General features: G+C 41.2%; 1 protein-coding gene across 1 annotated transcript; it reads left to right on the forward strand.

Moving 5' to 3' along the window:
• Window positions 1-44,719: 44,719 nt before the first annotated feature.
• On the forward strand, window positions 44,720-49,406 carry NKX2-8 (NK2 homeobox 8; the record flags this gene model as incomplete). The annotated part of the gene is made up of 2 exons (XM_081317286.1): window positions 44,720-45,059; window positions 48,889-49,406. Exons 1-2 carry the CDS (start codon window positions 44,897-44,899, stop codon window positions 49,404-49,406), a joined length of 681 nt encoding a protein of 226 aa, XP_081173412.1. The 5' UTR covers window positions 44,720-44,896.
• Window positions 49,407-72,089: the final 22,683 nt, after the last annotated feature.

The following is a 72,089-nucleotide window of genomic DNA, read 5'->3' on the forward strand; positions in this document are numbered from 1 at the left end:
GATCTCCTGCTACGTCTCCAGCTACGCGCGATCTTCTACAGTCTCCTGCTGACCAGATCCCCAGTCCTGTGCAGGTTCTGAGGTTTTGCTTGATAAAAAAATAATAATACAGGAAACCAGAAGTTGCCTTTAAGCTTTACGTTTTTATTCAGCTGAACAAAGACGGGCTCCTTTAAAAGAAAGAAGCCCCGAATGACAAGAAATCCTTGTATTTATTCTTTCTGATTACATAAGAAATCCACCCAGCAAAGCTGACCCACATAAGATAAAAGATTTCACCCAGTAAGTCTGCCACACTGTAGATAAGAAGGGAGAAAGCAGAAGTAGCTAAAAATGTTCCCTTTTGGGTGTTTCCCTAAAGACGTGGTATGTTCCCGGGTGGGTTAGAACATTGGGTTTTCCTTGCTGTCCTTTCATGACCCTGCATCCATGACTCTGCAAGAGCCCAAAGACAGAAGGGCCATCTGCACATATTCACAATTGATACTTCCTATAAAGGTAAAGGTAAAGGTTCCCCCCCCCCCCCGCACATGCGTGCTAGTCGTTTCCGCCTCTAGCGGCTGGTGCTCATCTCCGTTTCAAAGTCTCCGTGGTCATGTGGCCGGCCTGACTAGGTGCCAAAGGCACACAGAAGGCTGTTACCTTCCCACTGTAGTGGTCCCTATTTTTCTACTTGCATTTTTACATGCTTTCCAACTGCTAGGTTGGCAGAAGCTGGGATGAGTAACAGGCGCTCACTCTGTTACGTGTCCCTGATACTTCCTATGCTGCCTCCTAATTCCGGGTCAACACCAGCCCCCCCCCCACACACACACCTGGGACCTGGAGCAAAAAGGTGCGACTAAAAGACAGGGGGGGAGGGGGGCTGACATACATTTACACCCAGGAGCATCTCGCGGTTGGGGGGGGTAATTTAGTGGAAAGGCTAGAATCCGGCCATTTGATTGCTCCAGTCTTTGCCCATCCGTTCACCCGACTCGGGGTGCAGGGGCCAAACATTAAGCGCGACCCTTGGGGCTTGAAAGGGGCGAGCCCAAAGCGGGGGCGAGGGGGGGGGCTTCGAGGGCTCTGAGGGCACGAGACGGAATCGAAGAGGGCAAGTCTCGTGAATTTAATTCCGGCTAAATGTATCCAGAATACCCACGCCTGAGAGGAAAATTTAAACCTCCCAAACCGTTTTTATTTTTCCTTTAAAAAAGATACCTGCGATTCTACTGTCTGGACCAAAGAAAACGCCTGAGGCTTTTCGTCTTCTTTTCTTTAAGAAAGACCCTGCTTGGTGTCTTCCCCCGCCATTTTTCGGAAAGAGGGGCAGAGGGTGAGTCGTCTCCCTTCTGACGAGGAGCGCCTGCTTCCTTAGACGCTTGTTTGTTTTATTTTTTATTTTTTCAGACGAGTTTATCGGGCAATCGAGAATATAAGCCACATCTTCCCTAGTGATGTAGGAATCTCTTCTAGGGTCAGAGAGATTGTTGTCAAAGGCTATAAGAGATCGCTAGCAGAGAAATGACCCAAACGATGGTGTGTGTGTGTGTGTGTGGAGAGAGAGAGAGAGAGAGAGAGAGAGAGAGAGAGAGAGAGAGAGAGAGAGAGAGAGAGAGAGAGAGAGAGAGAGAGAGAGAGAGAGAGAGTTTTGCCCTACGCACAGAGACAAACTTTGCTAAAAGTAGAAAAACCAGAGTAAGAGCATTTTAATCGAGTATTTTGTCAATGCTGCCATTCCAAGAGAAACCATTATCCATGAGTTCTTTTTTAAAAAAAACAAAAACAACACACCAGCATTTCCAAACTGGCCTTTCTATGCCAACACATCCAAGGAATCCAAACCAACAAAACAAAATTTGTAATCTACTTGAAAGCCAGGGCATATTTTTTTTCACTGCAAAACTATGGATCAGATCAACTGTAGCACTCGTTATGTCTGATACTTTCCTTTGTTCCTTCTTGAAAACACAGTCATGATGTAAATAAAATTTAGTCAGGATGTGCTGTCTTGAATGCTGGTTCTTAATGAGAGTTTATGTTACATAATTCAGTTCTATTGTATAGGTGTTCTTGGTGTTTTCTTTTCCTTTAAAAGAGTGTGCTTGTTATAAGGTAACAGAATTTATATTAATAATAACATTACAGAATTTACATAAGGATGTCTATACAGCGTTCTCCTAGTTATCCACCTTTTTTTTACATCTAAAACTTTATTTATTTAACAAATGTCTACATCGCCCATCTCACCTAAGTGATTCTGGGCAGTTTACAAACAACATCATAAAATAGCATAAAAGCAGGACTGAAAAATACAGTTCAAAGCTGAGTGGGGGAAAAAAAACAAGGTTAAATTTACAAGTTAAAAAGCGATAAAACCAAAGCCAAAAAGTTACAAGGCTAAAAGATTAACAAGGCAGAGGGAGACCAACCATCCCCAGGCTTGCATAAGACTCTCTCTCTCACACACACACACACACACTCCCCTCACTCCCTCCATGTTAATTGGCAGAGTCCAGGAGGACTTGCCTCACCTGGGGGGGAGGGGATGAGAGAGAGGTATGTACGAATCTGAGAAATTATTTCTGACCTAAAATTCCCTAAGGAGAGACTTGAATGATCAGGCCTGCCCTGATGTTATCTATCATTTCTGCTCTCTATAGAGCCTTTGGCTTGGTGGTTTGCCTGGATCCTTCCTGGAACACGGCAAGTGTTTGAAAAACTCTAGGCCTCCAAAATGATCTTCCTTTCATCAGCCATTTTAATCTCCCTCTCGGTCCATGCTACTCTTTAGCCACAGTGGGTGCCACTGAGGATTCAGTTGCCTGATTGTGTGTGGAATAGAACTAGCTGTAATTCAGACTCCCTGTCCCAGAGTCTGGAATTTGAGGCAGAAGTACAGCAGAAAGAGCAGGAAGGATCAGCGGCAGGTGGGGTGAGCTGACACCTTCCCAGATATCCAAGGCGAGGCTTTTCTGGGAACCTGGGGCAAGAAAGGTGGGGAGAAATGAAAATAAGTTAATTTGAAACCCCCTTCTGCCCCCCCCCCAAAATGCACCAGGCTCAGTCCTTGCTCAGACCTGTGCAAGGAGGATAACAGCATGTATTCCCAAAGCCAGGAAGCAACCATGGCATCTGGAAATACATGTTAGAATTTCTGAATCAGGAAAAAATTCTGATCAAGCTTGGCCACACACTCTTAAATTGGTCCACTTTGTGTTTGAGTGTCATGGTTTCCAGCAATGAACCTTGAGGAATGTAGCTTTGCTTCAGAATTTTAACCTTGGCGCAAAATTACACCTCCAGTTTTCTTTGGTTTGGGCACTAGGACAATAAAACAGTGTGAATCTGGTTGGAAATCTACAGAGTGCACACCTTCGTGGTAAAGACTTGGCTTCAGCCTTTAGTCTGCTTCTTCTTTTCAAGAGACCTTCACCAGTTAAAGGTTCCTCCTTCAAACCGAACTTGATGAAACTTGCTGGTGTTTGCTTTCAAGGTGCTTCCTGTTTAGGAATTCTATTGCCGGATAAATCATCCCAGAGGCCGGATGCCTTCCGTCAGAATGCGATTCCACCCTAAACCCAGAGGAAAGTCTGTTTATTCCTTGCCTATTGGAATGTACATTTCCTCTCTCTCTCCCATCCTCCAAAACAAATGTGCTTTTACACCTCTCTGGCTTCAGCTACTACAGCCCACACCTGGGGTTACTTTCCATAGCCCTTCTTTAAGCAGTCATCGCAGACACCAGTCTCCTTCACCAGCTTTCCAAACATGTCTGACTTCTCCACCCTTTATCCCCACCCAGCCCTTCACCAGCCATGCTGGAGATGAACTGCGAGTTGCAGTCTAAGGAACCAGAAGGAATAGGCTGAGGAAAGTCTCTACATACAACAGAAGAAGTCTATTGAACACATAGGGAGACTTACTAAGGGAGGAGAGGAACAGAAGACTCAAGTTGCAAGGGGGATGAAGCTTAATCACAACAAAGACAACTCTTGAGAACCTAATTAAAAGTGTTCAGCATCACACACACAAAAATGGAGGAATGCAGAAGTGGTACAGGGGCTTAAGTATCTATTGAAGCTACCTGTTCCTCATTCCCTAGAAGATGGCATTTTCATAACTAATTTATCTTTCCATTTTCATTGAAAGCTCCTCTCAGCTGGAAGGACTGTGTATTTCTCCCTCAAAATACTACATAAATCAGAGTGGCACCGCTTATTCTGGGTGCAATTTGGCTTTTAAATGAATGCCTTTATGCTTATTTTTTTTATTTTAATTCCATTTATATCCCGCCCTTCTCCGAAGACTCAGGGCGGCTTACAAGCTTAGCAGTAGCGTTCATTCTATGTATATACTATTGAGACTTCCCTGGTATCCATGGTATCTCTTAGGTTCTAGAACTGAGAAGGCGATGACTTTCATCCAATCCACAGGAGCGATTTATAGTGCCCCCCACCCCCCCAGGCATCCTTGTAAAGCAATCTGCAGTTTTATCATTACACAATGAAGCTGTTGAGTGTTCTCTCCCCACCAAGAGTTAAAGCTGGAGAAATAGAGTGGAAAGAAGGGACCAACACCTAAGAAATTATTACTGCTTGGATTGGATTGACACTTTGTTAGTTTGGTTGAGACAAGCTGAAATCAGTGAGATAGAGTAAAAGTACTATTTATTTTAGTGATTCTACAATGGCTCATCACATCTGCCTAACCATGACAAAATGAGCTTTTTACAAGCTTTTACAACTAGGTTCCTTTTTTCAATATTTCACTTTTTCATTTTGAATATTTGAATATGCTATATCATTTCTAAAACTGCAGATTGTTGTTAAAATCCAATATATGAATGTCAGCAGCAATAATCAGTATAAGTCACAAGGTGAGTTTAAGAATTGCAATATTTTTTTATCCAAGCAATTAAAGACTTCTTCTTACATTTGGATGTGGCCCAAAGCTTTTATTTACATTTATAATCCAAAAATTAAATTCACTGTTAAAATTATTTCTGAAATTCAAAATTATATTGGACATTGAGCTCTACTATAATTTTATTTAAATTTGCAGAAGGAACTAAGCCTACCTTCCAACAGAGAACACTGAGTATCTTTGCAGCAATTCTGTGCACAAACTAATTTAGTACACCTCATAGTAATTTTAAGGTTTAGCAATATTTAATAAAAATATTGCAGGTTGTAAAGGGAATCCAGCTCTTAAAATATTTTTCATTCTATTATGAATCATTTCCCCAAATTACTGAGCTTTGCAGCATCATTGCCATATATGGAAAAATGTTCCAACCTGGCCATTATATATCCAACAGTTTTTAGAAAATGAACTGTCTATTGTAGCAATCAATACTGGAGTAATATACCCAACAGTGAAACAGGTGTGAATTTAATGTTTTTCTTCCATCAAAATTCCCACTGGTGCATATTAGTTACTATACCTAGTAGGAGAAGGAGCTAATCTAGCATAGTTATTAAGGCACCAGGAGACTGTGCGCTCTAGTCCTGCCTTGGAATAAAACCAGCTGGTGATCTTGGGCCAGTCACTCTCTTTCGGCCCTAAGAAGAGGCAATGGCAAATCACTTCTGAATTGTGGCCAAGAAAACTGCAGGGACTAGCCCATGTGGTTGCCAGGAGTCAACAGTGACTTGAAAGTATACACACACACACACACACACACAAACAGGTAGACAGACAAGACAGACAGACAGACACAATGTAATAGATGATATTAGAGTAGGAACCAGATTTTCGATCCCCAATGTGGAATGGGACTTTATCGCTCTTCTGTACAAAACGCACCATATCTATACAAATGCAAGTGATAGTTCTTTGCTCTCACATTCTGCCATTTGCAACGGTGCTACCCGGACACATAGTTTTACCAAATCAGTGTGGACTCACTCATGCTGCTATTTCTATTTCTGTTCATCCTTACGAGAAAGCCTCTTAAGCAAAGGGATAGCAGCCCATCCATCTGGCTTCCTAGCTGGATGGTTCCAACTTTGCACTGGAAAGGCGTCCTCGTCTCCCTCTGCAAGGGCTCTGGAGCCCGGACAGTCAAAGCAAGACCTCATTAAGTGCCTTGTAAAGAAGTTGTGCATGGTGGAGAGAAAATTCAGTGCGAGTTTGGGCTGCCTTGGGAGAAAATCCCACTCTTGTCTACCCTCTAGAGAGCTGCAGATTTATATGTGCGATGAGCATTTGTTGTGAGAAAAATGGCTTGTCCAGTTTCTGGAGTTCGTCCTGTCTCTGCTACCTTAGGGAGTGTCTTGACCTTTTTTTTCCTGCAATGGGGAGGGGCTCTCCCTTTGATGTCCCAAATTCAGAGGTGATACAGCCAGCCCATTGGCTGATGGAGGCCCATGGGATGATTTCACAAGCCAATAATAGAAGAATCTGAGCTGGGACGGATGGCCTGAGGATGCTGAAAGCATCTTTCATCAGCTGCTAAAGACCCTCTGGAATGAATCCGTGAGGACGGAGAGTCCAAGCCCTTTCCTGAACTGAGTGGCCTCAGCTTTAGTTCTGTGCTGCCATGTTTTCGAGGCACCTGAAGAGTTATCATGAAAGATCGGTGTCTGGTTAACATTTTAGTAAAATGGTACAAAACAATTTGCATGGGAATATTTTGTTGCCGCTGTAGGGCAACTGGAACGAGTCAAATAACAGGGGCGCTTGTTAAATAACCGACAGCTTGAAAATTGCACCTTCTTGGATCCGCACCTTACGTTTTCTTCTCCCTGAACTGAACTTGCCTTCTTATATAAGCGCTGCTTTCCAATGAAATTGGGATAGGCAGCAAGTTGCCATCAAGCATTCAGCAATCTGGTTCAGAAATGTCACTTGACCTATGGGATTGTATATGTAAACAACCCCGGTTCCTTTACAGTATAGGGCAAAAGTAAAATTCTCTTTTGCGTTTTTTTTGTCCTGTTCCTGGAATAGAACTTTCCCATCAGTTTGTGTATTTGCAGAGCTCCCACCCCCACCCCAGTGATCCAGTCTTGATAAAGTGCTTATCTCTGAAGCCTAGAATGCCCCTTTCTTCTCCTTCCTTCTCTGTCTCTGAAATCAAAACAAACAAACACAAATCAATCACAGACTGAGCGTTTCATTCCCGTCCCCTCCCAGGAAACGGCCGAGTTACGCTTAGCTCTTTGTATGTAGTTCCTGTTACAGTAAACACGGCGAGGTTTTAAACTTGAAACTTGCGGGTCGATGCCCGCTTCGCTTAGATTAGAGCGTTTGATCTGGACGATCTGGTTTTAATTTGCGGAGCCTTCATCCCACCCCACCCACCCCTCCCCCCTTTTTTTAGGAAAGAAGAAGAAAAGGAGCCCACATTTGTCCTTTTCGAGCTGACTTTTTCAACTCTTCAAGGACGGACGTGTCATCTCGGTGGCCTGAGAGATCCGTCAGACGGGATGATTAAACTGTTTCAGAGCATTAACAGAGTCAGCCTTAAAAACATCCATCGAGGCTGTGCTCGACCGGCACTTTACAGGTGCTGCCACCCAAAAGGAATGGGGAGGGCGGGCAATCCTCCCTCCCTCTCTCTCTCTCTCTGTCTCTCTCTGTCTCCTTCCCTCCCTCCCTCCCTCCCTTTCCATGTCCCCGTCTCTCTCTCTCTCCCTCCCCCTCCCCCTCCTCTCTTTCTCACACACACCGCTAAAAGGACGACAGCGGCTCCATCCCATCAAGCTGGCTTCGCGGTGGCTTTGCGGGCTGTGCTTTTCAGCAATTGCGCGCTCTCCTCTGCTGATCTATCTTAGGCTGGATTCACACAGAACGCTTCATCCTAAACCCAGTTAAGGAAGCACGGTTGGTAAACCACATTAATGGTTTGTGGCGATGGCCCGCTAAAAGCACACGTTCAACCTCGGTCTGTTCAAACGTAAAATGAGCGAGATCAGTGCCCAGCCGTCTCTGCGACAACACATCACCAGCGCACGCAGGCTTTGTGTGCCACAGAGATGAAGAGCTACTGGGACAAATAGCTACTTGTGGAAGATACCCCAGTCTTATAAATGATAGGCTACGTGGGCACTAAGCCGTGGAGTCGCTCTAATCAGTTGGGATCTTCCGTCCTAGCAAAAAGGCGATTCCATAGGCAGGACGGGGAGGGGGGGCAGATAAATTGGGTGCAAATTCCAGCGCTTCTCCTCTTGCCTAGTGTCTGCCTCGCGCAATGCTGGCCTTCTATGACCCCTGCCGAATGTAGTTCGTTCTTTTGGGGGTTCCCAGAGCTCTTCCTGATTCATTTTGCATAATAAACACATAGGGGGAGAAAGCGAGATAACCACGGTTGGATTGGAATAGTCTAGCAGAAGATAGAACAATCCCAGATTCGCCCTTCCTCTCTTTAAGGTAGCATCCTCTCAAGGTGACAAACGGTAGCGGGGAGATGGAGTTTCTTTCCCCCCCACCGCCTTAACTCTCCCCCCCCTATCGCCGTTGGTAAGAAATTTGGAAGCGTAAACTCCCCATGTAGTTGGAAGATGAAACCCTTCCGGAAGGCGCCCAACGCGGCGCTCAGCGGCGCTTTTTATTTTTATTTATTTTATTTTATTTTTTTGCTCTGGCTTAAGGCGTTTGTGAGGGAGTGACAAGCTGGCGGAGATCGCGCATCCCTGTCCCGGGAGACTCGCTTTCCAGACTCGCTTCCCGCGCTTTTCTGAAGTTGCCTTCGAGATGTCAGACCCAAAGGGACAAGCGCCGCTGCCAGGACAGGACCGGTCAAGGTACTGGAGAAGGGAAGGGGGATTGGGAATCTTCCCTCTCCTTCCCTCTCTTCCTGTTAGTCACCTGCCTTACAGCCCTACTGGGAGCAGCGCCCTCGTCTGCAGGCGCGTCTCTGCTCTCGGCAACCTCCCAGCCACCCGAATCTGAACTGGGTTCCTCCGCACTGCGACTGCCTAAGGAGAGTCCTGCAAAGTAAGATGGCAGGAAGATTGCGAGCCGGTAGTTTCTGCGGCTGCTTCCGACCGTTTCTCTCCGCGAGTCTAAAGAATTGACTTCCGAAATGTCACCGAAGTCAGTTCCAGACAGAAAGAGTGAAGATGTTGAGGGAAAGGATTTTCCTCTTTTTTTTTTTCCAAAAAAAAGAGGCGTTTTTTTTAAAGAGTTGAGATGTCCCTTCGAGAAATCCTGGGTCCAGCGTGAATTGCTTTGTTGAGCCTAGAGAATGCAAGAGACATTATGATCCCTTTCTGTTTGTTTAGGAGTAAGCTCTCTTTGTCAATGGCCCTGAATGTGTACGGAATTATTCAGCAAGGCCAAAAGAAAGCAAGGTCAGGATAAACACCAAGTCAGCTTAATGTAATTTGTTTTGTAAAGTAAATTAAAGGAAGATATTTGGTGCAATTCTTCCTTCTCGCACATTTGAAGTTTAAAAAATCGATGTGAACTTTTTTTTTTGAAGGCTTTGGGGCCTCCACTCTTCCTCTCTGTGATACTGAGGTTACTCTTTATTTCACTTTATATGTTAATGGAAATAAAAAGGGATGAAAAAGCTCCTCTCTCAATTGAAAATGGGCATTTTAAAATGAAAATTTAACAAAATTAAGGGTGAATTAGTTGCCTATGTTAAAGAAACATTTCTTCAATCCTGGCTGAAGATTTTATACAGATTTAGGTCAACAAAAGGATTTTCAGGAGAGTTTTGCATAGAGGGTTTTATGCTTACATATCATGTTTACGGTACTAAATAATAATAATAATAATGAAACAAAAGCAGTGAACATGGAAAAGGCGATTAATGCCACACTGTGTAGTTTCTTTAATGAACTGACAATGTATAATTTTAAAAATGTGGTTTTCTTCACGCTCTTTTTCTTTCAGGTGTAGAAAAAGAAATAGAAAATATAACTTCCAGGGACTCAGGTGAAAAATAAATAAAAGAAAAATCAAAGTGGTGTTGAGGTGTTTTTTTTTAAGCAATGGATTTTTGACTAAGAAAGATAAAAAGATTCTTGAAGTGCTCATTTATATTCAAGTACATGTACTAAAATTACATTCTAGGCCCATCAGTCTTGGTTCACAATTTTACCCTGGATGTATAGTATTCTTTAAATAAAATTGACCAGTATATGGGGAAGAAACTTTTATTCATTTCATAATATGAATGCACAAAGCACAATAATATTGGCATCGTGCATGTTTTCATTACTTTTCTTCACTGGGGGGGGGTCAGAAATAATAGAAAATTGGCAGAGGTTTTCATCTATATTAGTGTTTCTCAACTTAGGCGAATTTCTGTGGACTTCAGCTCCCAGAATTCCCCAGCCAGCATCTTAGAGCAGCCCAGGTTGAGAAACATTGGCCCATATCATTAAAAAAAAACCCCTACATAATGTAATTTCTGACAGCTACATTGCATGAAGCACTAAGGTTTCCTATTCAGGAAATGGACAGGTATCTGTTTATGTGATTGCACTGTACTTAGTTGCAAATCAATTTAGAGACAACTTACACATCTGTAATTTTCTTAGTCTGTATCTGGCATCTCTTGAAGCAGACTGGGCTGCATTTGATCATGTGACCACATTGCAATTATAGGCATGAAAGGCTATAGGCTGGGTGACTTGGGCCAATTACTCTCTTTCAGCCCAACTCACCTCATAAAGTTGTCCTTATGGGGAAAAATAGAAGGAGGAAGGAATAGCACCTTCAATTCTTAACACAAACAATACAAGTGGGATAAAAACAAATGGACAAATAAAATGTTGTTTAGACAAGGCACGGCTTCAGCCTGCCGCTTCCGTAGCAGATAGATGATGTTGGAAAGAAATGGTTGGCAGTACTATCCATTTGTCTTCATGGGAGAAGCAAGTGAGTATTGCACATCAGACAAAGTAAGGACTAACTCCTGGAACAGACTCCAGTTGCAACTACTCCAAGTGGGCAACTGACAGAAATCAGCCTGTACTGTCTCTTGGCAGACCAGGTTAGACTGTTGGATGGGATCTTTACCATTCCTGATGTAAGTTGGACCTGGATACATAATAACAGAATTACAGGGTTGTTTTGGTTTTTTTACAGCACTCAACCATGTTGTATCTTCATCTCACTTTCAACAGTTCAAGGTTGTTCCTCTTCTTTGGGGTACTGCATACAGGCTACCTCTGGCTTTTATTCTGTTTTCTTCACTCTGCTGACAGACGTGAGAATTTAACTATTTGTCTTGGGAGGGTATTTGTTTGTCCTGGGAGTTTGCCCTGGAAATTTAGCTATTGAATGTGTGGTTCAAGTTCAGCTTTCACTAAAGTGGTCTGAGTCTAGTTGGGGTTTGGTTCCATAACATTTCAGTAGCTTTCAGCACACCTTCAACTTTATCAACTGGCATAGCTCCAGTTCACAGGAGGAAATGTAAATTTCAGGCACAATACTGTATATAATCATTTGTACAATAAGCTGAGATGAACCAATAGACTTGTAATGATTACAACTAAGGATCCTAAAATTCATAATAAGTACGGTGAAGCCAATCACTCTCTCTCAAGCCCAACTCACCCTACAGGGTTGTTGTTGTGGGGAAAATAGGTAAAGGTTCCCCCGCACATGCGTGCTAGTCGTTTCCAACTCTAGGGGTCATCTCCGTGGTCATGTGGCCGGCATGACTAGATGCCAAAGGCGCACGGGATGCTGTTACCTTCCCACTGCAGTGGTCCCTATTTTTCTACTTGCATTTTTACGTGCTTTCGAACTGCTAGGTTGGCAGAAGCTGGGACAAGTAACAGGTGCTCACTCTGTTACGAGGCACTCGGGATTCGACCCGCCAAACTGCTGACCTTCTGATCAACAAGCTCAGCGTCCTAACCCACTGAGCCACCACTTCCTAACCCACTGAGCCACCCACTGAGCCACCAATAAGCGATAGTAATACAATAGTAATAGCACTTACACTTATACACTGCCCCATAGTGCTTTACAGTACTCTCTGAGTGGTTTACAGAGTCAGCATATTGCACCCCCCCCAAATTTGGGTCCTCCTTTTACCAACCTCAGAAAAATGGAAGGCTGAGTCAACCCCGACCCCATCAGGATCGAAACTCCAGACTGTGGGCAGAGTTTTGCCTGCATTAACTAGTGCACAGTTCCCTGCAAGGGGAGGAAGAGCCCTTTCCCAAAGTCAGGAACAGACAAATGACCTTTGTCTCTCATCTCTGCCCTGATGGTTTCTAGATATTCAAGAGCATCTTAATATTAGATGCCAATTTAAGAAGACCCCACAAAAACTTCCACAATGGTGAGATAGTAACAAATTGTTCTCTTTTTCTATGAGTCTATTTTCTTATTAATAGGCCCCTAATGCATTCTGCCTCACTGCTACAGTGATAGAATTTATCTCCCATCCTTGTTTTGTGCTTATTTTTCCTGTCCTGAAATTTGTTTTCCTTTGACCAACTCCCTTTGAGGACATGCAAAAGCCCAGGCATTTTACATCTGACATTTAGTAAAGGCCATTGCACTAAATATTTATTTATTTTATTTATTTTATTTTAATTCCATTTATATCCCGCCCTTCTCCGAAGACTCAGGGCGGCTTACAAGCTTAGATATACATCAAAGAATAATTTTCTCTCTCTTTTTCTCTCTGTCTCTCTCTCTCTTTCTCTCTGTCTCTGTGTGTGTGTGTGTGTGTGTGTGTGTGTGTGTGACAGAGAGAGAGAGAGAGAGAGAGAGAAAGAACAGTTAAACATTAATGTTTTCTCATGTACTGTGTATTTAAATCAGAATCAGAATTTCTCCTGAGACTCTTTTACAACAGGCCATATAAAAGAACATGTAGAAATCTTTCACACAACTAGAATATTGAAATGCTGAAGTGGGTAAAAGTCCTATAAATTTGACCTGTCTAACCCCTGTTTTTCACCTGGCTCTTGAAGAAATTCCTTTCTAAATAGGAAAGCCCAAATAGATTAGCTCTCCCAGTAGACACTCAATTTTCTAATTCTGCTTAGGATGCAGACCATAAAATTATATGCAGAATAGAGGAGCTGTGTTGTTCAAGGCAACCCTTACTCTAAATATATCCACTTGATTTGTTTTACTGGTTGTGTGTTGTTATAATCAGTAATCCAATTTCAGCTTTGGTCAAGATTCAGTTATGCTCTCTAATGATCTTGCAAAAAGCACAGTTTCTAATAAAAACCACTTAAAACCTCACGCTAAAGAACACACACCTTGTCATTAGCTCCATTACATTTCTGACAAATGAATAAAGCTGTCAACAGCTTTAAAATGCATCAGCGCTCTTCCCTCTTTTAAAAATAAAAAAAAATGTTGGTTCTTTTTTTAACTTGGTAGACTATCCCTTCTGATCTGGATATTTTACTGGAAGCAGCGGTTGCGGAGATAGCGTCGGATCTAAATTTTCCCCGAAAATGGTAAGGATTTCTTTTTTTTTTTCTTTCCTTCGCTTCTTTTTTTAAAGATTAGCGAGGCTGCGGCGCCCTCTTTCGACCGAATGCGCACAGTGAATTTTCACCAAAGAGGCAAAACAACTCCATGAAATTGTCCCAAAGGTGTTGTTTCAAGAGGCAACTGAACTTTCTATTTCTTTGAAAACGTTTCGCTTCTCATCCAAGAAGCTTCTTCAGCTTGTTCCAGAGCTGAAGAAGCTTCTTGGGTGAGAAGTGAAACGTCTTCAAAGAAAAACAAGAAAGTCCAGTTGCCTCTTGAAAAATTACCTTTCACATGGATGACTGAGAATCTCCATAGACATCCACAATTCCGTCCCCCCCCCGTCCCCCCCTGCTGAAAAATGGGCTGTTTGTCTCTTAGACTTAGCAGCCCCGGAGCCCAGGCAATGAGAGCAGTGTCAAAAAGAAAAACTGCTCGTAGCACTTTAAATATGAAAGCTATTTTTTTGCAGACTTCTCTGAGGCCTGGAGTGAGCTAGAAGTATCTATATAGAAACACTGGAATGGTAGTTAGTAAATGTTGAGTAGACCCACCATATCAATGAACATGGCTGCAAATTCTAGACCAGGGGTAGGCAACCTCGGCTCTTTTATGACTCATGGACTTCAACTCCCAGAATTCCTGAGTCAGCATATGCTGACAGGAATTCTGGGAGTTGAAGTGCATGAGTCATAAAAGAGCCGAGGTTGCCTACTCCTGTTCTAGACCTTTGCTAGATGGCAACAAAAACAACAAAAACCCTTTAACCAGTTATCTGTTACACAGGAGTGTTTGTGGGATCTGGTCAGGAAAAGTCAACACGATGCCCATAACAATTCTATAGAAGTTCTGCCTGCTTTTAATGGGCAGCACACTGTTGTGACCACCAATGTGATTTTGACGACGCTCTGCAGAGCCCCCTGCTTGTCCAGATTCTTTGCACCAGATCTGGTTGCTCAACAGAAAGAGAATTGTGTGGGTGGATCTGGCACAGAGGGACCAAAGCTCAGAGGAGACCCATTTTGTTGGAAGTTAATCTTCTCTCCCTTCCCTGCCTCAGAATAGGAAGGAGGGAATAAAATACAGCCTAATTATAAAATTATTTTCTATAACATGTGGTTATATGATTGTAATTTTACATTGTAAGCAGCCAGGAGTGGATCAGAAGTGTGGTAGTGTTGAAGTAATAAAAATAAATCAGTGCACAAAAGTTGATCCCAAGCAGCAAAAAATAAAACCTATTTCCAGAGGCTTTTAGATGGTATTGAATTTGGGGATTCCTTATACTTTAGAAGATCAAAGGTCTCCAAACTTGGCAACTTAAAAACTTGTGGACTTCAACTCCCAGAATTCCCCAGCCAGCAATTCTGGGAGTTGAAGCCCACAAGTTGAAGCTTTAGATGTTGTACTATTTTCCCTGCTAACTCAGAAAATGCCAGTACAGATAGTCTCTTTCCCTGTTTAATTAGTTTATTTAATTAATTCAATGTCCTGTGCAAATCCCGGAGGGAGATTTTTCAGTAACTGTGTTCTTCATTAGAAAGGGAAACTTGGAATTAAAAAATATCTTCTGAGCCCTGGAGCATCCAATTGAAAAAGCCATGTTTGTGTTTTTATCTACCAAGTACTGTATCCTCCTCCTGTTCCTGCTTTTGGTTTATTTGCCTCCCTTGCAAGAATTTTCTGCTAGCAGACTGGCTGCATTGCACTATTGTTTTTCTCAGCTTCTTTTGGAAAACATTTTCTTGAACTTAACTGAGTCAACCAGGAATCTATTGATTCAAAGCTTTCAGTCTAGATCTGGGGTAGGCAACCTCGGCTCTTTTATGACTCATGGACTTCAACTCCCAGAAATCCTGAGCCAGCTGGCTCAGGAATTCTGGGAGTTGAAGTCCTGGAAGTTGAAGTCCATGAGTCATAAAAGAGCCGAGGTTGCCTACCCCTGGTCTAGATGCATCTCCTAGTATGGTGAGAAAAGGCAGAGTTCTTGAAGGAGAATGAAGCTGGTTTTAATTTAGCCACTGGGTAATGGGATTCCTATTTGCCAAATACATTTTTAAGTGATGGCAGTACTAAATGGCCTTTGACATATTCTGAGAAGTCTGGCTGAATCTATCCAAGTTATCCAACCTGAGCATCAAGCATTTGATGTAGTCACATGAGCAGTAGATTCTAGAAAGTGGGTTACTTTCTCCCATCACTGTGCATCGGTCCACATAAACATTCACAACAAAACAAAAACAGATTTCTAATCCCATGCAGGGGAACATCCCATGGACATTTTGCATCAGGTGTAGCAAAAGCAAAGGTTTTTGCAAGGATACGTTCCTGGCAATGGGAGAAGGACATTGGAGCTTATCCTTTTTAGTTTCAGCATGGACCATGAAATACAAGGCAGGCCCTGGTCCAACTTCTTGCAATGTGCATTTCCAAATAAAGATCAGGAAATTTGTTCTGGTGTCAGGAGGCCATGCTGAGAGGACAGATCATTAGCTCATGCTGGTTCATCAGCTGAAACTGCTATTCTCCAATGAGGATTTGACTATTATCTCCCAATATGGATCAGTTGGCTTATTGACCCATATAGACTTCCTGTTTTATAACAGAGCTTCAATTTGTTACTTTAGTTTGTCACTGCACCTACACAGAGTTTGGCGTTGGATGAGAAAAGGAGCAAGCAGGGGTAACATCTATACAGTATATTAACAAAACCCTAACCCAAAACTATGAACGGCCCTAAAGGTGCTTTTTTTCAAAAGGCAACTGAACTTTCTTGGTTGTTTTTCTTTGAAAACACTTCATTTCTCATCCAAGAAACTTCTTGGATAAGAAGTGAAACAATTTCAAAGAAAAATAAACCAACCCAAGAAAGTCCAATTGCCTTTTTGGAAAAAGGAGCTTTGGGACAAGGATGATTGAGAATCTCCATAGAAAAAACTATGAATTGTTTCAGTTTGTATTGTGTGAATGGCAGAGATTAGGAAAACTCTAATAAAGCAAAGGTGGAAAACGAAGCCCTAGGGCCCCACAAAACTCTCAAAAATCCTGACTGTAGTTTCCAGAGGTCTCTGAGAGTAATTTTAATGTGATGAAATAAGAAAATTATTAATTTTGTTTAGCTTAATATAATCTATGAGCTGCATAAATATAAGTAGCTTTCCATGGAATTAAATCACATTATGTTTTGTACTATTCCCACCATTTAGTTTAGTTTATTAGACTTATATACCTCCCTTCTCCCGTAGGACTCAGGGCGGTTCACAAGGTTTTTTAAAAGAAACAATACTACAATTACAAAAATTAAAACAATTAAAATGATTATATTAAACCTTGAATATAAAAAACCTAGTTAAAACCCGTTAAAAGAGCCTTGGTGGAGCAGTGGGCTAATGCCTCCTTAAGTAACACCAGCTACCTGCAATTAGTGCAGGTTCGCGTCCCACCAGGCTCAAGGTTGACTCAGCCTTCCATCCTTCTGAGGTAGGTAAAATGAAGACCCAGATTGTTGGGGGCAATAAGCTGACTTTGTAATAATGCCGCTTGGAGTGTGTGTGAAAGCCCTAATAAGCAGGCATATACATAGAATGAAGGCTACTGCTAAGCTTGTAAGCCGCCCTGAGTCTTCGGAGAAGGGCGGGATATAAATGGAATTAATAATAAATAATAATAATAATAATAATAATAATAATAATAATAATAATAAAACCCCAATTAATACCCTCAGTCCAGGCCAGAAAGCTCAAAGAGCCAGGTCTTCAGGTCCCGGCGGAATGAACGGAGGTCAGGGGCAGTCCTAAGCTCTACAGGCAGCTGGTTCCAAAGGGCCGCCACACCCACAGAGAAGGCCATCCCCCTGGGTATTGTCCGTCGGCAATCTCTTGCTCGTGGTACCCTGAGAAGACCCTCCCTGTGGGAGCGCACAGGACAAAGGGAGCTTGATGCCGGCAGCAGGTGCTCCCTCAAATATCCCGGACCGAAGCCATTTAGGGCTTTATAGGTCATCACCAGCACCTTGAATCTCACCCGGAGGGCAACTGGGAGCCAATGCAGCTCGCGGAGCAGAGGTGTTATGTGGGAGTATCGGGAAACCCCCATCACAACCCGCGCAGCCGCATTCTGCACCAGCTGAAGCCTCTGGGTGGTCCTCAAGGGCAGCCCCATGTAGAGAGCGTTGCAGTAATCCAATCTGGAGGTCACGAGCACATGAGTGACTGTGCGTAGGGCATCTCGGTCCAGATAGGGCCGCAACTGGCGCACCAGGCGAACCTGGGCAAAGGCACCCCTGGTCACGGCTTCTATATGGTCTTCAAAACTGAGCCACGAATCCAGGAGGACACCCAAGTTGCATGCCCTATCGACGGGGGGCAACACCTCACCCCCCATCATTAAAGATGGAATAGGCTGGTTAGTCCGAGATGCCGGTATGCACAGCCACTCAGTCTTGGAAGGATTGAGACGAAGCCTGTTTCTTCCCATCCAGACCCGGACCGCCTCCAGGCAACGGGACATCACGGCGAAGGCATCACTGGGTTGGTTCGGGGTGGAGAAAAAAAGTTGGGTATCATCAGCATTTTTAAAGTGTATCCCCTAAAACTAAAAGGTAACCAAGTCAAAGACTTTAATCTAAAATATCTTCCTCTTCCATTACAAGCTACAGACCTGATCCTGTTTGTGGTCACCTTTGCAAGAAAACAACTCCACCCCAGTGAGAAAAAATGGAGTGCTGTTTTGAGATTATCACACCTGTTAAAAGATGTTAGGCATATGATTAAGCCTACCTGGTTGGGTTGGAAATATATAAGCCATGATGTATGATATCACTTTAAATGTGATGATTGGCCAAGGGTGTGTTTGCCTCCCAACGGCCATAAGAGGGAGATAGGGAGGTAGTTTCTCTCTCTCTGCTCTCCTGTTTTTTCACTGTTAGTTACTTTGTTACTGCTATTGTTGGTTTGCTACTGTGTTAAACCTGAACAACTGTGTTTTGACCTTTGGACCGGTAAGAAGACTTTGTATTTGGAATACTCCTTGGACTGTTACTATTGTTTATCTGTTCTTTACACGTGTATGACCTGGACTGTTTATATTTGACTGTGCTTTGTATTACACCAGAAAGTAAAGTATTTTGTTTTTCACACCTCAGTGTATCTGTGTGGTTACTGCGTGAACTTTGCTGCTCTCAGTACCTTTTTTGTCTGTGCAACTTCTTGTTAGCTCAAGGAGATCTCTGCACAATTCCTGACATAAGTTCTTCCTTTGATGAAACTTCAAGAAACTGAAGATCAGTTCCATAATAGGAGTCTTCTAAGTTAATTTAATAGATTCTATCCTGAATGCTATTTTCCTTCTGCAATTCATAATATAATACCGTATTACTCGCAATGTGAAGCAAGACATTCTATTTACAGTTTAGTAAGTGTATCGGTAATAGCATCAGTCTATTTTTGAATAACACTGAAGGGACTGGGGAGAAGTACTTTAGAAAATTGACAAAGGGATTTTCTTCCTGTATATTCTGATGTTGAATGCCATTTGCTATTTGTCTGTTTCCTTTATAGAAAACATCACAGAAAAACTCATAAAATAGACTCTGTGGATTAATAGTAAAGGGAACTGTAACCTAGGACCAATGTTGCAAGCAAAATTGCTGTTTACACGATATAAGCAACCCCTTGTCACTGATACCCATTGGAAATTGTTAGTAATTTGCCAGTGGTTTAAGCAAATTTCTGTAGTAAACATCTGCTACATATGAAGAATACGTTGTAGATCAATGAATGTTACAAAGACTCTTTGTTGTCTGGTTCTGATATATTCCTGAGAAAATGCAGAAGTCTCTCTACTTCCAAAGTTTATGGCATTTCTGGTTGTCGTGGTGCCATCTCTTTGAAAGAGAAAACTCAGGATAATTTATGGTGAGACCAAGGATACATTGAAAAACAGTGGAAAGGAATGGGGACTTGTAAATCTCTGTGAGACAGAAATAACTTAATGTATTTAATGTCAATTTCTTCTCTGTAAGCTATGGAACAAGCTTCTGTTTTATCTCAAAATATAAGTGAAACAAACAGCAGTTCCCTTTGGACATCATAGGGGATTGTAGTTACTTCAAATTAGATATGGAAGCTATAATTTCCTTTTTTGGGAACATGTAAAAGGAGAAAAGGGGAGAGGACACACACTCATTCTTACAGTGGCAAAGCAAGGTTTCCTATTATGTCTGAATCCAGCTGTACTTGTTAAAAAGTTAATTCCAATTAGGAACTTTTAGAGATCAGCTTCTCACAATAAGGACAATATTTTTTTCTTCCTACTTTTTATACGACCTTGGCAAAACTCATTTTAACTGCAAAATTTGGCCTATAGGTTTTCATGCTTTTTGATTGAGTGCAGCACAGTACAGTATGTTGCCATATTTAAATAGAAGCCCAGATAGGTTGCCAGTATTTGTCTTTAGTTCCTCTCCTGCTTCCATGGGTTGCAGTGAAGAAAATAAATCTGACAAAATGGGGGCCACACTTTTTTTCTTCCTGTCTTTCAGAAAAGACCATGGTCAAACCAAGCTCCTCTCTTTTCCTAATTCCATCAGACTAAATTAACTCATCCTGCCTTGAGATAAAGCTCCCAGGAACCTTATCTGAATAGAAGACTCGCTCACAGCGCAGCCCAGATCCTTATTGAAGGTCGAGATAATATCTACAAAAAATACATGCTCAAGGTCTTACTTCACATAGGAAGTAACTACAAGTAGTCCTTGACTTATGACCACAATTAAGCCCAAAATTTATGTTGCTAAGTGAGACATTTGTTAAGTTAATTGTGCCCCATTTTACGATCTTTCTTGCCACAGTTGTTAAGTCAATCACAATGTTAATATAATAGCATGGTTAAGTGAATCTGGCTTTCCATTGACTTTGGCTTGTCAGAAGGTCACAAAAGATAATCACATGTCCCCAGGACACTGCAATTTTTATAAATATGACTCAGTTGCCAGGTGTCTGAATTTTGATCACATGACCATGGGAATACCTCAGTAGTCGTGAGCATAAAAAACAGTCATAGGTCACTTTTTCCAGTGCCGTTGTAATTTTGAATGGTCACTAAATGAACTGTTGTAAGTCTAGGACAACCTGTAGTTCAGTTAGGCCATAGTGATTTTATCCAGAATTCTGTTTGTGTTATTGTTGCCTTTCCTAGTTCTCCTGTATTTCTCCTATTAAACTGCTTCTTTTGTATCAAGAGATATGGTTTTATTGGTTTACCAAAGAAGTTTGTCATTCAGATTTTCCCCACACGAAGGACTATCTCTTTTGTTGCTAGATTCATAGAACATTATTTAATTCCAGAATTTAGATGGGAAGATCTGAATACCTTTCTTATTCCCTATGCACCCAGAATGCCTAGACCAACTTTGAAATCAGGAAAACAAATGCTTGATTCATCCTCCGCTGTCATTGCCTTCAGAGGCACAGCAGCTCTTAGCGGAAAGCCACGGGGATGAGACTTACTCAATTGCAATGCAGAAGACAGAAAAGATGTTTTGTTTTGTAAGTTAGCCCCTTTGTGCTGTTTTGGCACCAGGCTGGCTCAGGAATTCTGGGAGTTGAAGTCCACAAGTCATAAAAGAGCCAAGGTTGCCTACCCCTGGACTAGGCTGTGACAGGAAATTCAATCCATTTTCTGGCAGCTATTAAAGTTACATTTTCACTAGGGATCCCTCCAAATTAGACTCCTGCAAGTGAGGTTTTACATTTCAATCCCTCTCTGCTTGTAACAACATCCCCTTCACAAAAGTTTATTATGTATTCATGAAATAAACAGCAATCATTCCATTATTTCGCTTCTCCTTGATACAAAGAGACTTTTATGTTCATGCTGCAAATATTTTCTTCATAAAAACTCTTGATTTTGAATCATATTGTTATAGAGTTGGAAGGAACTACAAAGATCTCCTAGTGGTCAAACACTCTGCAGTGTGCTGGAAAATGAATTAGAAGACCTTGAGAGAAACAGTAGCTCCCTAGTGTATTTTTTAAGAACCCTAGTTCTTAAAAAATGGAGATTGTGCCATTGTTGCACTGAATGTATGATGCAGTATGTTTTGTAGCAGGATCATGTCTTATATGCAGGATTAGTCAGTTATATGCAAACAGAAGTGACCAATTGTTGCACCTGCTGGGTCTATTGTCATTATAAAATTAAATAAGTGCAGTTAGTGCAATGTTATATTGGTCTAGGGGTGGTGGCAATACAATATCAATTTCCATATATGGTCATTTTCATGTACAAATAGAAACTGCATAGTATTTTTCAGGTTTCCACAACCACCATCAGACCAATATTTGTTTAATGCAGTCTCCTGAGTCCCCATTTATTTTGTTGCCTCCGTCAGGCCTTATTGTAATGTAGACTTTTTTTGCAAACGAAAAAGGTGCCGGAACTCACACATGTCATACAACCTGCCTTGCCTACCCTACAAGGTTCCATCCAAAAAGGTGCCAGAACTCCGTTCTGAGTGTTCTATGACAAAAAAAGCCCTGAATGTAGATCAAGTCAGCCACTTAAACATGGGTACTGTGAAAGATTTATACCTCACAGAGTTCAGCTGAAATATATACAATCATTCACTGGTTAGGATGTGATTAAGATTAGAGAGATACAGGTTCAAGTTCCCCTATCCATCCTTGAAGCCCACGGGTGACTAGTGTTAGTTGTTGCTGTGAGAATGAAATGAATGAACATCTCCATGAGTTCCTGGAGAAAAGATGGAATATAAATCAAATCAGAAAGTACAGATAATCCTCAACTTATGACCACAATTAAGCCTAAAATTTCCATTGCTAATCAAGAAAGTTGATAAGTGAATTTTGCCCCATTTTACGACCTTTCTTGCTACAACTGTTAAATGAATCATTGTAGTTATTAAGTTAGTACCATGGCTGTTTTTTTTCTCCAGAGGTCAGCAGCTTCTGACTGGCTGCATGGGTGCAGCCAGTCTTTCTCCTGTCAGTTCTGAGGGCTTCCTTGGATCAAGTGGGTCAACTGCCATCTCCCTTCAATCTACAAGGGTCCCCTCTTGTTTCATCGCCTCTCCGGGACAACTTCAGGCCTTTTCGGGGGCCCAGCAGGAAAAAATTTGGTGCGAGAGGCAGAGCCCTGCTTCCCTGCATCAGTTTTACCGTGATGTCAAAACTGGAAGTCCAGTTTAAACCATTAAACTTTGACCTCAGTTAGCTGCTGGGCATATGAGAAAATATGAAACTTAATAAACCTGATTATCTTCATACTGTAAATGATTAATAAATGAATTTTGTTTTGCATATAATCAAAAATTTCCTTTAAAATGATAAAAAATGATTACATTTCTGTTGTGTGTACTGACCCAAAAAGGCCTGTGCTTTAGATATATATCTGAGTTGACCTGAATTGGAATAGTTATAATTCAAGTAATATACTAGCTAAAATGGGCAGCTAATACATTTTACAAATAAATAAATAAAAATGCAGGTTTGGGTTTGAATAAGTATATTATCTCATTACTGAAGAAGAAATAAGAGATAGAGATAGAGACTGGAGTCCTCTGAAAACTACATAAAGTGTTACATTTAATTGTGATTTGGATATTTCATTGTTACTACTTGATTTTTTTCCTCCCAGTTCAACTTGAGATGGCAAAGGAAGGCTTTCATTGGATAAATGAACAGCAGAGAAAAGAAATAAATTCTGCCTGTAAACCTGACAATTATTATCCATATTCACATTTAAAACAATAAGCATTTTGAACAATACTGTATTGTATGTTTAGTTTGGCCAGTAATGCGATAAATACTACTAAATAATATAGCACTAAAACAGAGTATTATTAGGTACAGGTAGTTCTCGACTTACAAAGTTCATTTAGTGACTGTTCGAAGTTACACCACCACTGAAAAAAATGACTTAGGATAGTTTTCCACCCTTACGACCGTTGCAGCTTCCCCAACTGGCTTGAATTTACAAAGGTCGCTGTGTCTCGCGGTCACGTGATCACCTTTTTCAGCCTTCTACAAGCAAAGTCAATGGAGAAATCAGATTCACTTAACAGCCGTGTTACTAATTTAATAATAGCACTGATTCACCTAACAACTGTGGCAAGAAAGGTCGTAAAATGGGGCAACATTCATTTAACAACTATCTTGTTTAGCCACAGAAATTTTGGGCTCTATTGTGGTTGTAAGTTGAGGACTACCTGTGTTATGGCTTTTCCATCCTTACTGCTTAGGTTTTGGGATATTATCGACAACATATATTATAACCTTTCAAAATTTTTTTAGATAGAATCGTTTTATCAATGGCATCTCCCCCTAGCATGTTTAGCTAAAATGTACAAGATAATATCTCCTAGTTGTTGGAAATGCTCTGAAGAAATAGGCACATATTTTCATGTAAGGTGGTCTTGTAGTAAGACGCAAAGGTATTGGCAAAAGATTTGGACTTGGTTAAAAGAAATACTAGAACGCAAAGTCGAGTTTAGACCAGAATTCTTTTTATTGGGTATAACAGATGAGAAATACTCCAAAGAAGAGTTATATTTGATGATCCATATCATTACAGCAGCAAGAATGTCATTCGCCCAGAATTGGAAAAGGAGTGAAATACCGGAGAAAAGCGAGGTGATAAATAAAATTTGGGTGTGCGCAGATCAATCAGGTTATTATAAAATCTGGAATAAGTTCTACGTTTGGTGGGAACAAAAGGAAGGTCTCTATTTGAGTTCATGGATTGGTTGATTGCTTTAAATAAGGTATAATTGTTTATAACTGATGTGTATATTATGTGTATGTATATATGTAAATCTCAAAAATAATGTAAGACAAGAAGGTATGTCAGTCCGTTCATATCGTGTCCAATGTTTTAAACAATAAAATTTGTAAGTAAAAAATTTTTTTAGATAGAATCATAGACTCTTAAGAATTGAATGAAGCACTAAAACTGGTTAAGGCAAGAATTCAAATGAGAGAATCATGGCTGGCTGTCTAATCAGATCCAATGATGGCAAGTCCACCAACTCTCCAGGTAACGATTTCCACTATCAAACTCTTATTGTTTGAAATAAGAGCAACATGTAGAAGCAACAGATCTGAAAAGCAGGAAGGAGATCTCTCACTTTCTCTCCCTCATCCCTCAAGGTGCTAGGTAGTTATTTTTTATGTTTACCTCTAGAGGGAGATGTAAGATCTTTCTTTTGCTCTGTGGCTACTTTAAAGCAAGGCAGAACATTTGAGCAATTAAAAAGTCAGGCGGGAATCAGTTCAACCAACTTTAAACATTTGAGTCCCATTCATTTTAGAGAAAGGCTTAGTTTTCCTATTTTTCCCACTGGAATCAAAGAAGTTAAACCATGTGTGTCTGCTGGAAGTGAAACCTTATCATTTGGGAATTTGAAGATTCATTTATTTATTGTGTTATAACCTGCCACAATTGGTTGCTTACATATAGAAAATAATTTAAAACAAGCACAGTAGGCATAAAAACATAATTAGTGCATAAGTCTTACAGCTGTCACAAATCCTGATTTATGAGAATATTGTTCTTTAGGTTTGATAATATTAAAAACTTCATGCATTTTTTTTTAATTCCCCCTATTCGATCAATGTGTGCTACCTGTTCTAACATATGCCAGCAAAACATGGCCTCTAACCTCTCAATCGATACAAAAACTACGAGGGGTGCAAAGAACCATGGAGAGATACATGCTTGGCATTGCAAGGCAAAATAGAAAGACCTGCACGTGGATTAGAGAACAAACGGAAGTATACAATATTATCAAGAGAGTAAAAGAATTGAAATGGAAACGGGCTGGTGGTACAGCAAGAAGAACTGAAGGCAGGTGGGCCAAGGCAGTCAAAGAATGGATCCCACTTGATAAAAAGCATCCATGAAAGAGACCTAAAAGATGGAGCAATGGCATCAGCGAGTATTGCAGGCCCAATTGGCAAAAGAAAGCTCAGGATCGTATTGGCTGGAAACATGCGGAACAGGCCTGCATCCTGCAGTGAATAGACAATGGTGAAGATGATGATGGTAATGAATGTTAAAAACTAAACACCATTTTAGGCTAACCAGTCTTCTTGAGATTGAGGCCTTTAACCATTTTTCTTCTCCAGAAGCCTTCGATTCCAAGAAACACAGAGAAAATGTAGCATGCCATGTTTTGATATGATTTCCAAACAGTTTCAACAATTTGAGCATTGATGTCCATCGTTAAGAATAATTTCTGGATATTCCGCAGCTGATTCACAGTATTCCATATAATATAGTACTTCTATTATATAATGATTTGTGAACAGTTGCCTTGTTAATAAGTTTATAAAGCCTTGATTATAAACTGTACCTTATATGTGTTCTGCTCCTACTCTTCACTCAAGCTATGCTACAGCACCCCCCACCTGGCCATACAAGTTCCATGTTGCAGTACCCAGACTACACTCATGCCCTGTCCCAGCACCCATCCCTACTTGCCTGTGCCCATGATAGGCCACAGCACCCACCCTCTGCTCATCCACACTCATGCAGTGCCACAGAAGCCCCTCCTCCTAACCCCTAACCCTAACCCCTAACAGTAACCCTAACTCTAACCTAATTGGCTGGACCCAATCTATTCTGATTGATTGATTGAAATGCTTATCATGACCAGGAAGTGCAACTTCCTGCCAGCTTCCCCACTGACTTTGCTGGTTGGAAGCCAACAAAAAGTTGCAAGTTGGTTATGCGAGGTCCTCATTTAACAACTCACAATCCTCACTTAATGACTGTATTGCTTAGGGATGGAAATTCCAGTTCCGTTTACTATCGTTAAACAAGGATTACCTGTATGGGCTAACCTGAAAAAGTGAATTGTCATGGAGAACGTAACCAAGAACGTATTGATTATGGTAGCATATGAGTTGGGTCTACCTCACTGGGGCTTCTCAGTCAAAATTCTGCTTGCGTAGATCCTGGAATCTACAATATGTTATTGGCACTGATTAAAATAAAGTCATCCCAATATTTAGCTAGCATGTTTAGATAAAGCAATTTTACCTGACACATATTTTAGTGCAAATTCAAGATGAATTCTATTCAATACTGCTAACGTGTTTTGCATGAATATTTGTAAAATATTTTTTGTAAAATATACTAACTTTACCTTAATCTTGATGCCATTCAGTTTTCACTGGAATATACCCAGATAGTCTCTTTTATTGGAGCTGGAGTCACACATAACCATCCTGCTGCCAGATATCTCATCAGGTATTAGTTATAAAAAAACACCCAAGAGCTACTAAAGTTATTATGCTTGTTGAATTTTTTTTACCAGAGCTACTTTTTTGTCCAGCCATAGCAATATTTTCTATTTTACTTTTCAGCAGAATTTTCTCACTCATTCAGTTCATCCACTAGAAAATTAAGCAGTTAGAAATCAGGATGTAAAATCCAGGATTTTACATTTTAGTATATGCTAGAAAGCCACACACAAGATTTTCAATGTACTGTATAACAGATGTAATTTCTTATGGTGTCTGGGAAAAGATGTTATTTCTAACAGTACTGAGCGCCTACTTGGAGAGAGGAAAAAAAGTTGTTCCTATATTCAGCTTCCCAACCTCCTTCTATAGCAGGGGTGTCAAACTCAATTTCATTGAGGGCCACATCAGCATTGCGGTTGCCCTCAGGGGGCTGGGTGGGTATAACCTGGGTGGGCGTGGCCTACTGGGTGGGCGTGGCTAGAGTGTGTATGGCCTACTGGGTGGGCGTGGCCAGCTCTACATCGTTCGCATCAAGGGTGCCTATGGGGGCCTGGGCAGGAGTGGGACAGATCTGAGGGTCTCTGGCAGAAGGAGGGTCTCTGGGCCAGGGCCAAGGCAGTGGGGGCCGTTCCCTCACTGTTTCCAGGATGGCTTCGTGGGCCACATGAAACCACTTCGTGGGCCGGATCCGGCCCCTGGGCCTTGTGTTTGACATGTCTGTTCTATAGGGAATGAAACATGTTTTCTTTTACAGGACCTTTTTGCATCTTCAGCCATGTATTCATAGGTCTGATCTGCTTCAATGAGAGAGTGCCTTCATATTCTACATACTTCACCCAGTCCTGTTCTCTGTATTTGAGGTTTGGCTACTTTCTGACTCCCTCCTCCACAATATCCAGTTTCAGCCTGCCAAATGAAGTTTGTAAAGCACCTTCCAAACACCTCCTTTCCAATTATTGTGTGATGCAGCCCATCTCTTGTCAGGTGTGCTATCAACACTTTTATTAAAGGAGAGTTGCCCACCTTCTAAGCCCTTAACCGTAGGAAATTGTTTCTGATGTCCAGTTGCAACCTGTAATTCAAAGCTCTAGTTTCTTGACTTGCCTTCTGAAAAGCTAATCGTCTACCCCATAGTCTACATGACTTTCCACATTCTTTTCTTCTCTAGGTTAAACATAACCAATACCGTTCCTGCCTTTATGATCATAGTTGTTCTTCCCTTTCATCAGCATCCTTCTTAAAATGTAGTTCCCAGAACTGTACCAACATTGTTTAGTAAATACGTGTATGATTACATATCACCAGATTATTACTGTTCATTTGCTAGACAGATTTGTAGCAGCGGTACCAATCAAGAAAAGATCAATGGAACTCAGTAGCTTCTTGGTCACTACTTGTTCTCAGAAGAAAGTTCCACTGTATTTAACAAGTGTCCTTCCCTGGTAAATGGGCTTGTCATTTGTTGCCAGAGAGTGATCCTTATATTTATATTTATATTTCCAGACTGAGTGATAGGCACTGCTGCACTGTGTAGTGGCTAAGATTAATTATTAGTGTAGTTTACTCAAACTGTCTTCATTCTTATACAAATGGAGAAGGAAAGAGACTTGTGGATAAGAAACTGGAAAAGCCTCATTTTTGTCATCCTCCCACTCATTGATTTTTTTTCACAGGGTGTGTAAAAAAAAGAAAGTTTTTTTATGATCAGGAGAAAGAAAATAAAAATCCAATTCTGGGCAAAATCTTCATCTGGATGTACAAACTCTGCCACTATAGAAACCAGTGTAGTCTTAGCCAAAGCCTGATAAAATTATTGATCAGCCATGGATAGGATTCCCCCCCCTGCTGCCCCTCTCCCCCCATCCCCATATACTAACGAGACCTTTTGCCCCACTCTTCCAAGGCCAGGAGGCCTGTTTCCAAACAAGATCCGAAGGAGTTGCCTTCCGGCACACCAGTTCTTCTCTTTTGCCCTGCTAGTCCTCAGCAGAGGTCAACCACTCGGGGCTGCGCTGTGTGTGAGCTCACGTCTTCCTGCGTGCGTCCTCCTGCCTGCCGTCTCTTTGGGTGGTCGCCTTTTCAGCCATTGTGCGCATGGAAGCTGCTGACAAGCCCAGGCTCCCATCTTCCCCTTATTCAAAGGCCAGGATTCCCGGTGCTTCCCCAAGCTATTGGCAGACAGACTGTGATGCAGAGGCATCCCTGCTTCCCCTGACACTGGTAGTATGTGGAAGACCAGGATGTACTTGCTGGACTTAGCTGAACTGTGTTCTTCTTCAGCTGGATCCTGCTAAGAATTTAGCTCCTTCCTCCCAGAATAAATGGAGAATATTCACGGTTGTAGCTTTGGATTATATGCATGACTGTATACTTGGCCAATATTTTGCGTACAGAAAGATTCAATTTAACTGTTAAAAGTTAAATTTAAATTGTTAAAAGCCTATGCATAGGAATGTTCTCAACTAATGGTCAGCATTTCTTAAATAAGGGTTAACTGCAGTCAAGAGGAGTTGGACTGAATTCATTTGTGGCTATGTAGTGATTCTAGGCCAAACCCCCCTTTTCATCCCTCCCCCTGGCTCTGCCAGTCCTTCTCCTGCAAAAGCAACTTTAGAGGACTGAATAAAGATTCAGGAGTCTTAATTTGGGTAACAAAAATCAAAGGTACAGTGTGTATAGGAAGGGAAGAGAACCATACAGAGTAGTAAAAAGGTAAAGGTAAAGGTTCCCCTGCACATGCATGCTAGTCGTTTCCAACTCTAGGGGCCGGTGCTCATCTCCGTTTCAAAGCCGAAGAGCCAGCACTTGTCCGAGGACGTCTCTGTGGTCATGTGGCCGGCATGACTAGACGCCAAAGGCGCACGGAATGCTGTTACCTTCCCACCATAGTGGTCCCTATTTTTCTACTTGCATTTTTACGTGCTTTCGAACTGCTAGGTTGGCAGAAGCTGGGACGAGTAACAGGCGCTCGCGGCACTCGGGATTTGACCCGCCAAACTGCCAACCTTCTGATCGACAAGCTCAGCGTCCTAACCCACTGAGCCACCCCACTGAGCTACCGGGTATGTAGTAGTACATACTAAAAGAATATGGTATTCAAGCCTTGAGAAAAGCCAGCAAGGTCAGGGTTATCTGACTCTTGCTTCCAGAGTTTATGACAGATGGCATTGTTGCCCAGAGGGGATCAAAGCATACTGCTCTCCATCCAGTTTTGGATGTCATATTTTAGGGAGGACTTTAGCAAGGAGGGTGTGTAGAGGAGTGCCGTCCAGATAATAAGGAGGCTATCCTCCAGGACATGGGTAGCTGACTCAGGAATTCTGGGAGTTGAAGTCCATGAGTCATAAAAGAGCCGAGGTTGCCTACCCCTGCTCCAGGATCTGAAAGGCTGCCATTTACACAGAAGACAAAGTGAACTTATTCAGAGGTATTCCAGAAGACAGGATCAGAAACAGTGGACTTAAAAATAGAAGAAAAATATTTGTGTTGGTCATCAAAAAAACCCAACAACAAATCCTAGTGGCAAGAGCTGATCTCGAATGGAAGAGAGATGTGTCCAAAGGACGTGAGGTGGATTTTCCTTCACTAGAGTGTTTCAAAGCAAACTGAAACCATGGAAAATGGCAGGTTGTTTTGGGGGCCTATCCTATCTCTCAGGGCTGCTTCCGTGGGGATAATCTTGAAAGAAGATTTTAATATAATCTGCCTTCAGCAGCAGAAGAAAGGCGAGATATAAGCATTAAGAAGTGAGGCATTTTTCTGCTGCTGCTTTTCGCAATAAATTGGTCCCTTTTTTTTATAGTCATCAAAGGGAGCTGTAAAATCTGCCAGGAAGAATGAATGAATGTCCCAAGGTCCTATACCGAGATGAGGGTCTTGAAATATATATATATATATATATATATATATATATATATATATATATATATATATATATATATATATATATATATATATATATATATATATATATATATATATATATATATATATATATATATATATATATATATATATATATATATATATATACACACATATATATATATTAAAACGGAACAGGGGTACAATCAGGCTACAAATCCACAAGTTAAGAAGATGGGTGCTTTCCTTTCAAGCAGCTCTTGCCAATAAAATGGAATCGCTCTCATTGGTTTTGCTCTCAAGCAAGCTCGGAACCAGGGTGAGCTAAGAACTCAGGAAATAGTTTTGGTCACCACGATGTAAAAAAGATGTTGAGACTCTAGAAAGAGTACAGAGAAGAGCAACAAAGATGATTGGGGGACTGGAGGCTAAAACATATAGGGAACGGTTGCTGGAATTGGGTATGTGTAGTTTAACGAAGAGAAGGGCGAGGGGTGACATGATAGCAGTGTTCCAATATCTCAGGGGCTGCCACAAAGAAGAGGGAGTCAAGCTATTCTCCAAAGCACCTGAAAGCAGGACAAGAAGCAACGGATGGAAACTAGTCAAGGAGAGAAGCAACCTAGAACTAAGGAGAAACTTCCTGACAGTTAGAACAATTAACCAGTGGAACAACCTGCCTCCAGAAGTGGTGAATGCTCCAACACTGGAAGTTTTTAAGAAGAGACTGGACAGCCATTTGTCTGAAATGGTATAGGGTTTCCTGCCTTAGCAGGGGGTTGGACTAGATGACCTCCAAGGTCCCTTCCAACATTATTATTATTATTATTATTATTATTATTATTATTATTATTATTATTATTATTATTATTATTATTATTATTATTATTATTATTATTAAATGGCCCAAGAAATGGGTTTTAATCGATACAGGACAGCCAGCCTGATTGCAGTCCACATATCTTAAAGTTCCTAAGTTTGAAAAAATACTGTAATATAAGGTGATATTCCTTTTACGGAAACATAAAGTCCCCCTCATCCCCCACCCACCCCCCATTCTAGTTGGTGGGCTGTTTTGTTTTTGAGGGTCCTCGATGCTCTCTGAGCTTGGTTGTTTTCTTTGCAGACGTCTCATTACCCAAACTAGGTAACATCATCAGCGCCGGTAGCAGCGCTTTCATTGCCCTAGTTTGGGTAACGAAACACCAGCAAGAAAACAACCAAGCGCGGAGAGCACTTTGGACCTCCTCATTTCAACCCTGAGCTACAAATATTCTCCTTTATTGTTTCGACTTTATAGCCGAGGGAGCCATCGGATCAGGCAGAGGAGAAGGAACGAGTCCCAAGGGCAACTCGCAGGCTTCGCCAGCCTCCGGGGATTTAAAGGTTTCCTGCCTAAGAGGGGGTTGGACTAGATGACCTCCAAGGTCCCTTCCAACTTTATTATTATTATTATTATTATTATTATTATTATTATTATTATTATTATTATTATTATTATTATTATTATTATTATTATTATTATTATTATTATTATTATTATTATTATTATTATTATTATTATTATTATTAGCCTCGGGTTTCAAAGGAGCTCCCGCATCTGGTGTTTAGAAGCCCCGCTCATAGTCTGACTACCGCGGCTGAGTAGAAGGGGCCGACCTTTCCCCCATCGGGTCAGAAAGGCAGGCGATGAATATTTCTGTCGGGAGGAAAGAAGTGGTGGGGCCTGGAGACAAAAACTTCGTAAACGGTTTCCTAAGGCTGGGCGCCTTCGGAGACGGGCTGGAAAAAGAGAGAGAGAGAAAGTGAACTCCCCCCCCACCTCCACCTTTAGCAATTCTGATGTCCAGGCAGTTTTGCACCAGGACGCAACACCTAACCTAGAAATCCGGCTTATTTAATGAAAGATTCAATGTCCTCGGTCGGGAGGTTTTTCCCCATTTCCCCCTCTGTCTAGCGAGAGCTTGATATCCTCTCCTTCTCAAAGCGGAGCTGTTGGGACTGCAGTTGCCTTAAGCCAGCGCTCTTCAAACTTGGCCCTTTTATTGACTTGTGGACTTCCAACTCCCACGCTGGCTGAGGAATTCTGGGAGTTGAAGTCCACAAGTCATAAAAGGGCCAAGTTTGAAGACACACACACACACACACACACACACACACACACACACACACACACCCGCCGCCGCCTTAAACAAAACGAGCTCTGCCGATTAGGCAGTAAAGGAGCCCAGAGCCTAAAGCGGACACGACAGGCTGAGAAATTTTCGCTAGCCGTTTTGGACGCCCATCTGTCAGGGAAGCTGGCGCTGAAATGTTCCTTCACCGACGGTTGCTTGGGAAAAATAATAATAAATAATGAAAATAATAATAATAATAATAAAATATTCCTGCAATGATGGGATCAGGGGACGGCGGACTCCTGGACGACCTCCGTTCCCAGCTACAATTCACCGATAGATTCGAGAAGATTCCATTTAAGCAGAGAGAATCACTGGCTTATTTGATTGGGGTGAACAGAGACGATTTTGCTAAGTATACATTCCACGGAAGCCCAAATTCATTTGCCGACTGCCGGGAAAGTTGCAAGTAAAAATTACAGTCCAGCCCGCTAAAGATCAGGGAAATTCTCTCTCTGAAATTCGCTTTTCCCTGATATTCCGTCCACCAACACAGTTCATCGAACCACTAGAGCCAAAGACTACATTCTTGACATCAAAGAAGCTTCCATTCACCCAAACAACCTAGTTTATACTGAAGCTAAGTTTCAGCTGGGAAATAAGCTGCTTATCAACTTCCCCCTCCCCTCCCCCATCTCTCATCTCTCACCTATTTTTGGAAACAGTAAGGTTGAAATCAATGAAAGCTTATCAATTGCAACACTTACCAGTTAAGACTTCTTTCAACTAATAATAACTCATATATTTGGAAGTTCCACTAAAATAAGCCAAACATCAATGGAAATCTGTATACTCTCAGCATTTAAATCAAAATGCATTGCCATATAGTAATTCCAATAGAAGAGAGCATCTCTAATTCAAGATTGAACTCTGGACTTCTTTGAGCTTGGATGTTTATTGGCAGTCCTTTCATTACCCAACTAGGGAACATAAACAAGAGTTCCATCATTCTTCCCATATCTGCTGCCTTTCAAAAGCGTTTGAACTCATTGCCTATAGTCCCTAGCCGAGGATCAGCTGTACAAGTTTATGTCCAGCCCTGGCACTCAGTGTGATAAGCTCCCAGAAGAGAGCTAATTTGGTGTAGTGGTTAAAGGCAGCAGGCTAGAAACCAGGAGATTGTGAATACCAGCCCCACCTTAGGCATAAATTCAGCTGGGTTACCTTGGGCCAATTATTCTCTCTTAGACCTGGGAAAGAGGCAATGGTAAACCACTTCTGAAATCTAGTCAAGAAAGGTGAAAGGATTAGTCCAGGGAGTCTTCAACGGGAGTCAACAATGACTTGAAGGTCCAAAAGGAAAAGGAAGGAAGGAAAAGGAAGGAAGGAAGGAAGGAAGGAAGGAAGGAAGGAAGGAAGGAAGGTGTCAGAAATGAAATCTATGAAAACCTTCTAAGGAGATTTGGCCCTAATAATTTGTTTAGGTCACAGGTCTGCAACCCGCGGCTCCAGAGCCGCATGCGGCTCTTTCAGCCGTCTCCTGCGGCTCCCAGTCCTCTGCCATGTGCAGTCCAAAAAAAAAAGTGGGACTAAAAAAGTTCAACCAATCAATTCAAATATGCAGGGTAGGTGCATATCTCGCCTTGGCTCCACTCTTCAAACCCTGTTCTGCGCATGCGGGCATGTACGCGCATGTGCACACATTTTTTGCGGCTCCCAGTTTTTCCTTTTGTGAGGGAACCGGTTCCGAGTGGCTCTTTCACTGTTTCAGGTTGCTGACCCCTGGTTTAGGTATTAGGTAATTTGATTAAGACTGTAATATCCATCCACTAAGTGATGGAACAAACTGCTGGTGCTGCTTTTGATAATGATTGTATTTATATCTTGCATTTCTTGCAGGACAAAAGGCAATGTGCACAGCACTGTTTCCTTCAGTCCTTGCTGCCACGTGGTGTGTACATCTATGAAGTAGGTTGGGCTGAGATACAATGGCACCTAGTGAACTTCAATGGCTGAGGGGTGGTGAATTTGAAAAGGTTCTCACCATTCCAAATGAAGACTCTGAATGTTGGATCTGAGGGCAACTTGTTCTGACTTTTAACCACTGGAACAGCTTGCTGCTAGAACAGCTTCACCACTGGAGGTTTTTTTAAAAAAGAGACTGGACAGTCACTTGTCTGAAATGGTACAGAGTCTCCTGCTTGAGCAGAGGGTTGGACTAGATAGAAGATCCCGAAGGTCCCTTCCAGCTCTATTTTTATTCTGCCAGAAAGATTTTAGGTGTACTTGATTTTGGTACATTGAGACACATCATCTGAAACAGAAAGAAGCTATGTCCCAAACAAAAAATCCCAGTTATTTTCTTGGCAACAGGGAGGAAGTAGATTGCCATTACTAAGCCCTGAGATTTCGGTGTTGGTGATCTTGATGGTCTTGATTTTTCAGAATCAGACAAGATTGATATCTGCAGCAATAGAAATACAACTTTTCCCCTAATATGAAAGTTAAAATTTTTTTGGCTCAACTATCATCTCTCTCTATTTTTCTACCCATTCAATATTTATTAGTTACAAGAAAATTAAGTCATATCCTAATCATGGCAAATACATTAATTTGGTGCACCAGTCATAAAATGGACAACTAAGAACTACTTGAGAATATTACTGGAATTTTGTTCATAATGAAGGAGCACACCAAAACTTTCAAGTAAATTCCATGAAGGACAGTGATAAGATTACTGCTGATATTGGCAAAATGGATTGTCACCTTCAATAAATTTATTTCACATTATGTCACTTAAGTGTTCAACAATACTATAACTTTATTCCCATTTTGGTGAAGGTACAACAGCATTTGACAGTGCCTATTCTATGCAAGTCTCAGAATCATTCTTCAGGTTTTCTTTTTCTTTCCATAATGGAGAGGATAATTCAATATATGCCAGAAATGTGTGGTTTTCTTGTTTTTCTTTCATTTCATCTATTAATCAGCGTGCACCTCATATTTTAAAAGTCACAATCTTCTATAGCAGACATGTCAAACACAAGGCCCGGGGGCCGGCTCCGGCCCGCGAAGTGGTTTCATGCGGCCCACAAAGCCATCCTGGAAACAGTGAGGGAACGGCCCCCACTGCCTTGGCCCTGGCCCAGAGACCCTCCTTCTGCCAGAGACCCTCAGATCTGTCCCACTCCTGCTCAGGCCCCCATAGGCACCCTTGATGCGAACGATGTAGAGCTGGCCATGCCCACCCAGTAGGCCATACGCACTCTAGCCACGCCCACCCAGTAGGCCACGCCCACCCTGGCCATACCCACCCGGCCCCCTGAGGGCAACCGCAATGCTCATGCGGCCCTCAATGAAATCGAGTTTGACACCCCTGTTCTAAATGCAAAGAAATTAACATCCAAATACAAGTTCACCTTGTAAGAAACGGTCAAAAAAGAATTCCCCAAAAGTGGCAAAGTAGTCTTCCACAGCTAAGCTTTGCAGCAGGGGAGTAAAATATGAATTAGGAAGAACCCAAGGTGAGAAAGTTGCAGGGTGGGTAAAAAAAAAATACTGTGTTTAAATCTCAGGTATGGTGCTGAGATTTTAGCAGCTCAAAAGGGATCCCTTCTAACTCCACCTAAGGGGGTTGCCATTCCACCCATACCAGCAAGCTGTTCCGAAGAGCTATGAAAGGGTTGGTGTACTTAGCCAGCTTGAAATTGGAAGAGGCGTGTTTTTGGGTGCCGCTGGAGAGAATTTATAAGAGAAAGAGCAAATATTTGACGCTGAAGAGCTCTTAAAGGCTGATGAGGACCATTTACTTATTCCTACACACCAGTGTGGGCTTAGGATATTCAATAGATTAAAAGGCTAAGAGAGGTCACTGAAGTAGAGACTTTCTCTGCTGACTTTTTCCCCTCCTCTTGCAGTATTTCAAAAACGACTCTCACGTCAACTTTCTTCAGAGAGTCCTTGGCATATTTTCTGAGAATCGCCTCTGCATACCTCCTCTCCCCGTTCCTCCTACTACCATAGCAGCAGTCAAGAGCTGTTTGCCTCCAGGCTCAAGATTTTAATACAAGGGCCTTGATTTGGGCTGCCTTGGGGGGGGGGAGGGGAGGGGGGCAAGGCAATGCATTGATAAAAATATTAGCGTACCACCGATGCTCTGCTAAAGATTGGGTTATGCGATCTTTATTGACTAAGCACAAATGTTTACCCATCACATTCATTTGAATTCTGCTCGTTGGGTTTGGGGATGTTCTTCCATTTTAGCGTTTTAATGAGTTGATCTTTATCTCTCTCTATCTCTCTCTCTCTTTCATTCACACACACACACACACACACACACACACACACACTTCTAGTTGTCTGGCATGGTGGGCGCAAGGAGGCTCCTGTCCCCTGAAGGAGTTGTTTCCCTGAAGTCGTTCCCATTTAATCTCATTTAAAAAGACATAACTAATAAATTTGTATGGAGTAGGCTGCAGTGGACATAAAGCAGAGTCGATAGTGGTTCAAATCCCATTGAACCCAATTGAAAACCATGACAACAAGAAACAAGCTCCGATTTATCCCGGAGAACTAAAGGACATTGTCAGGAGGCGTCAATCACCTATTCTTCCTTCCTCTGAACAAATGCAAAATCTTGACTGGAACAAATGCTTCCAACAGGTCCAGGACATAGGGCAACATTTCTCCTTTGTTCACAGGCTACCAGTTGGCATGTATTTGTGTTCCCTTCGGACCGACCACCCAGGACGCCGGGGAAGCTGATCGACCAGCAGCGGAGAGGACTGGAAAGGCGGCAGCGGCGGCGGGGGGGCGGGGCGGGGGGGGGAAAGGAAAGCTCCTGTCCTGGGCACGCTTGATCGGTGGCTCCGCTCATCTCGGTCTGGGAATCTCCGATTCGCAGGAAGCCTATCCAGCCTCCAAGCACTTCTGTACGCCAACAGGGCCAACGGGAGCCCCGTCCCTGCTCTTCCCGGGCCACAAATCAGCGCACCCCCCCCCCCTCGCCCCGAGACAGCAGCTTTTGAGAGCTGCTTCTCGGCTCTTTCTTAGCGCTTCTACTCCAGCCCGATGCAAAAGTTGAAACGGGCGGGGGGGGGAGGAAGGGGGGGCAGGGTCTGGCTGAGAATGGAAGAGGGGAAGCTGCTAAGTTCGCACAGGGACCTGTGAAATAATTCAGGAGGGGATGATAAAGAATGCCCTTCCCCAATGAAAGGTATCAACATAGGCAGAATTTCTATTCCTTTCCCCCTCGGGATCATTCTGGAAAGAAAGCTCATGCTCGTGGACTTCCCCACTTCCATAACTCATTAATCAAATAGACATCCTTCAAAAATGACAAAGATGACAATCTGTTGCTGTCCCTCTCTTGGTGCCACTTCTTCAGGCTCTAACACACTGAACACACGTACACACGCTTTTTTTTTTCAAAAGGCCACTGGACTTTCTTGTTTTTCTCCTTGGAGATGTTTGGCTTCTCATCCAAGAAGCTTCTTCAGTTCAGTTCAACTCTTCAGAGAACTGAAGGAGCTTCTTGGATGAGAAGCCAATATCTTCAAGGGAAAAACAACAACAAGAAAGTCCAGTTGCCTTGTGAAAAAAAGCATCTTTAGGTCAACCGTGACCTGGATAACTTGAGAATTTCCACAGACATATCAAATATATTTACCCAAATATGGTTTGGGCTTGTGGTGTCAATAGATGTTGAAGGGAAAAGAAAGACTTGGCAAGATTGAGAGGAGGAGGAGGTGGAGGAGGAGATGGCATGGTTATGGTACAGTGAAATCAAGGAAATCTCTGCCAGGTTCTTGGAAAAACTGTAATTTATCATGGGAAGAAAGTACTTCGAGATAGTAGATATTTGGACAATATTTCTGGCCCGCTCAGTGGTATTTAACCAGTTAACTAACTTAGCTTATATTTTATAGCATTATTTATTGCTGTGAGAACAGAAAGTATCAATAGGCTGCATTCTATATTGCTATAAATACATGTAAATGAGGGTATAAATCACTACTGAAGAATTCCAAAGCAGCCTTATAAAAGCAGGGCTATATAAAGCAGAAGGTTCTAGTTTGGGCAGTTTCTTGGGCTGAATGGCACTGGGTGAAAGGAGAAGAGATCTGGAAAGTTGCTTGGTAATAATAATAATAATAATAATAATAATAATAATAATAATAATAATAATAATAATAATAATAATAATAATAATAATAATAATAATAATAATAATAATAATAATAATAATAATGATAATTTTTATTTATTTTTATTTTTTTATTTATTTTAATTCCATTTATATCCCGCCCTTCTCCGAAGACTCAGGGCGGCTTACAAGCTTAGCAGTAGCCTTCATTCTATGTATATGCCTGCTTATTAGGGCTTTCACACACACCCCAAGCGGCATTATTACAAAGTCAGCTTAATTGCCCCCAACAATCTGGGTCCTCATTTACCTACCTCGGAAGGATGGAAGGCTGAGTCAACCTTGAGCCTGGTGGGATGCGAACCTGCACTAATTGCAGGCAGCTGGTGTTACTTAAGGAGGCATTAGCCCACTGCTCCACCAAGGCTCTTTTAATGATAATAATAATAATAATAATAATAATAATAATAATAATAATAATAATAATAATAATAATAATAATAATAATAATAATAATAATAAGAAGAAGAAGAAGAAGAAGTAGCAGTAGTAGTTGGAAGGGACCTTGGAGGTCATCTAGTCCAACCCCCTGCTCAGGCAGGAAACCCTATACCATTTCAGGCAAATGGCTGTCCAGTCTCTTCTTAAAAACTTCCAGTGTTGGAGCATTCACCACTTCTGGAGGCAGGTTGTTCCACTGGTTAATTGTTCTAACTGGTAGAAAGTTACATGGAGTCCTTTTCTTCCCTTACTGGCACCTGAATGCTCTGGCAATCCCAATGTTCTCCAAAGGCTTTGCTGTATCAAATTTCCATTTCACTTTTGAGATAAGTTTTCACATTCCATATTTATTTATTTTTTTCTGCATAACCTGGCCAAGAAACAAAATGTGTCAAGTTATTTCACTTTATCCTCTAGACTTGCTTCAGTAGGAACTCCCCCAGTATTTTAGGAAATGGGCTTTTAATCAGCAAATCATCACCTCCAAATGACCAGAAGAAGAAGAAGAAGAAGAAGAAGAAGAAGAAGAAGAAGAAGAAGAAGAAGAAGAAGAAGAAGAAGAAGAAGAAGAAGAAGAAGAAGAAGAAGAAGAAGAAGAAGAAGAAGAAGAAGCAGTAGTAGTAGTAGTTGGAAGGGACCTTGGAGGTCATCTAGTCCAACCCCCTGCTCAGGCAGGAAACCCTATACCATTTCAGGCAAATGGCTGTCCAGTCTCTTCTTAAAAACTTCCAGTGTTGGAGCATTCACCACTTCTGGAGGCAGGTTGTTCCACTGGTTAATTGTTCTAACTGGTAGAAAGTTACATGGAGTCCTTTTCTTCCCTTACTGGCACCTGAATGCTCTGGCAATCCCAATGTTCTCCAAAGGCTTTGCTGTATCAAATTTCCATTTCACTTTTGAGATAAGTTTTCACATTCCATATTTATTTATTTTTTGCTGCATAACCTGGCCAAGAAACAAAATGTGTCAAGTTATTTCACTTTATCCTCTAGACTTGCTTCAGTAGGAACTCCCCCAGTATTTTAGGAAATGGGCTTTTAATCAGCAAATCATCACCTCCAAATGACCATCTCCCCAATCCTTCCAATGAAGGCACTTAGCCAGCACAATTCTGCCAAGATTATCTGTAGATTTGCTAAGAGGTGTTGCTTTAGTCAGCAAAGGCTGTTGCCCTGGACATTTACTTGGGAGCAAGCTATACGGAATCCTTCAGTTCCCCCCCCCCCCCCGTCATGGATGTACTTGACTACAATTTCCATTGCTTCCGAACAGAAGGGCCTAGGGCTAGGCTGATTGGATCCCATGCCTACTGAAGTCCAGCAGGTCTGCAAAGCGCCAGTGAAACTGGGAATGCTTTTGAATAGATGTGGATTGATTGCAGAGTCTTATCCTTCTCTGGACCTTGATGCCCCCCCCCCTGCCTATGAGAACAGCCTCAAAATCCCACAGGGGCCTCCTAGTTTCTTTGCCCCTGTCCAAGGGGTCTGTGACAGTGTTCTGCTGAAATACAGTACATCTGTTTAAGCTATGGGGCTGAATGAATTTTATATCCAAGTATTTCATTTCATTTGACTGGCCATCTGGTTTTTCTCCCCTATATTTATATCCTTTGTTGCTGTTGCTGTTGTTGTTGTTGTTGCTGCTGCTGTTCCTGCTCCCCTTCCTATTCCTCTTCAGTGTCTTCACCCTTTCTCTTTTTTGGTGCATTCTCTTCTTGAGGATTCATTCATTCATGCTGCCTGGGAGAATGACTCCTCCCTACCCTTTTGTCATCCTGCCTGTCTCTTGAAGGACTTCTCAAAGACCCCTTCTTGACTAAAGCTCTGCTTTACCTGCTGATTCAGATTCTCTCTCCCCCCCTCCCCACTTCTCACAATTCAGCCATTCTTTAAGCCTGACCATAAACAATTATTCTTATTGTTGTCTTCTAATAGGGACCCTGAAACCTCCTGGCAGGAGTCCTATGTTATACTTTAAATCCTGACATCCTAGTGCACCTTATTCTGAGTCCACTAGCCGCCTACATGAGGACAACTGTGAAGTGGTAACGATGAAACTTAAGTTACTTATGTGTTCCCAATTCTTCACCCACTAAAATTTTCAAAAGATACTAGAGTCAATAAAAGGAATTATATGCGCAAATTTGATGTAATGTTATGCCTGATATTGCACATGGAACAAATCCATGTCATACCTATTTTATGGTGCAATGGGGTCTTACTAACAAGAATAGAGAAGAATCATAGAGTTTATGCTTTTGGTCATGTTGCTGCCCATATACAAAAAGTATTGTATCAACCAGATGCAGTCTCATCTCATTAAGGTCGCACTCTTAAACATGAGTGTATTATACAGTATATGATTGGGGTAGCCCAAAGATGTCTCTACATCCTTTTCATTCACCACTGGATCTTCTTGAATCTTCTTCCCATTCTGTGGATTTCCTACATTCTACTCCATTTTTCCTGCTTCATATCTTCCCCAGTATTCTGATACACCTAATTCTATGCCCGGTTTTTTTACTGCCATCCCCAAACATCTCCTTTATATGAGGATCCAACCCTTTTGTTTTGTTATTTTCCAGACAATTGTGAGGGTATCAGTAGTGTAAACAATGTTCATTTCCAACTATTCCAAATAGATTTTGAGTTGCATTCAAAATAAAGATGGCAAGTAGATGCAGGACAGCTGATTTGGTAGCTAAACATTTTTCATTTTTCTATTTGCTTGTTAGGAGAGAAGGAGGGAGAGAGAGAGAAGAAAAAATATATTTATTTATTTATTTACTTACTTGATTATTTTATTTACTTATTTATTTACTGCTTTTTGCATTTTTATAAATAACTCAAGGTGGTGAATACACACAATACTCCTTCCTCCTATTTTCACCACCACAACATAAAACTTATGGTTTTAAAAACCAAACAACAGAATTAAAAGGATGTACTGTAAACAGAGGTTACAATACTTGAATATTCTTGAACTGCAGAAATCAAGAAAGTCTGGGCTATTCAGGAATGGATTTATGTGTGGAAAAATTGTCCATCCCTTACATATTTAAGGTAAGATTCAGGATGCTTCCCCATGCCTTGTGTTTCTGGCTCTGGCGGGTGGATCTCCAGATTCTTAGGAACACAACAAAGTCAGGCTTGCAAGTCTAAAGTCTGAAACTCCTTGGATAGATAATTTGGTTAATAATATTCTTTACCGTTGGACTTCCGTTGTTGAGATCTTTGAAAAACTAAAATAGCTCATGTAATCTAACTCATCTCAATGTGTAGAGTTGGTCAATCACATAAAATGTTTTCTGAAAAGCTACTATTCTAAGAAATAATGGGACGTAGTAGCTCTTGGATTGTTAAAAAATACAATAAAACTAGGGTTCCTAAAAGTAGTTACCAATCTGTTAATTAATTAATAATTATCTAACTTATTGTCTCAACTCCAAATATAATTGCAAATAATATTTTCACAATGTATTTAAAATTACAATGCAATGCAATGTAATATAATGCAGTATTAGATAATGCACTTATCAGTCAACAAGAATAAGTAAAAAGCAGTTAGCTATTCCATTCCAATGGTTGTAATTAATATATTACATTCAGCCCCTGCATGTGTGTGTGTGTGTGTGTGTGTGTGTGTGTGTGTGTGTGTGTGTGTATATATATATATATATATATATATATATATATATATATATATATATATATATATATATATATTACATTCAGCCCCTGCATGTGCAGCATAATATTTATAATGATAATACAATGCAATAATGTATCACTAACATTCATTCTCAGAGCAGAAACTTGAATGTCAAGGTGTTTATGATGAAGTTTCACTCACCTACAATTGTTTCAGTGTTAAATGGAAGTAAAGGAGAGTTTTTAAAAGTTTTCAATATAGGGTAGTTGTAAATAGTCTGAATCTTTTGATATTGTCAAGGGTTCTCAGTTAAAATGATATGCAATAGAATGTTTTGCCGGTTATAATAAGAGGCCTCTTTTGACTTGAAAAACCTGGTATTCAAAGGAATTTATTTGTTGTTTTGTTTTGTCTTGTTTTGTTTTGGTGGGGCATTTCTTCTCCCATTGGGATGGCTCAGACAGAGAACTGATGCTCTCTAGGCCACACAACTACATTTTCAACTACCTGTGAAAAATGTGTCATTGCTTTTTGTCATTTTTTTAGGTAAGGGAGGGGGGCAAATGGATTACAAGAGGATTATTGGATTTCAATTGGATTGTTTTTCTGTTCCTTAGTAGTGGAGACCAAAATGAGACCACTTCCCCCCACCATCTAAACCAGCTTTCCAAATGGGACTTCCTGACCATGCAGGCATGGAAATGGTGAGAGGGATGGTCCCACAATATCTGGAGGGCAGTCTGAGAAAAAAGTCTTGCTTGCTCTGCTCAGTGTCACATGCCACACCTCCTGGGTAAGATCAGCAAGCCCGAACTACGGAAACCTGCCAGCAGTGCTCATGAGTCCCAGAGGCCCACTTCCTTCCTTCCTTCCACTGACACCCACCCTGCCTGGAAATGGAGCCCACCTCTCAGCCCTAAAGGAAAAAGTGCAAGCATCCACAGATTATTTAATCACCCAAATACTGGGGACTCCTTCAGCTCACTCAGAGCTCTGGTTCAAAAGCTCAGCAATCACATGCAAGTGACTGTGGGTGCAGCTGCTAGGTCAATGTTTCAACTGGACTTTCCAAGAAAGTCTGAAGCCCAGACCTGGTGAAGACAGGTGAAAACTGCTTCATTTGAGGCCAGGTGGTGCAAATCCTGTAGGTTGGGCTGGGGGGAGATGAGGGGCAACAGGATGCTAAAGCCCCAGCATCTAGGTGTGAAGAGAAGGACTCAAGCCCCTTGCAGAAGAAGAGGAGGAGGAGGAGAAATGCTAAGTACTTAGCAACAGCACCTTCCCCCCCCATTCTGCCCCCCTTTGAGTGTTTTCCAAATACAGAGGAAAAAAAAGCAAATAGGTTCCATTAATAGGATGAAGCAGCAGGGAGAAATCCAGGCATCTCCAAGCGAGCCCCCGGGGACCAAAGCTGCGGATATCCTGCGAAGATTCACTTTGTGGGTGAGGAGAGGGGTGGAGGGGTTGCTGAGAGCGGCTGCTGCAGTCCCCCCCCCAAATACCACCCAAGATGTTATTCAGAGCGAACAATCCCCATTATCTGTCCCCACTTTGGCCTAATCAGACAGAATCCGTAATGCTGAAGGCCGCTTCCTGCTGGCTTTGGGGAGGGGTCTCTTTCTCTCTCTGTTTGGGAGGGTGAGGGTGAATCTCTGGAGGAGAGGACAGAGAAGTGGATGGGTGGGTGCGGGGTGTGTGTGTGTGTGTGTGTGTGAGGAGGAGGTCGCCTTGCCTCCCATTAGAGCTTTAGCACTTGACTAATTCAGGGATCTTAGCAGCTCATAGACAGGGACGGTTGAAAGCAGCCTGTGTTTACGGTGGGGAAGACTGTTGATATAAACAGGCGGCCCCGAGGTAAGCGACACTAATCTCCTGCCCGAGGGGAAGCCGGAATGAGCGTCTCTCCGAGCCTGGCCGGGGTCCAGTAGCTTTTGCCCCGCCAGCCCGACGCGGCCATGGCCACCTTAGCCAGGGGAAGCTTCACCGTGCGGAGCCTCTTGGGTTTACCTGAGCCAGAAGGCAGCGGCGGCGGCGGCGGCGAGGAGCAGGAGCCGGCAGAAAGCTATGCCGCCTCTCCCTTCCGAGCGTGGATGGAAACCGAAAAAAGCCACTATCTCTGTGAGTGCGGAGATGGGGAAGGTTGGTGGTGGGGGGAGGAAGGAAGGAAGGAAGGAAGGAAGGAAGGAAGGAAGGAAGGAAGGAAGGAAGGAAAAGAGGCGATGTACATGAAACTGAAAGGTAGAACATAATCCAGGACATCTGGAGGGTTCGAGGTTGAGAAAATCGGTGAATATTTTTTATTTATTTTTTATTTTAATTCCATTTTTATCCAGCCCTTCTCCGAAGACTCAGGGCGGCTTACAAGCTTAGCAGTAGCCTTCATTCTATGTATATGCCTGCTTATTAGGGCTTTCACACACACCCCCAAGCGGCATTATTACAAAGTCAGCTTAATTGCCCCCAACAATCTGGGTCCTCATTTTACCTACCTCGGAAGGATGGAAGGCTGAGTCAACCTTGAGCGAAACATCTTCTATAGAAAGCAAAGCAAAGCAAAGCAAAACAAAACACTTCTTTGAAATGTTTTTACATCTGGAAAGGGAAAGAAAAAAAAGCGATCAAGATTATATAAGAATGTGAGAAGAGTAAGCCTATTACAGATAGTGTATATACAAAATACTTTCCCCCTTTTTGCTCCTAGACACACAACACACACACACACACACACACACACACACACTCCAGGCAGAAGGAAACAGGCACAAAAAAGGAAAGCAATTTAAATGTTGACATTTTATATAGGAAAAATATTGTGAATAGCTAGTAAGAATGTGAAGTTGAAGCCTAGTTTGCCTGTTTCACCAGAGTCCAGAATGACTCTAGAATGACAAACTAATAGAGTCAAAAATTAAATATTCCTTTACCTACAGGTACACAAAGATAAAGTTTATTGTTCACTGACGGACTCTTAAATTATCAATTTCTCTACTAGGATCTTGGCTTATTAAATAACCACAGATTTTGTAAAAGTTTTTATTACATCTTTCTAATTATATTCTTCCAATTCTTTTATGGGGTACGGGAATGAGAGAGAACAAATAAATGCTAAAAAAGACTTTCATATTTTAGAAGATAAGCCATTGAAAAGAAACCATCACCACCATCAGCCCTATTGAATCCAGCATAATTTTAGTTACTATGAATAGATTCTGCTTGTATTTGTGAAAGCCTTTAGATCTGTGGGTGCAACTCTTTTCCTTCTGCAAATTCCCTCCTCGGGGCTCGTTTTTTTTCTTTTTAAATTGCAAAGTGTATTTCAGATACTTTCAAAAGAAAATGTAATCATTACACCATGTCCAGCGGTGTTAACTGTGTTTTACTCCCTCCTTCTTTATGACATTTCCCTAAAAGGCACCACAATGTTTGAATGTAAGGTAGTTGTTTCCGCTATTAAAAAGGATCAGGAACTGTGATTAAATAAATCATTAATAAAAAAGTAACCCAATTCCTGTTGGTAAAAAGTGTCAGCAAACCCTCCGCTTCCAAAGATAGTTAAGTCACTTACAAGTTTTCTACCGAACTCAACCAACTTCTTGGCTGGACCATTCTTTCGTCGTGCCTGCTTAAGGAACGAGTTTCCTTCTCTTTCTAGCCACCTTGAGCGCAACTTCTCTTTAATTCAGACCACCACCACCTCCTTTTATAGGTTTGGCGTGACTTTTAGAGGTTTGACGTGCTATAGGTTTGACGCGACTTTCTAGATGATCGAAAGAAGAGTTAGGACTTAAGTAAAAATGGATTGTTAGCTTTACTGATACGGGTGTGTGTGTGTGTGTGTTCCATCCAAGAAAACTGGTTCGGTTCCTTTTGCCCATCAGTTTAAGGCTGTGAACTCCTCGGAATGTCTCGCTTTTAGAAGACGGGCTCTCCAGAGTTGGAAGCGGCTCTTGGCGCGGGTGCGGCTGTCGCTCCAGAAGCTTTCCTGCTCTTGGCTTGTCTGAATCAACCGTGGCACGTTCAAGAATAGAGCAAGCAGGAATTCGTGGAGAGTTGAGGATCGCACCCATAAAGGCCGGCCCCTTCATTTTAGCTTTCACCTTAAACCACCCCCCCCCCGCAACATACAATAATAACATACATGCAACAAACGGCATACAATACAAGTGATTCGCGAATCACTTATTCGACCTTCTTAACATTTAGCAGCCCGTCTTTTCAAAAAAGATGAGGCGTACACACATACCGACGCGATATATACGGGGACCGGGTCTCTTTCCCTTTGGACATCCCCCAGTTGATTTCTCTTTCTCCGTACAATTATCTTTCGCAGCTAAGCTCGAAAGGGAGGATGCACTTGCTAGGTATGGGTGTGGGGGGGGGGGAGGGGGGAGACGCTACGTTTCTCTTCTCAGTCTCGAGATAAAGAAAAACCTATTGGTTCCCATCACACACAGGAATCTCCTAACACAAGCGGCACAGCCTTCTGTCGTTCGTGCGTATTCCTGGCGAAAAACTACAACCCTCCCCCCCGATTCCCGCCCCCCCCCGCCTTCCCTAGAAGCACGGAGCAGATTAGAGGTTCCACACTTGGACACATTTTTTTCCCATTCTGGTCTTTCTTATGGACAACTTCTTTCCCCGCTGTTGCTCAGTTTACAATGCATGTGTTCATTTTACGCTATGGAACAAACCCATTGGACGTTCAATAAGACTTAGTTTTCGTGTATATCGGTATAGGAAGCCATTGTGAAGATACTGCATAGTTTCTTTTTGCTGTTTTAGCTTAGAAAATCTTCAGGAATGGAAACCGAAGCAGCCGTGCCTCCTTCTCTTCCCTTGGACCTCAGTTATATAGGCACGCAATATTTTATTTACATGCTAGATATATCTACGTATGTATACGCATGTATATTTAGATTTTTCAAAAAACGATAATAAGGAACAACACTGGATAAAGAGAGAGCGTGTGACTTTGGGCCAGTCACTGATCTCCGCCCAACATCTCACAGGGACGGTATTATGGGGAAAATAGAGGCGGAAAGAGTTATTTATAAAGCTAATAAAGGCGGGCTAACTGTAAAAAAAAATAAAAAAATACAGTACTGCAATCCTCTGCATTTTTATTTCGATTTAAACTTCGCTGAATGAAAGCGTAAGCGTAGTTAGGGTTGAAATAGCAGCCTATCCGGAGCTGCCTGGTCCGCTTCCACTTTCTACCAAGGTCAGTTCGAAAAGGTTTCAGCTTTTGTCCGAAATGTGACAATTACCTGATTTTAGTGTAGGGTGTTAGTAATCCCCAACAAGACGGAAAGGCAACAAGCGCTAAGCGACATTTTAAACGGTCTGATATTTGAACAAGAAAAGAAACGAGGAAAAGGGTAGGTGAAGGTGAAAGATAAAGGAGGGGGGGTGGGAGAGGGGAGGAAAAAACCCCCTCTATTATTCCCCTCCAAAAAAGTAGTGAATTTGAGAAATTTTCAGCGAAAACAAGAGTTCTTCTTAGGGGTTCATTCCAATGTTTCACAGGGTCCTCACCCTCTCTTGTAAGCGCTGTCGATTTCTTTTTCTCTCCCCTCTTCCCCCTCCCTTCCCCTCTGCCTGCTGCCACCTTCAAAACTTGAGGCCATTTATCGAAGGGTCTCCGTTTCTGATCTTAGGTTCAGGCTTCACACGTTGCTCTAAAACAGGGGTCTTCAAACTTGGCCCTCTTATGACTTGTGGACTTCAACTCCCAGAATTCCTCAGCCAGGCATGCCTGGCTGAGGAATTCTGGGAGTTGAAGTCCACAAGTCATAAAAGGGCCAAGTTTGAAGACCCGTGCTCTAAAACCATAACGCGTGGGGGTTTTTTGGGTGGGTATTGTTTTAGCATGTTGCGAGAACCCTTCCCTTCGTATTCAAAAGCAAACTAAGGCCAACAGCCCGATCTGTCCCGGTCTCTCCCGCAGCTTCAGACGACAGCGGCGCCGAGAGCCGAGCGCACCCGGGCGCCGCCTCGACCCGGCAGGCAGCGCGCAAAGCAGACGAGGAGCAGCTGAAGAAGAAGCGGCGGGTGCTCTTCTCCAAGGCGCAGACGCTGGCTCTCGAGCGACGCTTCCGGCAGCAGCGCTATTTGTCGGCGCCGGAGCGGGAGCAGCTGGCGCACTTGCTGCGCCTGACGCCCACCCAGGTCAAGATCTGGTTCCAGAACCACCGCTACAAGATGAAGCGCGCCAAGGGCGGCGAGCGGGGCAGCGCCGGGAGCGGCCCGCCCCTCATGCGACGGGTGGTGGTGCCGGTGCTGGTGCGGGACGGCAAGGCTTGTCAAAGCTGCAGCGGCGCGACCCCCTCGCGAAGCGCCGGCGGGCCCCAAGCAGCATTCAATCTGCCCGGCTTCTCGGCATTCCCGCCAACCTCCTCCCTGGGCCTCTTCCCCGCCTACCAGCACTTAGCGCCGCCTTCCTTAGTATCCTGGAACTGGGGCTGAGGAAGATCCTGGCGGCTGGTCGGCTGGCGGGCCATCTGGCTCCCTGGAAAACTGGATCGGCTCCCTTTTTGAGGGAGATTAGCCGGGCTTTCGCCCTAGCCCGACGGGGGCTTTTGCTTGGCGCTCTCGGGACCTTGACTCGAATAGAACTAGTTTAGAGTAAACATTTGGCGGATTTCAGGCCTTTCAAAAAAAAAAAAGGAGGGGGGGGATCCAATGCAATTTTCTTGGAAAGGGTCTCCAGTTGAGTTTTACCTTACATGGAACTCATGCCCAAGTATGTGCTTAGGTTTTAGGATGAAAAGGGAAATAAGATGGTTTATTTCAACAGGACTGCCACTCCTGTGGCCTGTATAGCCTTGTTGCAAAAAGAGAGGCCCTCTATGTAAATGCACAGAACAGAGAGGAAAGGTTACAATCCTGTGCTTATCCAGGAGTAAGTCTTGTCGCTGTGTAGGGCTCAGTTACTTCTGAGAAGGCTTGTGGAGGATTGCATTTTAGCCTTGGAACTTTGAGATCATCCAGGTTAATCCCAGCACACATACATCTTTTCAGAAAACAGTAAAGGCTTTCAAATTCAGGAGCATATTTTTATAGGACAAGTGGGAATTGGTCATCCGGGAACAATTGTCCTGGATTGCTTAATAAAATAGAAGAAAGTGAAGTTAGGACCTAAAATGATTTGAGAATAAAGTCAACAGAAGCCTAATTGGAAGGGGAAAAAAATCTGGATGACTGTACAGTACCCGCCAAATCTTCCTTTTGGCCTTTTGTTTTAAGAATCTAGGAAAACCTACATAAAGAACCAGTTGCATTTCAATTGAAGTGCAGCGGATAAAGAGCAATCAGTGTTGGACGTAGTTTCTTTTTTAATCATTCTACTCATGGGGGTTGCTGGAAATTAGTGTCTTTGGTGGGCTCAGAAGCTGCCATCAGAAGGTACTTGTGTGGTCAGAGTGGTAGAGAGGAGATTTAAAATCATGTATTCAGATGATTGGTTCAAACTCCTTAGAAATGCCTTGTGCCATTTTGTTCAATACAATGAGGTCATACATCTTCCCAGAAGTAAGCCTGACTGAACTTAAAGAGCTTCTCTCTGAATAGTTATGCACTGTAACAAATGTGTTCCTCAACAAATATTGTGGGTTAAAGTCCAATTGGTGAGTACAAAGTTGGTGATGGAATAATACCAGAGTTTAAATGGTAAATAAATGCCAAATGTACAACCTGCTGTGACACAAAAGTAAATACATTTTAGACAAGATGGGTGGCACACAATCGAACAAATAAAGACTCACTCTGATCCAGCTCAGTCCCTGGAAACTACATAACGCACACACAAGTACAGTTTGAAATCTGATGAAATCAACTATGGTCTTCAGAAATTTAATTCAAAGAAACCCAATTTTGAGTCATTTCCATACGGTATTAGTGATTGAAAGTGTTCCCTCATTGTGGTGAGATGAAGCCTATCTTTATCAATCAGACCTTACTGCCATAATGGATGGGCTGGTTTAACAACTGGGTTACCTGGAGATTCAGAATTCTGGGAATTAATGCAACAGTTTTCAGCCCCAATAAAGGTGGTGCAAATTCCAATACTTCTGTTCAGTTGGGGATAGATTATAGTTGCTTACAAATGTCTATTTCAACCCTAGGGGGAAAGAGATTGAATATTGGAGGACATGCATCTGGGGGAAGAATCTGCCTTTTCTGCTTTCTTTTTGGTTCCAACAGCTTTCCCCACATGGTGATCCTAGGGCCCATCTGTGTAGCTAAACTCAAATCTGTTGTGTGAGAGCAGGGCAGGGACCTGAGGTTGCCACAATTTCCTAAGAATATGACTTCTTCCTTCCCATTCTCTGTTCCTGGTACTGTGAAATAATGGCCATATTAATACATGTGATTGCTGTTGGGTTTACTATGTGGATGTATCCAGACAAACTGCTGCCTAGGATGAATATTCAGGGTGATGTTTGAGAATGATATAGTCTGAAAAATATTGCTGCAGAATGAATTTAATCAGTGCTTTTTTTGTAAAAGAAAAAGGTGCCGGAACTCACACATGTCATACAACCCGCCTTGCCTACCCTACAAGGTTCCATCCAAAAAAGGTGCCGGAACTCCATTCTGAGCGTTCTATGAGAAAAAAAGCCCTGAATTTAATGAAAGGAGTAGGTCAGCTTTAGCATTGGGAATTTTGATAATTATTGCATTTATGTAAAGTATTCCCCTGGCCCAAGATCCTTGGGAACCAGCAGTTTGGAAAGATTTCAACAATTTAACTTGGAAACTTGAGTACACAATCAAATATATCCCACTGCAAATGACATCCTTGAAAGGGATTGTGCACCAGATGTGCTAAGAATAAATAATCATGACTAATGCTTTGTCAGAAATTTAGGACCATATCATCTACTACAATGTGAAAGGTAGTTTGCTCTTGGGAATCTCCAAGAACCAGACTTCCTTAAAAAGAAATTTGAGATTGAAATTTATTTCTGAATTCCATTAAGAGACCAGACATATCCTTCCTTATGCCATAATAAAAGTTGCAATTTGATATTTTTTACTCCTCAACTGATTCAACTGAAGATGGAAAGCTTGAAGCATTTTGTAATGTTCATTTTATGCAATTGAAATTATGCTGTTGATTATTACTTAAAAGTAACAGCATTAAAAAAATCCAAGACATTAACATCCAATACTACTTTCCTTTGAATATGCTGACCTTGGCCTTTGATAATGGTTTAAGAAGTCATACACAATGATCCTTAACAATTTAATTAGGAAATATTCAGACACCATCGAAATGGTGATAACCTGAGTTTCCTTCTGCCAGATCCCCTGGTGGAGGAGACTGGTTTTATAGCCATCTAATAAAAACAAACTTTTATCTTTTTTCTTTTCGATGCTTATGCTGTACAACTACAGTAGGTCCTTGCTTTGCCACACACCCCTCAGAAATTCGGAGCTCAGGCTAAGGAAAATGGTAGAAGCAGCCAAAACCTGACTCTCCTTTATAGTTTACAAAGGAAAATGTGTGTGCATATGTACATGTGTTGTTTACCTTCAAGTAGTTCTGAGGTGGGGGAACTGATGGTTAATGGGCTTTTCAACATTGCAGAACTAAAAGTTCCCACCATCCCTAAACACTGGTGTGAGATTCTAGGAGCTGGGACTCATAGTTTAGCAAACCCTGGAAGGCCGCCGTTCCCATTCCACTGTTTTTGAAGCATATCGTGAAATAGGCCTGTCTTCAACAACTCCTCTTTCTTTGGCGGTATAATTTAGATTGTTCTCCCCCATTTGGTTCTTTCCAACTTTGTTGGGCAATATCACTCTCAAGATTCGCAGCTAGCAAGGGGACATTAGCTGGAGATGAAGAAGGACACAGTGGCCCCTGGGTGTTGACTCTACAGTAACGGATCCTTGCAGGCTTTCCTCTTGCCTGTGGATTTTGCTGATATCTTTGACTACATCTTTTGAGTCCATCCTTGGGAAGATTTGTGATGGTTGTGTTATTGGGCCCCATTGTGTCTCTGGAAGATCCTTGAGGGAGAGCAGTTGGGATGGTGGACGGTCCTTTTGTCACCTGATTTTCTTTTTATCCTCCTTCCTCCTTTTTAATTTTTTTCATGGTATGGTCTCAGCTGCTGGCCACCTTGCTTTCCATATGGTTGGCGTTATCTCAGAAGAATCTCTAAGAGAATCGGGACTTAAACCTCCCTTTGTTTCAGAGTTTGAAAAGGACATTGTGGTGTCTGAAAAGGACCTAGACAAAATCCACATTGTTTCAATTCAGGACTGTTTAATCAGTGCCTAGTGACAACTTTATGGCCTTTGGGCAGCACAATAGTATCTTTTGAAAATCTTGTGGCCTTCAGGAAAACAAAGAGCTTGAATTTTATGGCCTTACAGCTTAAATTAGAACCATACCAGTGGGCTGAAGAGATTATCAAATTTGTATCATAAAGCACACACACACACACACACCTCCAACATATGATTGCAAGGATGTGTATGTGTGGGTGATACAGAGCAATGTTATTTTCAGACACAGACTGGAAAATAGACTGGGAGCTCAACCTGATAAGTTGAACAGCTAGCTTGGTCATGGGGGGGGGAATGTTCCCCCTCCTCCTTCAGATCCCCTTGTTCAGTAAACAACCTGAACCTTATGAAAGAAAAGAAATGTATTTGCATTCTGCATAAAATAATGTCCTCTAAGTGAAGAAAAGATACTGATTTCTGTGTGGAGGGAAAAAAGGGAGACTTGTGAGGGAAAATCAAAGATGCTTCAGTTTTGATTTAGTACATTGGGTGAATGTGTGAATGCAGCCTTTGTGGATGTTATGGTTTAATATGTTATATGTGAACAAGGCTAATGTGACTTAGTGAACAATACATAGTTACGACGAAACATAGTTTAACATGATGCATGAACCTAAAGAGTAAATACAGACTGTATGTAGCAGGTGGGCTTCCCTGGTGGGGATACTGTGTTCTCGGGCCCCAGATACTATTTCCTTGTATAGAAGATACTGGAAGGAAGTCTTTTCCCTCCCCCCTTCATCCAGTTTAGATGAGCCTCATAATAGAATGTTCCAGTTTCTCTGGAAAAAAAAGATGTTCTGCTGGTCTCTGAGGTTGGTATGGTAAGCACTTGCTTAAACCAGTGGTAGGCAACCTTGGCTGTCTTATGACTCGTGGACTTCAACTCCCAGAATTCCTGCGCCAGCCATGCACCTTATGCTGGCTCAGGAATTCTGGGAGTTGAAGTCGACGAGTCATAAAAGAGCCAAGGTTACCTACCCCTGGCTTAGACCTACAATTCTAAAGGGTATGCATTCTCAACTCTAAAGAGGGAGAGGTTTCCCCTAGCTCTTTAGCATTCCCATCTGAGGCACACACTAGTCAGATCTTAAATTGGGAAACTGGCAGCAGTGATGAAGAGGAACAGAACAGCTAGTAACAAAGGCTGCGTGGAGAAAGTGAGTTCTTGCTGAAGCATTTCTTCTAGGGTGCTCCAAAATTAGAAGACAGCAGTGCGACGGAGCTGTGCTGCTGTGGAAAGAAACCAAACTATGGGTTTCTTCACATGGCGTTGGAGTTCCCAGATATTGAATCTGCTGTATGGATTTTCGTGCTATTAAAGGTAAGTCTCAGAAAGGGCTCAAATCAAGACTGCTCTCTCCCTCTAGGACAGGGGTAGGCAACTGTGGCTCTTTTATGACTCATGGACTTCAACTCCCAGAATTCCTGAGCCAGCATGGCTGGCTCAGGAATTCTGGGAGTTGAAGTCCATGAGTCATAAAAGAGCCGAGGTTGCCTACCCCTGCTCTAGGAGAAGTTTTGCAACTCAGCCCTCATTTGTTTTTTGTTTTTTTAATGTTTTCTCTGCAGTTTGGAGGATTCTCAGAGAAGCCAGTTGACTTTATAAAGCTCTGCTAATATTTTAACAGAACACAAACTGCCACAATATAATTCTATCCATCCATATCCTGTAATGTATAGCAAACATAGCAAACACAAGGCAGTGGGTTGAAAGAAGGGAAACCTTGACTCTTTATTAGCTTTTCTTGAGAGATTGCAAATCCCATCATGCTTAGCCAGCATGTGGAACAACCATGTCGGTTGGATATGATGGGAACTATAAAGAAAGAACCAGATTAGGGAAGACAATTTAACATGGAATGGAATTTCTACAATGGCAGTTGTGATGCTATTTTTAAAAATGCATGTGGTTCACCTTTGTGGATACAGCCAAATGGAGAATGTAACACTGAAATCCATAGGATCATACCATAAGGCAGACATGTCAAACACAAGGCCCGGGGGCCGGATCCGGCCCGCGAAGTGGTTTCATGTGGCCCGCTAAGCCATCCTGGAAACAGTGAGAGAACGGCCCCCACTGCCTTGGCCCTGGCCCAGAGACCCTCCTTCTGCCAGAGACCCTCGGATCTGTCCCACTCCTGCCCGGGCCCCCATAGGCACCCTTGATGTGAACGATGTAGAGCTGGCCATGCCCACCCAGTAGGCCATATGCACTCTAGCCACGCCCACCCAGTAGGCCACACCCACCCTGGCCATACCCACCCGGCCCCCTGAGGACAACCGCAATGCTGCTGCGGCCCTCAATGAAATTGAGTTTGACACCCCTGCCATAAGGCGTGACATTATCCCTGGAAGAACAGTTTCACACAAATATGATTTCTCTGCTGCTTCTTTAAGTGGAAGATAAGATATTCAACTAAATGTGAGCACTAATCCCACTGAAAAGCTTTGCATGTGAAGTGAGGAGTAATCTTTCTGTGGCAGCTGATCATTCAAGTGCACAAGAATCACTGAATAACACACACACACAATCTGTGTAAACTACTTTAAAAAGACACTAGTCAAGACAGCAGAATTCTATCAGTTGTTGCATTTACAGTAATGTTCCATTTGAAAGATTTTAAAGAATCTTGGCAGGCTACAATTCAGCCAAAATACCGAAATAAATGTGATGCTAAATTTGTAAAATGAGAGATGTTTGTGCTCAAATCTATAGGAACTTGTGCTCCCATACCTGTGTGTTTTAGTATTACTCCCATTTCTTTTAAGTATGCATGAATTAGGTAACTACAGCGGATATAGAAAATCTACACACCTCTGTGAAAATGCCAGGTTTTTGAGATGTAAAAAAAAAAATATCAGACCACGATAAATCACTTCAGAATTTTCTTCATCTTTAATATAACATATAAGCTGTACAATTCAATTGAACAACAAACTAAAATCTTTAGGGGAATAATAACTAAAAAACCTAGACTAATGTAAATGCATAAAGATTCACAGCAGGGGTCTTCAAATTTGGCCCTTTTATGACTTGTGGACTTCAACTCCCAGAATTCCTCAGCCAGGTAGTGCCTGGCTGAGGAATTCTGGGAGTTGAAGTCCACAAGTCATAAAAGGGCCAAGTTTGTAGACCCCTGATTTACAGCCTTAAATGAATACTTTGCTAAAGCACCTTTTGACTTTATGACAGCTTTCATTTGGGCTAGGAGCCTATCAAGATGGCACATTTTGCCTTGGGAATCTTTGCCCACTCTTCTTTGCAAAAGTACTCCAAATCTGTCAGATTGCAAGGCCATCTCCTGCGCACAGCATCTTCAGGTCACCCCACAGATTTTCAATTGGATTCAGATCCAGGCCTTGCCTGGGCCATTCCAAAACTTTGATCTTCTCCTGCTGAAGTCATTCTTTTGTTGATTTGGAGGCATGCTTTGGGTCCTTGTGTTGAAAGGTGAAATTCCTCTTTAACTGCAGCATTTTAGCAGAGGCTGAATGCAGGTTTTATGCCAAAATTGACTGCTATTTGGAATTGTTCATAATTCCCTCCATCTTGGCTAAAGCTCCATTCAGCTGAAGAAAAGCAGTCCCAAAGCACAATGCTGCCATCTGCTTCACTGTAGGCACTGTGTAATTTTGGCGATGCACAATGTTGTTTTTGCACCAAATATACTTTGTGTCAGTTTGTGTCTGGATGTTTTATCCTTGGGGTGGAAAACTCTTGGGTTTAATTGTGCATGTATGTTTTGTTGGCTGAAGATCCTCCCGAGCTTTTCAGATATTCCTGCAGTGTATGGAATGACATACAACATTATGTTATTTGTTGTTCTCTTCTTCGTCCGTTGTGAAGGAATTCCTGCTGGGTCTTTTTCTGGATTTGATGAAGGCCCATTTGGGATAGCCAAGGATAAAACATCCAGACACAAACTGAGCAATGTGATATATGCAATATAATGCAGTGAGACATGTGCAAATAGGTACATTGGAGAAATAAAACAACCACTTCACAAATGCATGGCATAGCATAGGACACGGGTCAGCAACCCGCAGCTCCGGAGCCGCATGCGGCTCTTTGAGCCGTCTCCTGCGGCTCCCAGCCGCCCGGTGCGCGCGCACCTCTTCGAACGGGCAGTGGTGCGTGCGCACCTCTCCAAATGGAGAGTGGCACCACCCGTTTGGAGAGGTGCGCGCGCACCTCTCTGAATGGGCAGAGGTGCGCGCGCACCTCCCCAAACCTTTGGAGAGGTGCGTGCACACCTCCGCGCGAACGCTGCCGCGGCACGTTTGCAGGCTGCTGAAAGCGGCAGCTTTGCAGACGGGCCGTCGCCGTCGCGCAACCGGGAACCGGTTCCATCACACATTAAAAAAATGGCAACCGCGCACATCCGCGCATGTGCAAGAAAAAACCGTTTTGCGCATGCGCAAAATGTTTTTTGCGCATGCGCATGCATGGACGCACGCATGTGGCTCCCACTTTTGTGTGTGTGTGATGGAACCGGTTCCCAGTGGCTCTTTTCCTTTTTCAGGTTGCCGACCCCTGGCATAGGAGAACAAACCCACCAGGACAAAATTCAGCAGTCCATATGCATTTGAAAGACAAAGCTCATGCTTTTGAAAACAGCTGAGTCCACATTCTGGGCAGAAAGGACCACTGGTTTGAAAGAGAGGTCAAAAAGGCCACCTAAGTTAAAATTGAATAGCCCTCTCTCAACAGAGGGGGAGGGATATGATTTCACCCATCTCCTGTTTACAACACAGTCGTTTCAGCAATTCCATTTGCACATTGATTCAGGTGACCCTGAGGGCACAGATAAACCCCCAAGTGGCCTCAACAACTCTCAGAGAGAGTGCTAATAACCAGATGACTGCAAGGCATATAAATCCCTCCATTTTCCCACCACCACCATTCAGTCAGAACTGAAGAATCTTCTTGGATAAGAAAGGAAATGTCTTCAAGGAAAAACCAAAGAAAGTCCAGCTGCCTTTTGAAAAAGCACCTTTGTGACTGACTGAGAATTTCCATAGAAGCTTACATATTTTATTAAAGGTGGGAAAAATTCTGGCGATTTATCTTAGTCTGATTTTTTTACATCTCAAAAACCTGGCACTTTAACAGGGTATGTAGATTTTCTATATCTGTTGTAAGTCTGCATATCCTCAAAAGTATTATGGTTATTGTGGATTGTTTCATCGTCGGCCAGATGTTCAAACTGGATTTGGCATTTTCATCCATTGTTTGAGTTTCTTCAAGGACCTGGGTTAAGCAGATGTAGATATTTGATGGTTTAATAGGTATCGTCACAGGATGAAATATGACTAAAGGTGCCTTTTTCAATTGACTGATGGTGAATTTGACAATGGTGTTCAAGTGGTGCGACAGTTGTTTTGGGATTGCGCTCAAGGTGCTTATTTATTGGTACTACCTTTGCTTTCTTTTGCCACAGTCATTCTATTTCTTTTTGCAGGTCTTTGTATTTTGTTATCTTTGTCAGTTCTTTCTCTTCTCTTTTGCTGTCTCCAGATACTGCCATGTCCACTATCCAGACTTTTTTTTTGTCTTCCTTATCAGCAATTGTTAAGTCTAAGTTGTTATCAGATATTACAAGCCTTTGGATTGTCAAGTTTGAAAACATTGAGCAAATATGCCTTCAATTCTTAATGAAAACTACAAGCAAAATAACAGCAAAAGGTTGATTTAAAAAATAATTTTAGAAACTACAAACAGACTATTATAAGGTCAAGATAAATCTGAAACAAAATTTTGGAATTAGTTACAAAAAATCCTTCCTGTGGGAAAACACTTTTGATTTGAATTTTTTTAAAAAATGTAATAGGATAAGATTTTAAATATTGTGCGCTGGAATGGAAGTTTAGGTAAATTAAAGGAGAATTATTACAGGAGAAGAAGACATAAATTTGGCTAATAGGCACAGAATGGCACAAAATACTCCAGCACTGGAAATACTGAAGGATGACTTTGAAAAATGGAGTAAAAATTAATAATGTCAATGGTGATACTTCCCTGTACAGGTAGACTGTGTCTAAAATTGTTGTGTAAAATGAATGTTTTACCTGTTAATACAAGACTGAGTTGAAGGTGGATTTACAAATGACAGGTTCCTAGGATGACATGGAAAAAAGTTACATTGAACATACAAAAGAAACTGGCTATATAAACCTGTATAGTTTTTTCTATATTGGACTTACAAAAGAGATTTGTTAAAAGTTTGAGGAATCTCATGAAAAGGTACAAAGAAGAAATGAAAAGAAATAAAGTTATATGACATTATTTAAATGATTAAAGATTAAGAATGTTAGACAGAAAAGCAAACTATATAAAGCTGTTTTATTTGATCAGGGTTAAAATTTGGTTATTTTGGGTAAATGGTAAATAAATAACCTTAGTGGCCTTTTGCTGACACCAGGACTGAAATGATGATACTTTATCGATTCGTTTAGAAATAAGAGATGGGATACTGGAAGAAGAGATAATTTGCTAACATCTAAGAGCAAATGAAAAGGTACTAAAATTATTTTACTTGTTGGAATGAAGGTTGAAAGACAGTTCTATTTCTTTTTTTCTTTACTATATTCTTACTCTTTCTATTTTCTACCATCTTTTTGTTTATATTAGTTTTTTTATTATAATTATAATCTTTAATAAAATTATTTGGGGGGGAAATTCTCACCTGTTTTGGTCCTCATGAAATGGAAACAACTTGGAGCTCAGCAAAGATACACATTTTTCATGTGTGCAAAAATACTCTGGTTAATTCTGTAATTTAGCCTGGAGAAAGACTTCTGTTTCAAACTTGTGGGAACTGATGTCATAGTAGGCTCCCTTGCTTTTTCCACCTGGATGCTCTGCCAGGTTAGACAGAGTATCTGAATTTCTACCAGGCATGACTGATGACGTTTCTTGAAGATAACAAGCATTGTAGTCCATCACACTTCCCACTATTTTGGGGAAAGATGATGTAGACAGTACTATGCCTGATAGGTCAAGGATCTGAAAACCATATAACACTGCTTCCTGAGATGAAGAATTGAAAATGCTGACTTAGAAGCGGGTGTAGAAAACAAGGTAATTTGCTATTATGTTAATACGTTATTTGTAAAGGCACAAGTTGAGCAGGCACTATAAATGCACAGGAAAAGAGAAGGATATGGATTGGTCCATGCATCCTACCATTTACAATTCAAACTGCTCCCTTTTGTTCATCTTGCATAAATTCTTCACTTGTAGGTTGCCCAGAGAATTTCCATGCAGATGGGTAAAATACCAAGAGTTCAAAGTGTTCCTAAATATATTTTTTCTTAATACAATTAAAACCTCTGCACAAATACTTTCAGTTACATTATAACCATCAGTCTACAAAAGGGAATGCCAGAGTACTAGTGCTGTGGAAACACATTCATTTTTTCCCGTCTTTTCCTTGCAAGAGGCATAGGCCATTAGTTTCTCTTAACCACTATGCTCACCCATCTTTTCTTCTGAAGATGTTGCATCAAATTGACAGGCACTTCTATTTCGCCCATGATTAAATGATAACTTTCTATTGTACTTTTCAAAGCCCTATTTTATATGGTCATTTACAAAGTGAAAAGCAGTCTGATTTCAGGAGCGCTTGTTAGACATTTATGACACTGTCATCATTTCTTCAGAAAATCATGCACCTGCAGCTGGAATCAGCTACCTGTCATCTATGGAAGAATTGCCCATCCTTCAAAGCATTTAAATATTGTCTTCACTGTCGGCAATAACAACAGCAGGAGGGAGGCTTTGGTAGGTTAACCACATGCTGATTGAGCCTTGTTGCTTCAAGAGGCGGAATGATTTGTAATACTTAGTGATAAAAGAAATAGCTACTTTGTTAGTGCTACTTTAATAGGTTTTTCTCTGTCTCCCCAACCCCCCCAGATCTTATAATTTATGATAGAAGAATAGGTGGCTGAGACGTGAGTATCAGATCAAACCATCTTTGTAGAAAACTGCAGCACAGGCAGTAATGCTTTCTGTGTATGACTAGGAAAGCATGGAAAATAGCAAGGGAGCTGATAAACACAGCATTTAATGAAATAAATGTGATGATAGCATGTGGGCTACAAATACATGTGTGCTTCCTTCCTATGGGGGGGCATGAAGATTTAAATGAAAAGCAAATGCTCTAAGATGCAAGGATATAGTTTCCTGAAACTGAAGAGCGCCTTACACGTAATCCAATTGTTTTTAAGTATTTCCCTAGTTGATACTATTCTTGATGCCTGTCTTATTTTTGAGTGTTCTTTGCTGCTGCCTGGACTCTTTTTTGACTCTTTAATTCACTGTTGTCATTTGCAATTAGGCACCAAGTCCAGATGTCTTCTTTGCTGGTCATCGCTTCCGTGTTTCTCAGTAGAGCACTTAAATCTCTTCAGGTTCCCATTCATTTTTCTGTTACAATCAAAAACTTGATTGATCACATTCTGCTCCAGTCCTTCAGTGCAGGATTTCAATTGCAAAATGCTGCTACAAATAGAAGTCAAGAAAAAAAAATCTACATTTTAAAAGCATGCCGTGGGTGCTTTCTTCTTCTTCTTCTTCTTCTCCTGCCATATCCATTATCAGACTTTGGGGATCATGTTGGCGATCCTGTTTTTATCAGCAGCCGCATGAAAAAGTGCTGCTGAGTTTTGTCCAAACCAGTCCCTTAGATTTTGAAGCCATGATGTTCTTCATCTGCCTGGACCTCGTTTGTCTTCAATCTTTCCCTGGAGGATTAAATGGAGTATGCTGTATTTTTCTGGGCGTTGTGTCACATGTCCGAAATATTCTAACTTTCATTTTTTAATTGTTTTGATAATTTCCCTTTCTTAGGCAGTTTATCACCTTCTAATGGGTGCTTTCACCATAGATCAATAGAAAATTTTTCTCTCAAACCCTGGATACTCTTTCTTTCTTTCTTTCTTTCTTTCTTTCTTTCTTTCTTTCTTTCTTTCTTTCTTTCTTTCTTTCCTTTTCCTTCCTTCCTTCCTTCCTTCCTTCCTTCCTTCCTTCCTTCCTTCCTTCCTTCCTTCCTTCCTTTGTTGTGTAGTGGGTTCTGGAGAGCAGGAAGGATGCCGAGACGATGAGTACAGCATGGCAGATCTTTATTCGGTGGAAGTGACTGTACTGGGGAATAGGGGTTACCTGCCCTCCTTTTATACCTGGCCAGGTGAGCAGCCAGCCAATCGGTTTGAACCTCTGTTTCCCACCGAAACTGGGTTCCCGCCAAAACAGTTACAGTTCAACGCCCCCTGGTGATGACTGCTATGTAAGTGTGTATGTGTTCTCTTCACCTGGATACATAACACCCTTCTTCCCTCCCTCCCTCCCTCCCTCCCTCCCTCCCTCCCTCCTTCCCTCCCTTTCTTCTATGAATTGTAACTGTAAACAAAATATTGCTGGCTGGGGAATTCTGGGAGTTGAGGTCTGCACATCTTAAAGTTGCCAAGGTTGAGAAACACTGACATAGCCTTAAGGCCAGGCTTGGCAGCTACATGGCTCTATGTTGTCTGCAAAATGGCTCCATCTGAATCTGATGAGTTATGGGGCAGTGTTCTTGCTTTAATGACATTCAATCAAGTTATTCTTGATTAACAAGATCACTTATTGTTTAGAACCTGTCAGTAAAAGGAAGACTTACTACTGCCTCTACAACTACTACTGTTACTGTACAGAAGAAAATACGGGGACCATTGCAAGCATTGCAGCAAAAACATCCAAAAACAGGGAAAAAAGACATATTGCTAGAGAAAACCTTATGTTCATTGTAAAATGTGTAATAGTATTTAGCTAATTTTTGCATATTATTCTATTGAATGATGTAAATGAGTTTCTCATTATCTATGTCCTAAAGGAGATCGAGAGTCATAAGGTGACCGTTGATCTAATGGTGACCTGGGTCCACTACTGGAAGCTCTGTGATCCATTTGCCAGTCTGAGTGATACCTATAATCTCTTGAAGATTTATGATGACTGTAGTCTGAATTGGATCGATGATCTAAGTGTATCCGGTGATCTAAATGTGATCGACTGTCTTTAAAACTTCCTTCCATATTCAATCTGTGATCTCTATTTCTGTGATCATCTAACTTTCTATGTTTACTATCACTGTAGTATCTATTATCCTGTTTATAGTGATCCCAATCTCTATGATCTTTTCCATTGCTGAAAGTGGAATAAGGCCTTTTTCTTGAATCACTTTTTTTGTAAGAATCTCCATGAAGTCTGTCTTTGTGATGATCATGATACTGTGATAAGTATCTATCAGAGGAATAACTGTCCCTACTACTGTCATCATGATTTGTGTTCTCTTTTAACCGTTCCACATCTGGATTTCTAATCGAATTTCTAATCGAATTTGTGTTCACACCTTGATTTCTTCCCTTTCTCTTCTTAGATAGACCATGTTCTATCTTGCTTTAGTCCTTGCTGCGTATGAGTAGCTCAAGTGCATGCACAGAGAATTCATTAAGATGAAAAAGTCATCTTTTGTTATTTCAGCTGATGTGGTATCCACAGGAAATGCCATTTTGGACAAGTATTAGGGCATGAATATATTTTGGGTTAAATATGGTCCTTATTACAGAGAACAGCGCAGAGAATTTTTAAAAGTAATAAAGGGGTGCCAGATAAAGAGACATATGTTTCCCATCCCTGCTTCATATCGCTATTGTTTTAATTATCCTGTTTTCTATAACTTACCCTATTATTTTAGTCTGAACAATAACTTTGGTTTTTATACCTGTGCTTATAATTAACCACATTTTCTGACAATTTGGTTTGCTTATAAACATCCAGAAAATTATTTTACCTTTAAATAAAATCTTTAGTGCTCCTCTGTTTAATATACAATTGAAATTAAAATGATTTTTGTAAATAAAAAAGCAAAAATATTCATTTCAAATGATAATATTTTCTAGATAGTTAAAATAACTTGCAGAGTAATTTAGCTGAGATAATTGGTAGATATGGGAAGAGAACCCATAAATTTTGATGGCATAAACTGTGCTGAGAATTTTTTACTTCAAAATACTAATACTTCATTATCTTTCATTTGTATGTGCTCATTCATTCATAGGTTACAAATTTAGAGATTGGATAAAAGACCACTTCAAACATTTGGCCCGTAAAAATTCAAACAAGAGGATGAAGAAACGTTTTGAACTTCTGAGCATCTGGTGAGCACAGATATCAAAAATGCAGATCAAAGAGAACAATGGGATCAATTCACAACACTCGTACAGTACATGTGTTTGATAGCTGATTATGGTTATAAGCTTTCCTGAAGAATGTTCGCTCAGCAATGCAAGAGGGAAGTATTTTGCTCCATCAATACCATCACTTCCTTTTTCTGATCAAAGTTGGGTTCAACAAGAGAGTCAAGCGAGGCAATTCAGTCACCACTTGTGTTGGTTAGACCTATATGAAAGTCAGTGGGATTGCATTAGAGCAAATCACAATGGACAAATGTAGAGCAGATCCTGAATGTGAGAGGAGTAATGGTTGCATTATGAAGTTATGATTGCAAGCATTTTCTTTTTCAGAGTATGGTAATTGTTCTCTTTAGGATTAAAGAGAATTGATAGGAAGGGAGCAAAAAGTAATAAGTGTTATAAAGTTCTCAACAATTATTTCCCATGTATTCATTCTCAGATAGGGGTGAATAGATTTGAAGATCAGTACAAATATAGTTGTTAATCAATACTTGATTCAGAATATGGGGATACATAGCATTTTTCTTTTTGTGTGTGTGTCTTTGTGTCAGTATTGACTCCTGGTGATTGCCAGGAGAAGTCCTTGCGGTTCTCTTGACAAGATTTCAGTGGCTTGCTATTGCCTCCTTCTCAGGGTTGAGAGAGAGAGAGAGTGGCTGGCTTAAGGTCACCTATCTGGCTTTATGTTCAAGGCAGGACAAGAATTATTTTAGTGGGATATTGTTGTTGGTACGTTGTTTGTAGTTATGTTAAAAGAGAGTTAAAGCGCATTATGAATTTGGTTAATTGTATATTATGCATAATTTTTATTTAGAATATGATTATTGTAACTATAATCCTGTATTTAGCTCTGGGAAGTGGGGGGGGGAAGTGGGTGGGTTTGGGGTGGGAGGGATTTGGGGATATATTGTAAAATTTTGTTTTTGTAAAACTCTTTAATAAAAAAAAGAATTCATGCTTACCTGGTTTCTAATCTGATGTCTTAATCACTACACCAAACGGACTTTCCTCCTTCAAGTCAGGGTTAATTCCTAGAGACTCTCTGGATAAGTTCCTGCAATTTTCTTGGCAAGGGTTTTTGGAAATGGTTTATCATTGCCTGTTTTCTAGGACTGCAAGAATAAGTGGCCCAAGGTCACCCAGCAGGCTTTGTACCTAAGGTGGGATTGGAACTCATATAGCATCTCAATTTCTAACTTGATGCCTTAATCACCACATCAAATTGTCCCTCATGGTATTTGGTAACAGAATATCTACAAATGAATCAATGTCATTATCTGGACTTACAACATTTCTAGTACCTTCGGTATAAATTGGAATATCTTGCCTAATAAAGAATGTTTTTGTATTAGACTGTTACAATATAGTAATAATCCTAATGAAAGAACAATTGTCCATAATTTATAACTTTGTTCAGATGATTGTACTTTCATCAGGAGCAATCATAATAGCATAAAAGAACATGCAAACATTCAATTTCTCTGAAATGTTTGCAATGTGAGACAAAAATAGATGCTAAAGAAAGGGACATGAAAATTAGGACGTGTCTTTCAGTTGTGAGATGTGCAGTTTAAAATCTGTCCCACAATGGAGACTATGGATGAAATAAATTTGTTAATGATTGGTGTCGCTGATATCAGTTTATTTCTATGATTTATGAAAAAGAAAATTGTTTCTTCTCTGTCTTAGCTTTGAAAACACAAATCTCACATATAATTCACAATGCCTCTGGTCCATGAAGCAAGATTAGAGACTGAGCAGAAAGTTGAAATAGATACTGTAATCTTTATAGAAAGTAATTTTGGATACTTTTTTTATGTAAATGTCAGTTAAGCTAAGTTCAATCAAAGCTAAAATGAGGTCAGTTAAGGTTCCATTAAGAGTCACTTTAATGGTTAAAGCATCCAGATAGAGATGATCAGATAGTTTGGCTAGAAAGCAGTAGCAATAGCAATAGCACTTAGACTTATACACTGCTTCATAATGCTTTACAGCCCTGTCTAAGTTGTTTACAGATTCAGCATATTGCCCCCAACTATCTGGGTCCTCATTTGATGACCTCAGAAAGATGGAAAGCTGAGTCAACTTTGAGTCAGTGAGAATCAAACTGCTGGCAGTCAGCAGAATTAGTCTGCAATATTGCATTTTAACCATTGCACCACCATGGCAAGAGATCATGAGTTCAAGTCCTGCCTTAGCCATGAAAGCCAGCTGGGTGACCTTGGGCCAGTCATTCTCAGCCCAACTCACCTCACAGTGTTGTTGTTCCGGGGGAAATAGGTTGGATATATTCACTGCCATATACATATACATATACATATACATATACATATACATATACACATACACATACACATACACATATACATATACATATATGCAATTAGCGCAGGTTCACATCCCACCAGGCTCAAGGTTGACTCAGCCTTCCATCCTTGCGAGGTAGGTAAAATGAGGACCCAGATTGTTGGGGGCAATAAGCTGACTTTGTAATAATGCCGCTTGCCCCCCCCCCCGAAAGCCCTAATTAGCAGGCATATACATAGAATGAAGGCTACTGCTAAGCTTGTAAGCCGCCCTGAGTCTTCAGAGAAGGGCGGGATATAAATGTAATAAATATATATATATATATATATATATATATATATATATATATATATATATATATATATATATATATATATATATATATATATATATATATATATATATATATATATATATATATATATATATATATATATATATATATATATATATATATATATATATATATATATATATATATATATATATATATATATATATATATATATATATATATATATATATATGAGGTTTTCGCGGGTGTTCGTATGTGGATCTTTGGTTATTCGGGTTTTTCCCCGCGTAGAACTAAAGGTGTAGGGGCGACGTTTCGACGGAATCCCATCCGTCATCATCAGGCTGGTGGCTTCTGCTTCCTTCTTCTGGGAGAAGCATGTGGCTGTTTGTTCCTCTTTTTAAACTGCCAGAGGGGGTGTGTTCTGTGGGTGGAGGTGTGCTGATTGGGTGGGGGAGTAAGTGTGTTCTGATTGGGTGGGAGTGTGTTTTGAATGGTGGGTGTGTTCTGATTGGGTGGGGGTGTGTTTTGAGTAGATGGGCTGGTCTCAGCTGCCAGCCTTAGATCTGAGCTGGTGAGTTGTGCTGCTTTTGTTCGGCTTCGTGTTTGTGGTGGTGCCATGTTTTTATAGTGGGTGTCAGTTTGCTTATTGTGTGGTTTGGAGGGGTTTAAAGTGGCTGATGTAATGTATAAATTTATATAATTTATATAATTTATATAATTTATATAAATAGCAATAGCACTTAGACTTATGTACCACTTCACAGTGCTTTACGGCTCTCTCTAAGTGGTTTACAGATTCAGCATATTGCCCCCAGCCATCTTGTACTGGATGTACAGGACAAAGGACCGATCAGCGTGCACTATGCTCCTACAGAATAGATGGCGATTGATGTAGTGGTCAGCCACTGTCCTGAGATCAGTTCCAGATGCTTTGGGAAAAGAGGAGAGGGTTCCTGGGACAATGGGAAGAGGGAGGAGTTAAAGGCCTTTTTTGACCACTAGAGCAAATGGCAAGAGATAGATAAAGGTCTCTCATCTGACCCACTGTTGATCACACAAGTCTCTGTGTTTAGGAGACAAAGGCAATTTCCTCCTTCTCTCTCCGCCTCCTCCCCATTGCCCTTTCCCCCCCTTTAAGTGTAATTTAAATAGATATAAAATCATCCCATCCTTTATTAAGATCTTCAGGGATCTTACCTTTTTTTGAAAGTAATGAATGTCTGTTAGCATTCATTTGTAGCTAATAATCTACAGCCAAGACAATTATTTTATTACCGTAGTATCTTTAAATTAGACCTGTGGCTATTTAATTAGTTTGCATTCTTTTCACACTCTGCATATGTTCTTGGGCATATCACAACAAGCTCCTCCTGAATTCAGATCAGTACCTCACAATTATGTCACATACATACATTTCCAAGCAGTGGCATGCTGGGGTTGCACCAAGTCAAAACAAGCACAATGGAGATTTGTTTGGAGTTTCTGAATGTCAAATGTTTCTAAAAGAAAGAAAATGCACTACCTGACTAATCAGGAAAGAGAGAAATCTTTTTTTTTTTATTGAAAAGTTTTAAAAATACAGTTTTCCTTTAAAAAACCCCCTTCCCCCTCCCTACCTCCCCTCCCTACCTCCCCCCTTCCCCCCCCTCCCCCCCTCCCTCCTCCCCCCCCACCTCCCCCTAACCCCCCTCCCCCCCCCGGACTTCCCAGAGCTAAATACAAGGTATATATATATAAAAAGGCAATCATAAACAACCATATACTAACAACTATAAATTCTAAAATCCATCACTCTCTAACTTATATAGGATCAAACAAAACTTAGCATTATTAAATATATATAGAAGACAAAATAAAAAAAGAAAAAAGAAAACGAAAGAAGACTTATTCAAATGCTAGATAAAACTTCTTGACCCTATACTTATTCTGGATAAACTCAATCCATTTTCTCCATTCCATAATATAATGTTCTTGCGAGTAATCTTTCAAATAGGCCGAAATCTTCGCCATCTCTGCCAAGTCGGAAACCTTTAAAATCCACTCTTGTATAGTCGGCAGTTCCTCTTTCTTCCAATATTGACCTATCAAAAGTCTTGCTGCCGTAACTAAATTCAGCATCAACTTAGAGTCCACAACTGTAGCGTCAACAATTATTCCCAACAAAAAAAATTGCGGACAAAACTTTATCCTCCGTTTAAAAATCTTCTGCATATTCCACCAGACTTTTATCCAAAAAGCCTTGACCTTTTTACATGTCCACCATATGTGAAAATATGTTGCCTCTTCATCACCACACCTCCAACATTTAGGCTGATAATTCGGATACATACTTGCAAGCTTTTTAGGATCTAGATGCCATCTATAAAACATTTTGTAAAAGTTCTCTCTTAAACTTTGAGCTTGAGTGAATTTTACATTCCTCACCCAGATCTTTTCCCACGTGTCCATTGTAATAACTTCCTGAATGTTTTGGGCCCATTTTATCATACAATCCTTAACAAGCTCTGTTTCTGAATCGATCTCTATCAATGCAAGATATATCCGTTTAATATGTGCTGGTCCTTGATTTCTAATTTGCTTTATCAAATTTTCATCAGTCGTTGCAAATCCATTTTTTTGGTCTTCTTTCCACCTGGCCTGTAACTGAATATATTGAAACCAAGTCTGAACAACCTTCTCTTCTCGCAAGAAACTATATGATTTCAAGCACCAAATATTCCTTTCCAAACTTAAAATTTCCTTGTAAGTAGTCTCATCATGTTTGAAACCAGCATGTATATTTTCTATTGCGTGTTTTGGGATTGCCCACAATGGTATCTTGCTGCTTAACTTATGTCTATACTTCTTCCAAACTCTCAGCAATGCCTGTCTTAAAATATGCATCCTAAACACAGTATCTACCTTCTTATCATACAACAAATATGCATGCCAGCCAAACAACAGATCATGGCCCTCAAGATTTAATAACCTCGATTGTGTCAAATTAATCCAATCACTTATTCCTACTAGTGCAGCAGCTTCATAATATAATTTAAAATTAGGCATTTTAAGGCCACCTCTCTCACGAGTATCCTGCATAATCTTAAGTTTAACTCGTGGCTTTTTCCCTGCCCACACAAATTTATTGATACCACGCTGCCATTCGTCCAAGTTAGAGTCTTTCTTAAGAATCGGTATCATTTGAAATAAGAATAAAAATTTGGGCAGGACATTCATTTTCACTGCTGCGATCCGTCCCAACAAAGACAATTGCAATTTTTCCCAACTCTCCAGTTCTTTTTGAATTTTCCCCCATAACTTTTCATAATTATTTTTATATAGCTTTGTATTAGAGGGCGACAAAATCACCCCCAAATATTTAACCCTTTTAACAATCTCAAATCCAGTTAATCCTTCTAAGAGAGCCTTCTGCGAAACTGTCATATTTCTAGCCAAAATTTTAGTTTTCTGTATATTTACTTTAAATCCAGAAACCTTCCCATATTGTGTTATTATCTCCATCAGGTCCACAACAGAGTTCTCTGGCTGGGTCACTGTAACAACCAGATCATCTGCAAATGCTCTCAATCTGTAATCCTGATCTCCAACTTGTATCCCCTTAATTTTTTCCGAATTCCGAATCTTAACCAATAGTATCTCTAATGTTAATATAAATAACAAGGGCGATAGCGGACAGCCTTGCCTTGTGCCCTTCTCAATATTACATACTGTTGTCAAACTATTGTTAACTATAATTCGGGCAGTTTGTTTTTGGTATAATGCCCTAATCGGTTGTAAAAATTTTTCCCCAAAATCCATTTTGTCTAAAACTTTCAACAAAAATTGCCAGTTCAATTGATCAAAAGCCTTTTCAGCATCTAAAAAGATTAGCGCAGCAGAGATCTGGTTGTGCCTTTCCAAAAACTCTAACACATCAACTATATGTCTCACATTGGTTTTCATTTGTCTTCCACTAATAAACCCCGTTTGGTCCCCATGAATCACCTGTTGCAGAACCCTCATCAGTCTATTAGCCAAAACCTTAGCAAATATCTTATAATCTGTATTTAAAAGCGATATCGGTCTGTAATTTTTAACTAAAGTAGCATCCTGGTCTTCCTTCGGAATCAAAGAGATAAAAGCTGTTCTCCAAGACGGGGGCACCTTTCCCCCCCTCTGGATTGTCTGGAACAGTTCCTTTAACGGTTTTATCATCTCTAATTGTAAGTTTTTATAATAGGCCGCAGTCAAGCCATCAGTGCCTGGTGCTTTATCCACCTTCAGTTCCTTAATAGCTGTAAAAATTTCTTCTTCTGTAATCAGTTGGTTAATCCCCTCTTTTTGTACTTGCGTAAGAACCGGGATGCTAGCCTTCTCCAAATACGTATCAATATCTTTTGCATTAATGTCCTCTTTAGTATATAATTTCGAATAAAAATCCACAAAGGCATCCTTAATAAGATTCTGTTGATACACAACCCTTCCTTTATGCTCAATCTTATCTATATTAGATGCCCTTTGTTTTTTCCTCAGTCTATAAGCCAACCATCTGCCTGGCTTATTAGCATTGCAAAAAGTATTATGCCTAGCAAACCGCAGATTGGTCGCCACTTGATCAGCCATTAATTTATCAAATTGTCCTCGTAACAGTCTAATAGCCTCCTTGATCTTCACCTCCTCTGGGTTCAAAATCAAAGCCTTTTCTTTTTCCTTTATTTCATTCTCCAGTTCTTTCCTTCTAGTTTCCACTGCACGTCTATGTCTATTATTCATATATATCAACACCCCTCTCATATAGGCCTTGCTAGCATCCCAAACCATATCCATAGAGGTACCCTTATTCATATTCATCTCAAAAAAATCCTTCATCCGCTGTTTGCATTCTTCCACATTTCTCTGATTTCTAAACAAATTCTCATTTACGCGCCATGAGCGTCTATCTCCTCTTTCCTTATCAATCTCCAACCACACTGGACTGTGATCAGAGATAATTCTTGCGCAGATTTTCACCTTTTTAGTTCTCAAAA

Source organism: Vipera berus (genome assembly GCF_964194415.1).
Source record: "Vipera berus genome assembly, chromosome: 1".
In the NCBI taxonomy this organism is placed as follows: domain Eukaryota; kingdom Metazoa; phylum Chordata; class Lepidosauria; order Squamata; family Viperidae; genus Vipera; species Vipera berus.